Here is a 72,089-nt window from a genome sequence, read left to right as displayed (position 1 = left end):
AATTGTGAAAGATATGTCAGGTAAGGAAGATCTATGAGATGGAGGAAAGATGATGAGTTCAGATTTGTCCACACTGAGTTTGAGGAAGCGAGAGGAGAAGAAGGAGGATATGGCTGATAGACACTTCGGGATTCTCCACAGCAGAGAGGTGCCGTCTGGGCCAGAAAGGTAGATCTGAGTGTCATCAGCATAAAGGTGGTACTGGAATCCATGGGACTTTATGAGTTGTCCCAGGCCAAGTGTATAGTTTGAGAATGGTAGGGGTCCTAGAACAGAGCCTTGGGGGACTACAACAGAGAGGGTGGAATGAGGAGGTATTGTGGGAGTGGGAGATGCTGAATGTGCGGTTGGAAAGGTATGAGGAGATCCAGGATAGGGCGAGGTCTTTGATGCCAAAGGAGGAGAGGATCTGTAGTAGGAGGCAGTGGTCAACTGTGTCGAAAGCAGAGAACAGGTCTAGCACATTAGGGAGTTATTACACCAATGTGGACAGTAATGATAGAAAAGATGCACATTAGGGAGTTATTACACCAATGTGGACAGTAATGATAGAAAACGTGCACATTAGGCCGGGTTCACATTAGCGTTTTTGTGCGCAGCATATGATCCGCATGCTTCATGTGTACATACCTTTAACATGGTGTATGCAGGGACATTGGATGCGTACGCAGGCGTCGTTTCGCGATGTGCGGCGGTGTCCGGCGAGCGCAACATGTTGCATTTTTTGAGCCGTCAAATATTGTGCAATCATGTGCATACGGATAAGTGCGTAAAAAACACATTACTGTCTATGGGAACGCATTGGTACGCAAGGACATGTGTACGCATGCCTTCGATATGCATGCGTACTTCACACTAATCATGTCTAGGAAATAATGTAACCACCTGCAAAATCCCTGATGTATAAAAGGGGGTCTGGAGACAGGTAGTCCATTACTCTCAAGACTCTGGATGCAAGCACAAGACTCTGGATGTAAGTATGGAAGCTTTGACAATGTCTGTTTGTTTTTGCAGTCTGTACACTGTATTCATTTTTTTCTGTTCCTTGTAAACTGTTTGCTGCTGCCGTCCTGGTGCTGCTGCCTTCCTGGTGCTGCTGCCTTCCTGGTGCTGCTGCCGTCCTGGTGCTGCCGTCCTCCTGGTGCTGCTGCCTTCCTGGTACTGCTGCCTTCCTGGTGCTGCCGTCCTCCTGGTCCTGCCATCTTCCTGGTGCTGCCGTCTTCCTGGTGCCTGTAATGTAAGTATTGGTGTCCATCGTTCTTTTTTTGTGGGGAGGAGGGATACATGGTGTTTGGCTCTTAAAGAGTTTAATTTTTCTTTTGTTCTTTTCTCTAGTGTTTCACTTGACTGCTGCCTGCTATTCCAACATGTCCTCCACTGAAGCTTCCGAAAGTAGACATGACACTGATTAGGTAATCACTAAGGTGATCACTTAGGTAATCACTACTTCCAAACTGGAAAGAGCCAAGGTTACAATACTTTGTGTTGTACAAAGCATGGCCAATGTATTTTGGGACAGATGGAGAAAGCAATATCTCTTCACCCTGCAAATCAGGACAAAGTGGCAGAAAGACCGCCCAAACATCCAATCTGGCGATGTTGTTCTCCTCAAAGACAGTCAGTCGCATTGAAACGAGTGGCCACTCGGCCTAGTCACCAAGCCCTTTCCCAGCACAGACGGGAAGGTGCACAAAGTAGAGGTCAGAGTGTGCAAGCTTGGGGAGAACAAACTGTTCCTCAGGCCAGTTACTGAACTTGTATTGTTATTTTCCCCAAAAGAACCAAATAGTGGCATCCATTGATGCCAAGCGAGGAGTGTTCTGTCCATTAATGTGCAGCAAGTTAATTCACAATGTAGTACCAGTTGTCACCATTAGAGGTCATTAGGTACACATTTATCCTGTTCCTGTATCCAGGAGCATTTTGCTTTAAGCCTGGGTTCTGACTAGAACTGCCCCCTTGGTTTTCCGGGCAAGAGTAGCCATTTTCCCCCGGACCTTGAGTCTTACACATATGTTCCTGGCTCTTCCTGCAGTTCATTGCTCTTGATAAGTGGATTCCGGTGAGGCACAAATGTACTTACATGTGTTTGTTATGTTAGAACACTTATGCAGCCACTGTGTAGCAGAGTGTGTAGTTAGGCATGTTGTGCTTTGTTTCATATTGCTGTTTCTCTGCAGATAGATGTTTGCCTGTATAAAGTAATACAATGCTGACAAGCCTGAACTTGCCCTAAGATAGCCATGATAACTGTGTATCTGCCTTATGCTGTGTTAGCTCTGTAACCTCTGTTATTCATGTTATTGCATCCTGTAACATGCTGTAATGTGCCAAGTACTGATGCACCATTATTTCCTTTGTAGTTTTTACCTGATCATCCCTTATATCGCATATCTCACAATATCATCTACTATTGTTGTTCATCGTTCACCATCTCAATGAATATAGACTTAAAGGGAACCTGTCACCCCGTTTTTTCCGTATGAGATAAAAATACTGTTAAATAGGGCCTGAGCTGTGCATTACAATAGTGTATTTTGTGGACCCCGATTCCCCACCTATGCTGCCGAAATACGTTACCAAAGTAGTCGTTTTCGCCTGTCAATCAGGCTGGTCTGGTTTGGGGTATACTTGAACCTAAAACTAAAAGAGCCACCTTGTTAGAATGCAGCATTACTGCTGCACAAGGTGGCTCTTTTAGTTTATAACGGCTGGAGGGGGGTGACAGTGGCCCTTTAAGGTACGTAATAATTCTAAACAAAAGCTAGCCATTATTTTTGCAGGTCTGACATGTATTTTTGGCATTTTTGTAAATTATTTATTCTTTCTACAGATTTCTAGCAACTGGAGAGAGCTTGTCATCCCTTCATTTCCAGTACCGCCTTGGAATTTCCACGCTGTCCGGAATTGTTTTTGACACCTGCCGGGCTTTATGGACCATTCTCCGTGAGAAATTTATACCCATACCCACGGAGGACATGTGGAAAGAAATTGCTGACAAATTTTGGACTGTTTGTGATTTTCTGTTTGGGTGCGGTGGATGGGAAGCACATCCGGATTATCAAACCAGCCAGAACGGGATCACAGTTCTTCAACTACAAGAAATATTTTTCAGTAGTTCTCATGGCAATAGCCGATGCGGACTGTCGCTTCATTGCTGTGGACATTGGTGCTTTTGGCCGTGGCAACGATTCACAGACTTTTAAAAACTCTGATATGGGCCGCCGTGTTTATGGCAAAAATTTTAATTTCCCACAGCCACGACCACTCCCCTACACTCAAGGCCCACCGTTGCCATTTGTAATGGTTGGGGATGAGGCCTTTCAGACGAGTGAAAATCTCCTGAAGCCCTATTCAAGTCGGGACTTGAACCGCACAAAACGGATCTATAACTACAGACTAACCAGGGCCCGCAGAACAGTAGAGTGTGCCTTTGGGATTATGGTGTCCAAATGGCGCATTCTAGCAACTGCCATAAATCTAAAAATGGAGACAGTGGATGAGGTGGTTAAAGCCTGTGTGGTTCTCCACAATTTCATTCTGGCTAAGGAGCGACCCACCATAGAACTTGATGAACCTGTTGCAAACCCTTTGCCTGATTACCGTAATCACCCGCTGCAGTCAACAGTTGAAGTAGGCCACATGCGGGACCAATTTGCTGCCTTTTTTGATTCTGACATTGGGCGTGTGCCATGGCAGGACAATATGGTGTAAAATGTACTGGTGGCTTCGTGTCTGTAAAGTTATGTTTGAAATATTAATGTTTTTTCTAATAAAATAATTGTGTTTTACTTTCTTCACCATGTCTCCTATCTATTTCCTTAACAAACCACTTACGTTTTTTGGGCTTAGGTTGTTGACGTCATTGCATCCTGTCTTGGTTCACCAGTAGCTAATTGCCGCAGACTGTATAGACGATGGCTGTTGGGTGTCGCAGTATTTGTCCAGTACTTAACATCAGTATTTGTAAGCCAAAACCAGCAGTGGTAGTTAAATGCTTAGTGGTGCATATGTGTTTATTGAAATTTTCCTCTCAGAGTTCCACTCCAGGTTTTGGCTTACAAATAGTGCTGTAAAATACTGAGGAAATACTGAGAGTGTGACGGCAGCCTACACCACAGATCTATAGTCATCAAGTCAGGTGTCAGAACCAATGAATTCATGATGCTAATTGCTCTTGAATTCATTTTTCCTGACACTTGTCCGGGTGACTATAGATATGCCATGTATGACGTACATTGTTCCTTCACTTTCTGTGAAATATATGTATGTACCAAGAAGATAAAATGGAGGTAATACAATGCATTTCTCAAATCAGCAGGTCAGGGGTCATAAATAATGTTTCTGATAAGACACGACCTGTTGAGTATAGTTGTGCTGTGTATTACCACCATTTTGTCTTCTGTGTGCGACCAAAAGTCACGGAGTAAACAGAAAGAAGTGTTTTTGGAGAAAATACAAGTGTTATTTTTGGGGTCAACCTCATATCTCTCAACCAAGCACACACCAAGCTTCAGTGTTCAGCTAAGTAAGTACTGGAGGTTGGAGGTGTCCCCCAAAAAAGTGTTAGACGCATTTTTTGTTATTGGCGCACGGTGTGTGGTGACAGAGGTGAAATACACAATTAACCAAACCTTATTGGGGCAAAACACAGGTTTATTAAACACAAACAAAAAAAAAAAATTATCTGCGCCTGCTTGGGGTTGAGTGCCGATATTGTGGGGTGTCGAGTTGTGAGGTCTGGCTTATTGTAGCCGACATAGGGGTGGCAGGAGAAGGCGCTATAAAACTGCTGGGGTCAGGAAATTCAGGGATTGGGCTAGACACATGAGAGGGCTGAGACACACTGGAAGGGTGAGACAAACCAGACATTACAGACACATTGGGAGGTGAGGGGGGAGGGATAGCTATGTTTTTTTTTTGCTTTGTATTGCCTTTCCCTTTCTTTGGTTGGCGCGGGTTACTTGTTGTGGTGGGGGGGAACGCCAGGGCAGGGTCCGGCAACGGTAGTCTTGTGGTGGTGGCGGGGAACGCCAGGGCAGGATCCGGCAACGGTAGTCTTGTGGTGGTGGCGGGGAACGCCAGGGCAGGGTCCGGCAATGGTAGTCTTGTGGTGGTGGCGGGGAACGCCAGGGCAGGGACCGGCAACGGCAGTCTTGTGGTGGTGGCGGGGAACGCCAGGGCAGGATCCGGCAACGGTAGTCTTGTGGTGGTGGCGGGGAAAGCCAGGGCAGGATCCGGCAACGGCACTCTTGTGGTGGTGGCGGGGAACGCCAGGCCAGGGTCCTGCGGCGGCAGCATGGTGGTGGCAGTGAAGGAGGCCCAAGCAGGAGCAGCAGTTGTCATGGTGGTGGCGGTGGGCTGACCCACTGCACTGGGCATGGTGGTGGTGCTATAATACGGTCCGGCAGTGTTTGGAATGGAGGTGGCCGTGCAGTGGTATGCAGCAGATGTCGGCATTGACGTAAAGCGTGACAGTGTGGGCACTGGTGGAAATGCCCCCACTGTCTGCTGAAAATACCGACTCTGCTGCATAGCCTGCACGTAAGCAGCATTGCAGGCCTGCATAACAGTAATCTGGAGATCGGGACTAAGGTGTTCCGACATGCCCTGTTCTATCTGATTAAAAAAATGATGTGCTGGCCTCTGGAGGTCGGCTTTCACTTGGGCAAGGGCTGTGGTAACCTCCTGGATACGTGTGCTCATATGACTAATGGCAGTATCCAGTCGGTCACCCATCGCCTTGAGTCCCTCGTGGAAGACCGAGCTCAAGTGCAAATACTCGGGCATGAGTGACCTGTCTGCGGCCCTCTGCCGCTGCCGGGAGGAGCCCATAAAAAATTGGCTAGAGGCAGAGGACTGGGGAAGGGGAACACCTGATGGACCAGCTTCCTGGTCTCCAGGTTGTGTGGCAGGCCCACTTGCTGCAGCGCTGGAGGATGGCTGGGACGGGTCCGTGGCTGACTGATGAAGGACCGCTCCAGAACCTGGGCCAACAGTAGAGCTCCAAGTGCTGTGAAAAAAATAAAAAATTTAATACCAAACATTTACAAAAAGATAACTCAAGAGTTATATAAACATTCAGATAGGGAAAGGTCACACTAGCACTATTTGGAGTGAATTTTACATCAGAATTTGCAAGCCAGGAGTGCAACAGTAGGAAGAAAAGTTTCATAAAACCACATGCTCAACTTCTGCATGCATCAACCACTCCTTGTTTTGGATTAAAAATACTGATGTAAAATATGAAGAGACGATGGAGGCGATACAAGCCATATCTCTATACGAGACACATGTATACTCACCTGGACAAGTGCCAGGAAAAATGAAGTCAGGAGCCATTGGCATCCTGAATTCATTATTTCTGACACCTGACTTGATGAGTATAGATCTGTTGTGTAGGCTGCTGTCACACTGTCAGTATTTGCTCTGTATTTCAAATCAGTATTGGTAAAAGCCAAAACCTGGAGAGGAACTATGTGGGGAAAAGTATTCAAAGAACACGTACCCCACTTCTGCATGTATCAATCACTTATGGTTTTGGATTCCAAATACTGATGGAAAATACGAATGGACGATGGAAGTCATACGAGACACATGTATACTCACCAGGACAAGTGCCAGGAAAAATGAAGTCAGGAGCCATTGGCATCCTGAATTCATTATTTCTGACACCTGACTTGATGAGTATAGATCTGTTGTGTAGGCTGCTGTCACACTGTCAGTATTTGCTCTGTATTTCAAATCAGTATTGGTAAAAGCCAAAACCTGGAGAGGAACTATGTGGGGAAAAGTATTCAAAGAACACGTACCCCACTTCTGCATGTATCAATCACTCATGGTTTTGCATTCCAAATACTGATTCAAAATAGTAACCCAAAAAGCTAGCATTATACAAAACTTTTTTTTTCTTTTTTAACCAATATACTTACGTTCTTCGTGCAAGGACCGGTCTCAAAAACGCAAGGATGCGGTGGTACTTGTATTTTCGTATCCTTGCTCCAGAACCACTTGGAAGGCGGCTCTCTTGGCGCAGGTCCTTGTTGAAGCGGTCCTTCATCGATCGCCAACGTGTTTTGACTTTTGACACTGTTGACAAAACAAAACATAATAGTTAGGACAATGGTCTTTTGACCGTGGTCACACAACTGGGTGTGCTGTGAAAAAGTAATGACTTTCTCTCATCATACACAGTTGTGTGAGCATGGACAAGGTATTGACTACATCACACTGCATTGCATTGATACTTACCAAATGCAGAATGGACCCGAGCCGGGGCATTGGCCCAGCCATCCCACAACGCTGTGGCCACCTCATTCCAAAGCCTCCGGATCGTCACGTTGTTGGCGTGCAGTGGATCCCGGGTGTCCCACAATGGGACTCGCTCATGGACAAGGGAGATGAGGTGTTCATTCTCAATGAGGTCCTCATCCCCTTCTGGAACCTTAAAACAAAAAGGACATTAATATTGGAGGCATTCACATACGGAAGACAGAAAACAGAATCAGAGGAATGGCATGAATATTGAAATAAAAAAAAACACTGGTGCTGAAGCAAAAGGGAAAGAAAGAGAGAAGTATAAAAGAAATGAAGATTCAAGGTTTGTAAAGTGAGGATACAATAAACAGTCAGCCAGGTATACTTACACGCTGCGGCCGTGCCACCCGACCGTGACTACGCTGCTCCTGCCCAGTCTCCTGCCCAGTCTCTTCCGCTGTAGAAGAAGTGGTCTGAAAAAAGGAAAATATACATTGTCATATGTATAGATGTGACAGTGAATACTTACCAATCTGAGGAGGTGAATACTCACTTCGCTGACATGTTCCCCTTGTGCAGGCCCAGGCGTTTCCTCATCAGAAGAAGAAGACATTCTGATGTGTGCAGAAAGAAAGAAATGGCAGAAATTAGGGCATATAGACACAGATTATAGAAAAGAAATGCATTGGATAGGATATACTCACATAGTTCTGAGGCTTGTTAGCTTGTTTGCTGCTCCAAGAGGTTGTGAGGCGTCTAGTCTGCAAGACAGTCTGATGAGTAGTGAACTGCAAATGTCCACACTGTGATGCTGTAAGAATCAGGCTGCACTCAGATGTCATCCGAGTGCAGTCCCATTTGAGAGAGTAGATTCTAACAGGGACAACGGAGAGTGGACCCACTGGACCGTGACGACGAACCCCTCTCGGACGAGCTGACCAGGTGGACCGCCCCCTATACAGGGAGCGTTAGGGACAGGCCCGTGAGGGACTATCGCCACGGAAGCTGGAGGGTCGACTGAGATAAGAAGGGTACACTGCAGGAACACAGGGACCGAAGGAAACAGCGGAGGAAACAGAGGGAATGGCAAGGAACTACTGAGACGAGGGAGAAGATGGGAATACTACAGAGACACGGAGGCTGACGAAACAATATGGAGACACAGAGGCTGACGGGAGCAAGGTGTGGTAAAGGAGCCGGGCAGGTACCGCAGAGAAACAGGAACTGAAGGAACAAAGCAGGAACACAGGAAAATCAGGCAGGTACTGCAGAGGAAAGAGGAGTCCCAAGGTCAGAAAGCTAGGAACGCTCAGAGACCACAGGTGACCAGAAGCACTTGTAAACACAAATGATCATCAGGCACAGAGGAGCAGCAGGAAGCAGCTTATATACCAGCGTGAGAGCTACTTCCGGGTTACAGTCCTCCAGGATGACGGAGAGGACAGGAAGGAGTGCCAACAGAGGAATCAGATGTGCGCACACGCCGAGCTGAATGCGCCGCGCGCGCGCACCCGGCGAGCTGCAGAAGCCGGGGGCGAGCGCTGCATGACAGTACCCCCGTCTTTACGCCCCTCCTTTTTAAGACTTGAAAGAAACCGGGACAAAATGCGAGGGGCCTGAATGTTCTCACGAGGCTCCCAGGACCTCTCCTCAGGACCAAAACCTTTCCAGTCAACCAAAAACAAAGTTCTCCCTCTAAGTTTTTTCATGGCTAAAATGTCCCTAACTTCAAAGACATCATCCTCGGAAACAGGCGAAGGAGAACAAAGGTTAGAAGAATGAAACTGATTGAAAACTACGGGTTTAAGGAGAGACACATGAAAGGAATTAGAAATACGCAGAGAGGCTGGCAACTTAAGTTTGTAAGAAACGTCATTAATACGAGACAAAACTTCGAATGGACCGATATAGCGAGGACCCAGCTTATGTGAAGGAATTTTGAGACGGATAAATTTAGAAGAAACCCAAACCTTGTCCCCAGGATGGAATATAGGAGAATCGAGGCGTCTTTTGTCCGCATGTCTCTTCATCCTGACTTGAGCCAACTCAAGGGCAGACTTGGTCTCCTGCCAGACCCTGGAGAACTCTCTAGACAGAAGATCAGCCGCTGGTACAGTAGAGACAGGAGGAACCGGAAGAGGAAGGCCAGGATGTTGACCGTAGACGATAAAAAATGGAGATTTGTTAGTAGCTTCGCTGGAATAGTTATTGTAAGAAAACTCAGCCCATGGCAGCAAGTCAGACCAATCATTCTGATGGGAATTGGAAAAATGACGGAGATAAGTTACCAAGGTCTGATTAGTACGTTCCACCTGGCCATTGGACTGCGGATGGTAGGCCGAAGAAAAGTCAAGCGAAATGTTCATAGATTTGCAGAGGGATTTCCAGAAGCGGGCGGTGAATTGAACACCTCGGTCAGAAACAATATGTAAAGGAAGACCATGAAGACGAAAAATATGGTGAACAAAAATCTTTGCCAATTCGGGAGCAGAAGGCAAACCAGGTAGTGCAATGAAATGAGCCATCTTGGAGAAACGATCCATGACCACGAAGATGACGGTACAACCAGATGAAGAAGGCAGGTCAGTGATGAAGTCCATCGATAAATGTTGCCACGGAGTGGAGGGTACCGGTAAAGGATGCAAAAGCCCGGAAGGTAGTTGCCTGGGAATTTTATTCTTGGCACAGGAGGGACAAGAGGCGACAAAACTTTGGACGTCCTTGGACAACGTAGGCCACCAGTAAGAGCGAGAGATCAGACGGAGGGTTTTTTTGAGACCAACATGTCCAGCTAATTTGGAGGCATGACCCCAAAGTAAGACGCGTTCTCTGTTCTCTTCAGCAACTAAGGTCTTACCCGGAGGCAACGAGGAAAGAGAGAGAGGAGTAACTGTGATGACTCTTGCAGGATCGATGATGTGCGCAGGTTCTTCCTCCATATCCACCGCCTGGAATGACCTAGACAGAGCGTCGGCTCTGGAGTTTTTATCTCCTGGCAGGAAACGAAGTTCGAAGTCAAACCTGGCGAAAAACAAGGCCCACCTGGCCTGCCGAGGATTTAGTCTTTGCGCAGAGCGGATATATGCCAGATTCTTGTGATCTGTGTAAATTACAAAACGATGTAAAGCCCCCTCCAAGAGGTACCGCCACTCCTCCAATGCCAACCTGATTGCCAAAAGTTCTTTATCACCGATAGAATAATTCTTTTCAGAGGAGGAGAAGATCTTAGAGAAAAAACCACAGGGCACAAGACGACCAGAAGAGGATTTCTGCGAGAGCACAGCTCCAGCTCCAATTGCAGAAGCATCTACTTCAAGGATGAAGGGTTTATTGGCCACAGGACGATGAAGAATAGGAGCGGAGGCGAAGGCCTGCTTGATGGACCGGAAAGCCTCTTCGGCCTCAGACGACCATAGATGAGGATTGGCACCCTTCCGAATCATGGAGGAGATTGGAGCAGAAAGAGAGGAAAAGTGAGGGATAAACTGCCGATAGTAGTTAGCAAATCCAAGAAATCGCTGAATTGCTTTCACTCCAAGAGGACGTGGCCAGTTGAGCACGGCAGAAACTTTTCCTGGATCCATACACAAACCAGCGTCGGAAATGATGAAGCCCAAGAAGGGAAGAGATGACTGTGCGAAGACACATTTTTCCAGTTTTGCGTACAGCCGATTCTCTCTCAAACGCTGAAGTACTTGCCGTACATCTCTTCTGTGAGTAGACAGATCTGGAGAGAACACAAGGATATCGTCCAAGTACACTACAACACAGGTGTAAAGTAGATCCCGAAAAACATCATTTACAAACTCCTGGAAGACTGCGGGTGCGTTGCATAAACCGAATGGCATAACCAAATATTCATAATGACCATCTCTGGTATTAAACGCAGTCTTCCACTCGTCACCGGAACGGATACGGACCAAATTATAAGCTCCTCTGAGATCCAATTTGGTAAAGATTCGTGCTCCACGTAGACGATCAAAGAGTTCTGGTATGAGAGGAAGTGGGTACTTGTTCTTGATCGTGATAGTGTTGAGACCCCGATAGTCTATACATGGGCGAAGAGAACCGTCCTTCTTCTTGACGAAGAAGAACCCAGCTCCTGCAGGTGAGGAAGACTTTCGAATGAAGCCTCTGGCCAGATTCTCTTGGATATATTCGGACATGGCTTGAGTTTCGGTAGGAGACAATGGGTAAATACGTCCTCGAGGTGGAGTAGAACCAGGAACAAGGTCTATCGGGCAGTCATAAGAGCGGTGCGGCGGCAAGATCTCCGCCTCCTTCTTGTTAAAGACATCCGAGAAGGCGCAATAGGCTGGAGGAATTCCCGTGGATCCCGAAGCAGACCGAAAGGAGGACGCAGGCTTGACAGGAAGCAGGCACCTGTTCAGACAAGACTGTCCCCACCGTAGAACATCTCCAGAGCGCCAGTCCAGAGTGGGTTCGTGATCTCTCAGCCAAGGAAGACCCAAAAGGAAAGAATGAGACAATGAAGGTAAAACATAAAAGGCCAGTTTCTCACGATGAAGAGCTCCAATCTGAAGTTCAACTTCCTCCGTAACTAAGTTGACGGTCTCCCGCAAAGGCTGACCATCGACGGAAGCTATTTGTCTAGGAGTCTCCAAGGGTCTAACAGGTATCCCAAGCCTGTTAACAACCTCGAGCTGAACAAAGTTCCCAGCTGCTCCTGAATCAACATAAGCCTCCAGAGAAAAGTGACGGGAACCTAAATGCAGAATAACAGACAAAACCAGAGGTGGAGAGGAGTCATAACCACCTAGGAAGGCCTCTCTTACCTGTCCTAGGCGGAGGCGTTTCCCGACCTCTGAGGACAGGCGCGTAAGAGATGAGAGGCACTACCGCAGTAAAAACAGAGACCTTGTGCGAGTCTCTCCTTGCGGCGCTGCTCGGAAGACTCAAAGCGATCGACCTGCATGGGTTCAGGAGAAGATGAAGAAACCACCGGGGCTGTTTGAGAAAAAGAAGTCCCTCGAGCAATAGTGGTCTGGCGAAGAGGTCTCTTTTCTCTGGCAAGCTCGCGAGTGCGCTCCTGAAAGCGCAGATCAATGCGTATGGCCAAGGAGATAAGATCATCCAAAGAGGTGGGAGTGTCCCGTCCTGCCAGCTCATCCTTAATCCGTGAAGACAAACCACGCCAAAACGCTCCAACCAAAGCCTCATTATTCCACCCAAGGTCTGAAGACAGAGTCCGGAAACGGATGGCGTACTGAGCTACGGAGAGAGTAGCCTGGCTAAGGTTAAAGAGGGACTCTGTGGTAGAGACCAGACGTCCAGGTTCATCAAAAACCTTGCGGAAGGTATCCAGGAACGGATTGAGTTGGGAGACCAAAGGATCATTACGCTCCCAGAGGGGATTAACCCACGCCAAAGCCTCACCCTCCAAATGGGATACTATAAAAACAACCTTAGCTCGATCGGTGGGATAAAGTAGCGGAAGCTCCAGCGGGGTCCATGGCCTGATGATACTGTGATGCTGTAAGAATCAGGCTGCACTCAGATGTCATCCGAGTGCAGTCCCATTTGAGAGAGTAGATTCTAACAGGGACAACGGAGAGTGGACCCACTGGACCGTGACGACGAACCCCTCTCGGACGAGCTGACCAGGTGGACCGCCCCCTATACAGGGAGCGTTAGGGACAGGCCCGTGAGGGACTATCGCCACGGAAGCTGGAGGGTCGACTGAGATAAGAAGGGTACACTGCAGGAACACAGGGACCGAAGGAAACAGCGGAGGAAACAGAGGGAATGGCAAGGAACTACTGAGACGAGGGAGAAGATGGGAATACTACAGAGACACGGAGGCTGATGAGACAATATGGAGACACAGAGGCTGACGGGAGCAAGGTGTGGTAAAGGAGCCGGGCAGGTACCGCAGAGAAACAGGAACTGAAGGAACAAAGCAGGAACACAGGAAAATCAGGCAGGTACTGCAGAGGAAGGAGGAGTCCCAAGGTCAGAAAGCTAGGAACGCTCAGAGACCACAGGTGACCAGAAGCACTTGTAAACACAAATGATCATCAGGCACAGAGGAGCAGCAGGAAGCAGCTTACATACCAGCGTGAGAGCTACTTCCGGGTTACAGTCCTCCAGGATGACGGAGAGGACAGGAAGGAGTGCCAACAGAGGAATCAGATGTGCGCACGTGCCGAGCTGAATGCGCCGCGCGCGCGCACCTGGCGAGCTGCAGAAGCCGGGGGCGAGCGCTGCATGACACACTTCCTCCCTTTATCACCTTGTATGTGGGGGGTGGCTTATCAGTGTCTAGACATGTTTTTCTCAATTGAGACGCATGCGTCGGCAAACGCAAGCAAACGCATGTGCTGAAAAACGCATGCGTTTACATAGACTACAATGCGTTTTTTTGGCGCAAACCTTGCGCAATCAGCCGCTTACGTTTCAAGGCGGCAAAATTACGCCTCTAAAAATTACATGTTGCATTTCCGCGCCAAGACGCAGACGACTAGACGACGCATGCGTCATCAAACGCGGCAGAACGCGAACAAACAAAAACGCATGCGTCGATAATGTTAAAGATAGGAATACACAACGCATGCGGATATTTGCGGAAGAAACGCTGCAGACACAACCGCAAATGTGAAAGTGGCCTAAGAGACACTAATATAAAGTATCCACACATAGGTCTACGTAAAGTGTGGGAAAGACCTGATGAATGCTATGGGTCCATAGAAGTCATAGAGAATGCTTTATGCAAAAGAATTGATGATTTCTCTAAGATAGGGCCTAAAGAGAATTGAGTGATTTATTGATAGAGTTACAGGTTGCCCAGAAGGAAGGTTACTTGCCCGGATTGGCATCCTTAGACACTGCTAGGGGCGTCAATCCGATAGTACAGAAACTCCATTACAACTTAAAAGAAAAGTTGGTTACACATGGTTCACGGTATAAGCAAACTCATAACGTACCATTCCCTCCTTTTACTGTATTTGTGGAATTGGTCACTCAACAAGCTAGGATCAGAAATGACCCTAGTTTTGACTTCACTCTGTCTTGTTCCACTGCCCCTGGTGTCAAACCCAGTGGCAGTCCACAAACTAATATTGTTTCCACAGGTCCTCACAATACAAGCTCCCTCCAGAAGAGAACAAACCTCAAGATGTCAGTAAGCAGTGTCCTCTACACAGGAAACCACATCCTCTACTGAAATGCAGAGCCTTCAGGGAGAAGTCTCTGGAGGATCGCAAAGGTTTCCTCAAGGAAAACAACATCTGCTTCAAGTGCTGTGCCACAACCTCTCATCTCACCAGGAACTGTGAAGCTAGCGTTAAATGTGAAGAATGCAGCAGGACGGATCACAACACAGCCTTGCAACCTGGACCATCTCCATGAGCATTGTCGCAAGCAGAGGAGCATGATGAGAAGCAAAAGAACACTGAAGAAGACACCCCTGTGATTACCTCTCAATGTAAGGAGATCTATAAGGGACTCACAGGAGGAAGACCCTGTTCAAAAATCTGCCTTGTCCGAGTCTACCCAGCAGGCCGCAGGGACAAAGCGTTCAAGATATATGCAATCCTGGATGACCAAAGTAACAGGTCTCTAGCCAAGTCAATCTTCTTTGACAACTTCTGCATTGTAGACTCCGGTTCTCCCTACTCTTTGAGGACGTGTTCAGGTACCATTGAGACGGCGGGGAGGAAAGCAACCGGATACAAGGTGGAGTCCATAGATGGCCAGACCTGCCTATTACTACCGACCATCCTGGAGTGCAACCAGATTCCCGACAGCAGGTCTGAGATCCCTTCAACGGAGGCGGCAACACATCACCCCCACCTGAAGCGTATAGCCCACCTGATACCGGAGTTGGACCCAGAAGCCCCAATAGCTTTACTCCTGGGAAGAGATATACTATGAGCCCACAAGACTAGAAAATATATCAACGGCTCCCGGAACGCTCGATACGCACAGAGGCTCGACCTTTGATGGGTCATTATAGGAGACGTCTGTCTAGGACGAGCACACAAGCCGGCCTCAGTCAACAGAATGCTTACCAGCACACTTGAAAATGGACGTCCGTCTCTCTTCCAGCCATGTCACAATAGTCTACTGGTAAAGGAATTACCAAACAGCACTTCCCTACCTTGCCCTTTCTCAGTTCTTACCGGCGAAGACCACGCCTGTAAAGGTGAACAAGACCACATAGGATGTACAGTCTTCTACAGGACGAAGGAAGAAGACAAGGTAGCGATGTCTATAGAAGACAGGACGTTCTTGGACATCATGGATAGTCAAATTGTCAAGGACAAGTCAAACAGTTGGGTCGCACCATTACCATTTCGACCTCGGATAAGACGCCTACCCAACAACAGGGAACTGGCGTACAATCAATTCATCTCCCTCAGACACAAGTTTCAGAAGTCACCAGAGATGAAGGAACATTTCTTTTTCTTTCATGGGGAAGATATTCCAGAACAACCACGCAGAGATTGCACCTGCACTTCGGCACTCAGAGGAATGTTGGTACTTGCCCATTTTTGGAGTGTACCACACTAAGAAGCCAGGGCAAATAAGAGTAGTATTCGACTCAAGCGCCAAATGCGAAGATGTTTCATTGAATGATGTCCTACTGTCAGGCCCAGACCTGAATAACAGACTTCTAGAAGTACTACTCTGTTTCCGCAGAGATACAGTGGCATTTATGGCTGATATACAACAGATGTTCCACTGTTTTCTTGTCAAGGAGGAACACAGGAACTACTTGAGGTTCTTCTGGTACCGTGACAATGACCCGGGCAAAGACATCGCAGAGTACCAGATGAGAGCACACATCTTCGGAAACAGCTCTTCCCCGGCAGTCTCTATCTACAGTCTCCGGCATTCCACCAAAGGCGAAGAAGAGTATGGGTCAGACGTCAGATCATTCGTAGAAAAGGACTTCTACGTAGATGACTCTTTGAAGTCCACACCAAGAAATGAAGCTGCCATCAGTCTACTAAAAAGGGCTCAAGAAATGCTCGCTCAGTCTAACCTAATGCTACACAAGATACACAAGATTTCCGCCAACAGCCGAGAGTTGATGGAAGCCTTTCCCTCTGAAGACTATTCCAGCGATCTAAAAAACTTAGACCTAAGCATAGACTCCCTTCCCATGCAACGGAGCCTTGGATTGCTTTGGGATCTGAAGACGGATGCCTTCACCTTTCAGATCTGCAAGGATGAGAAACCCTTCACACACAGAGGAGTTCCTTCTTTCTTGAATCGTCTATACGACCCCCTGGGATTTGTAGCTCCGGTAACCATCCAAGGAAAAATTATGCTAAGGGACTTCACCCAAGACACATCTGATTGGGACAATCCACTTCTGGCAGAAAAGGCTGACCTGTGGGCACAGTGGAGGAAGTCTCTGGAAGCCTTGACTGACCTTTGTGTGAAACGACCGTATGCTCCTGTGCCATCCACAGAAGTCAAAACACAAAGACTTTGTATCTTCTGTGATGCATCAGTCAAAGCGATTGCAGCAGTAGCGTACCTCAAAACAATAGACGAGAATGAACAATGCCATATCGGGTTTGTGATGAGCCGTACTAAACTGGCGCCACTCCGTGAACACACGATACCCAGATTGTGCTGCTGTCCTTGCAGTTGAGTTAGCCGAGCTTATTTCAGATGGGATGAATCTGGAGATCAAAGATGCAGAGTTCTCCACCGATAGCAAAGTGGTACTGGGATACATCTGCAACGAAACGCGACGCTTCTATGTCTACGTCAGCAACCGGGTATTGAGGATAAGATGATCCACCTGCCCTAATCAGTGGCACTACCACTGATACCGACGAAGAGCTCCGTCCTCGAGTGTCTGCTCTAAATAGTCATTTCAAGTCAACACCTCGAATCTCATCGGTTCATCAGGTTCTCAACCTGGAAGTCACTTGTTCGAGCCATCGCTTGTCTACTTCATGTAGTCCAGTCCTACAAGTCAGCACTACCTGCATGCCAGAAACCTTGTAAAGGTTGATATCACTGCAAGCAGGCGTTTACTACTTCCAAACTGGAAAGAACCAAGGTTACAATACTTTGTGTTGTACAAAGCATGGCCAATGTATTTTGGGACAGATGGAGAAAGAAATATCTCTCCACCCTGCAAATCAGGACAAAGTGGCAAAAAGACCGCCCAAACATCCAATCTGGCGATGTTGTTCTCCTCAAAGACAGTCGCATCGAAACGAGTGGCCACTCGGCCTAGTCACGAAGCCCTTTCCCAGCAAGGATGGGAAGGTGCGCAAAGTAGAGGTCAGAGTGTGCAAGCTTGGGGAGAACAAACTGTTCCTCAGGCCAGTTACTGAACTTGTATTGTTATTTTCCCCAAAAGAACCAAATAGTGGCATCCATTGATGCCAAGCAAGGAGTGTTCTGTCCATTAATGTTCAGCAAGTTAATTCACAATGTAGTACCAGTTGTCACCATTAGAGGTCATTAGGTACACATTTATCCTGTTCCTGTATGCAGGAGCATTTTGCTTTAAGCCTGTGTTTTGACTAGAACCGCCCTCCTAGTTTCCCGGGCAAGAGTAACCATTTTCCCCCGGACCTTGAGTCTTACACACGTTCCTGGCTCTCTCTTCCTGCAGATCATTGCTCTTGATAAGCGGATTCCGATGAGGCACAAATGTACTTACATGTGTGTGTTATGTTAGAACACTTATGCAGCCACTGTGTAGCAGAGTGTGTAGTTAGGCATGTTGTGCACTGTTTCATATTGCTGTTTCTCTGTATGCAGATAGATGTTTGCCTGTATAAAGTAATACAATGCTGACAGCCTGAACTTGCCCTAAGATAGCCGTGATAACTGTGTATCTGCCTTATGCTGTGTTAGCTCTGTAACCTGTTATTCATGTTATTGCATCCTGTAATATGCTGTAATGTGCAAAGTACTGATGCACTGTTATTTCCTTTGTAGTTTTTACCTGATCATCCATTATATCGCATATCTCACAATATCATCTACTATTGTTGTTCATCGTTCACCATCTCAATAAATATAGATTTAAGAACCTATACAGTCTATTTACTGAAGAAATGGATGAAGGTTTAGCCGTATGCCAGAATCCACATATCATACGTGGAGGAAGGCAGAACAGTCAATACTATACATGTGGTAAATCATGTATTTTCTTTACAGGTACCTTCCAGTGCAGAAGAGCAGGAGATTCGAGTGGAAATTATTCTTCCCAGGGTCGTCGGCCTCAAGTTGCTGAGGAGGAAAGATGGGGTGTAAGTAGCCTTTATCAGAGTTGTAATTGAATTTGTTTTCAGTTTTACATACAAATTATTTTTTTTGTATTTCATCTATAGGTTCCACAACGAGAGGAATGACGTGACATAGATAATGACGTACTTATTCAAGCTGTGCAAGAGCGAGTAGCGTTGTGGGACCCTCGTGATCGGAATAATTCCAACTCAGCCTTGATCCGACGACTCTGAGAAGTCGCCAGATTGCTGTTGGATGATTGGGACCATGCAAGGCCACAAGTCAGAAAGGATTTTTGTAAGTAATGCAATGTGGTCTAGGAGTCTGTTTTGCTGTAAATGTTGGTGTCTTTTTTTACAATTAATTTTTTTTTTCTTCCTTCTTCACAGTGAAGAGAATAAAAGTTTGTTGGCGTTTGAAGAAGGATCGCTTCAATAAGGACATCAAAGTGGAGATTCGGGTTCAAAGTGGTGCTGCTCGAAAAATCTGAAAATATAAGTACCATCATCAGCTTTCTTTTCTGAAGCCTGCGGTTGCTCAGCGAACGTGAGTATCTTTTGTGTTGCCTTACTATTATTTAAACTTTTTATTTTTTTACTAATGTTTTTCACTTATTTTCCACACAGAACCTGGAGCAGCACCACACAACCTGGATTGTCTTCTGTTGGAGCTGCTCTTCATCGACCAGCCAATGAACAGGCCCAATCCCAATCATCTACCAGCGATGGAGCAACCAGGCAGGCTTCACAGGCTGGGGAACAGGAAGTCGGTCTATCTGGTTTTCCCCTCTCCCAGCCCTCTGCCAGTACTTTACTTGGGTCTGCTCGCCAGTGGCAGAAGGCCTGGGAGAGGTCAGTCATGCCCGAGTTTATTCGCCTAACCTCGGTGTTCCAGGCTGCGATGAAGGCAATTGTAGAAAGACTGGATAGTGGGTTCACTCAGGTGAACCCACTTTTCCAGGAAGTCCACAGACGCCTTGACCGCCTGGAAGCCTACCTTAATAGACCAGCGCAACATTATTTTTCCACTATAGAACAGGGCGTGATGGAAAACCTTAGTCCTGATCTCCAGCTGTATGTGATGAAGGCCTGTCAGACTGCTTACACAGAGGCCATGCAGTGGTCCCGATAGCAGCAGGCACAAACTTCATTCCCTACAGGGCAACAAGCTCCAGGACAGCATCAGTGGCACCAAGTGACCTATCCACCACCACCACAACCACCGCTGGACATTAGGACTGTTCCAACAATACCCAGCTACACCATGCAGCCGAGTGCAGCCAGACCTCCCAACCATCCTGGATCAGCGGGACAGTCCTGATTTTGAGACCTCCAGAAGCTGCAGTTCGTGTGCTCCATTGTGGCTATTCTCTGAGTCCCAATGTACCTGCATATCATTACAGTCAGTCACAGCAGTGAAGAAGCAGGCACACACGAGGACTCAAAACAGCAGCCAGAATGGAGCATACAGGACCATGAGGAGAAGACACAATTTTCTCTTTTGCAGAAACAGCACAGTGTGGATGTAGCAGAGCCATGTTTTCAAGGTGTACAGAGCATAGCCACGTGTGTATGGGGTGTACGGAGCGGAGCCGTGTGTGTACGAGGTGTACGGAGCGGAGCCGCATGTGTTCGAGGTGTATGGAGTGGAGCCGCGTGTGTATGAGGTATACGGTGTGGAGCCGCATGTGTACAGGGTGTAGCCACGTGTGTACGAGGTGTTCAGAGCGAAGCTGCGTGTGTACAGGGTGTACGGAGCGGAGCCACATGTGTACGGTGCAGAACCATGTGTGTATGAGGTGTACGGAGAGGAGCCGTGTGTACAAGGAGTGCCGAGCAGACTGTATATAACAGAAGTACTGGGTGTATGCTGCGCACAGACCGGCGACGTGTGTGATGCTTTGGGTATATAGTCCGCAGTGCATATACTTGATGAGTGGGAGGAGCGGGATCCCAGTAAGGCCGGCGTCACACTCAGCGTATGAAAATACGGTCCGTATTTTCCGGCCGTAATACGCAGAAATGTTCCAAAAATAGTGATCCGTATGTCATCCGTAGGCAGGGTGTGTCAGCGTATTTTGCGCATGGCATCCTCCGTATGTAATCCGTATGGCATCCGTACTGCGATATTTTCTCGCAGGCTTGCAAAACCGACATCTAATGGATTTATGTGCTCAAATGTTCGTTAAAACATATATACAGTATGTATATATATATATGTCATTGAGACACACACACACACACACATATATATATATATATATATATATATATATATATATATATACTGTATTTATATTTAATTCAGCGCGCGATATGTGAAAAGCTGGTAATTCAATTGCCGGCTTTTTCTTTCTCCTTCCCAAACCCGACATGATATGAGACATGGTTTACATACAGTAAACCATCTCATATCCCTTTTTTTTGCATATTCCACACTACTAATGTTAGTAGTGTGTATGTGCAAAATTTGGGCGCTGTAGCTTGTAAAATAAAGGGTTAAATGGCGGAAAAAATTGGCATGGGCTCCCGCGCAATTTTCTCCGCCAGAGTGGTAAAGCCAGTGACTGAGGGCAGATATTAATAGCCTAGAGAGGGTCCATGGTTATTGCCCCCCCCCCCAGCTACAAACAGCTGCCCCCAGCCACCCCAGATGCGCCTATTCTGGCACTTGGCCACTCTCTTCCCACTCCCGTGTAGTGGTGGGATATGGGGTAATGAAGGGTTAATGTCACCTTGTTATTGTAAGGTGATATTAAGCCTGATTAATAATGGAGAGGCGTCAATTATGACACCTATCCATTATTAATCCAATAGTACGAAATGGTTAATAAAACAAACACACATTATTTAAAAGTATTTTAATGAAATAAAGACACAGGTTGTTGTAATATTTTATTATACTGGTAATCCAGCTGAAGACCCTCGTTATGTAACAAAGGAAAAATAAAAAAACAACAATATCTCATACCTTCCGTCGCTCAGGTCAAGTCCCACGAAGTAAATCCATCTGAAGGGGTTAAATCATTTTACAGCCAGGAGCTCTGCTAAAGCAGTGCTCGTGCCTGTAAAAACCCCGGGGAATGAATGAAAAGCAGGGTGACCTGTAGTTACCTTGAGTTGCGGTGATGCGCCCTCTGCTGGATGTCCTCATGAACTGGAGCCTGGGAAAAGTTCCCACGCTCGAGTTCATATGAGGACATCCAGCAGAGGGCGCATCACCGCAACTCAAGGTAACTACAGGTCACCCTGCTTTCCATTCATTCCCAGGGATTTTTACAGGCACGAGCACTGCTTTAGCAGAGCTCCTGGCTGTAAAATGATTTAACCCCTTCAGATGGACTTACTTCGTGGGACTTGACCTGAGCGACGGAAGGTATGAGATATTGTTGTTTTTTAATTTTTCCTTTGTTACAGAACGAGGGTCTTCAGGTGGATTACCAGTATAATAAAATATTACAACAACCTGTGTCTTTATTTCATTAAAATACTTTTAAATAATGTGTATGTGTTTTATTAACCATTTCGTACTATTGGAATAATAATGGATAGGTGTCATAATTGACGCCTCTCCATTATTAATCTGGCTTAATGTCACCTTACATGTTGTGAATTCCGTTCTTGAACTCCCTCCTGTGGTCATGAATGATACTTCAGCGAGTTCTGTCCATGGACTCCCTCTGGTGGCTGTGAGTGGAACTGCTGGTTCTGAGGTTGCTCCCTCAGCTGCCCTCGTTTGCGGCTAGGCTGGCTTCTCTATTTAACTCCACTCAGATCGTTACTCCATGCCAGCTGTCAGTGTATTAGCACTGGTTCAGATCTCTCTCGGATCTTTCTGATGACCTGTCTACTCCAGCGAAGCTAAGTCCCTGCTAGTTCATTTTGTTGTTCATTTTGTACTGAATATATTTCTTAGTACTTGCTAAGTTCTAGTCCAGCTTGCTAACATGATATTGCCTTGCTAGCTGGAAGCTCTGGGTTGCAGAGTGGCACCTCCGCACCGTGAGTCGGTGCGGGGGTCTTTTTGCACACTCTGCGTGGCTTTTTGTAGCTTTTTGTGCTGACCGCATAGATCCCTTTCCTATCCTCAGTCTATCTAGTAAGTCTGGCCTCCTTTGCTGAAACCTGTTTCATCCCTGTGTTTGTGACTTTCCTCTTAACTCACAGTTAATATATGTGGGGGGCTGCCTTTATCTTTTGGGGAATTTCTCTGAGGCACGGTAAGGCTTATTTTCCTATCTTTAGGGGTAGTTAGCTCTTAGGCTGTGAAGAGGCGTCTAGGGAGAGTTAGGTACGCTCCACAGCTATTTCTAGTGTGTGTGTTATAGGATTAGGATTTGCGGTCAGCAGAGTTCCCACTTCCCAGAGCTCGTCCTGTCTTCTAGTTTAACCATCAGGTCATTCCAGGTGCACCTAACCACCAGGTCCATAACAGTACAGCTGGCCCACAAAGTGTTAATGCATCTCAATAGAGGGATAAGAGAAGTTCTGAGACCATTTTTTTTTCTCTGCAGTGTGTTTTGTCTTTCTTTTCCCCTTAACCTCTGGGTGGTTCAGGACTCAGGTGTAGATATGGACATTCAAGGTCTGTCCTCTTGTGTTGATCACCTCACTACGAGGGTACAAAGCATTCAAGATTATGTAGTTCAGAATCCTAAGTTAGAGCCTAGAATTCCAATTCCTGATTTGTTTTTTGGAGATAGATCTAAATTTCTGAATTTCAAAAATAATTGTAAACTGTTTCTTGCTTTGAAACCCCGCTCCTCTGGTGACCCCATTCAGCAAGTAAAAATCATTATTTCTTTGTTACGTGGCGACCCACAAGACTGGGCATTCTCCCTTGCGCCAGGAGATCCTGCATTGCTTAATGTAGATGCGTTTTTTTCTGGCGCTTGGATTGCTTTATGACGAACCTAACTCTGTGGATCAGGCAGAGAAAATCTTGCTAGCTTTGTGTCAAGGTCAGGATGAAGCGGAGGTATATTGCCAGAAGTTTAGAAAGTGGTCTGTGCTTACTCAATGGAATGAGTGTGCCCTTGCAGCAATTTTCAGAAAAGGTCTTTCTGAAGCCCTTAAGGATGTTATGGTGGGATTTCCCACGCCTGCTGGTCTGAATGAATCAATGTCCTTGGCCATTCAGATCGATCGGCGCTTGCGTGAACGCAAGGTTGTGCGCCATTTGGCGGTGTCCTCTGAGCAGAGGCCTGAGCCTATGCAATGTGATAGGACTTTGACCAGAGCTGAACGGCAAGAACACAGACGTCAGAATAGGCTGTGTTTTTACTGTGGTGACCCCACTCATGCTATCTCTGACTGTCCTAAGCGCACTAAGCGGTTCGCTAGGTCTGTCACCATTGGTACTGTACAGCCTAAATTTCTTTTGTCCGTTACTCTGATTTGCTCTTTGTCGTCCTACTCTGTTATGGCATTTGTGGACTCAGGCGCTGCCCTGAATTTGATGGACTTGGAGTTTGCCAGGTGCTGTGTTTTTTTCTTGGAGCCCTTGCAGTATCCTATTCCATTAAGGGGAATTGATGCTATGCCTTTGGCCAAGAATAAGCCTCAGTACTGGACTCAGTTGACCATGTGCATGGCTCCTGCACATCAGGAAGATGTTCGCTTTTTGGTGTTGCATAATTTGCATGATGTGGTCGTGTTGGGTTTGCCATGGCTACAGGTCCATAATCCAGTATTGGATTGGAAATCAATGTCTGTGTCCAGTTGGGGTTGTCAGGGGGTACATGGTGACGTTACGTTGTTGTCAATTTCTCCTTCTACTCCTTCTGAAGTCCCTGAGTTTTTGTCGGATTACCGAGATGTATTCGATGAGCCCAAATCCAGTGCCCTACCTCCTCATAGGGATTGTGATTGTGCTATTAATTTGATTCCTGGTAGTAAATTTCCTAAAGGACGACTTTTCAATTTATCTGTGCCGGAACACGCCGCTATGCGGAGTTATATAAAGGAGTCCTTGGAGAAAGGGCATATTCGCCCGTCGTCGTCACCGTTGGGAGCAGGGTTCTTTTTTGTGGCCAAGAAGGATGGTTCTCTGAGACCTTGTATAGATTACCGCCTTCTCAATAAAATCACGGTCAAATTTCAGTACCCTTTGCCTCTACTGTCTGATTTGTTTGCTCGGATTAAGGGGGCTAGTTGGTTCACCAAGATAGATCTTCGAGGGGCGTATAATCTTGTGAGTATTAAACAGGGCGATGAATGGAAAACAGCATTTAATACGCCCGAGGGCCATTTTGAGTACCTGGTGATGCCATTCGGGCTTTCTAATGCTCCATCTGTGTTTCAGTCCTTTATGAATGACATCTTCCGAAAGTATTTGGATAGATTCATTATTGTATATTTGGATGATATTTTGGTCTTTTCGGATGATTGGGAGTCTCATGTGAAGCAGGTCAGAATGGTGTTCCAGGTTCTTCGTGCTAATTCTTTGTTTGTGAAGGGGTCTAAATGTCTCTTCGGAGTTCAGAAGATTTCCTTTTTGGGTTTCATTTTTTCCCCTTCTACTATCGAGATGGATCCTGTTAAAGTTCAGGCCATTTATGATTGGACTCAGCCTACATCTGTGAAGAGCCTTCAGAAATTCTTGGGCTTTGCTAATTTTTACCTTCGCTTCATCGCTAATTTTTCTAGTGTTGTTAAACCGTTGACTGATTTGACCAAGAAAGGTGCTGATGTGGTGAATTGGTCCTCTGCGGCCGTTGAGGCTTTTCGGGAGTTGAAACGTCGTTTCTCTTCAGCCCCTGTGTTGTGTCAGCCAGATGTTTCGCTCCCTTTTCAGGTCGAGGTTGATGCTTCTGAGATTGGAGCAGGGGCTGTTTTGTCTCAAAGATCTTCTGATGGCTCTGTGATGAAGCCATGTGCTTTCTTTTCTAGAAAGTTTTCACCTGCTGAGCCGTAATTATGATGTTGGCAATCGGGAGTTGTTGGCTATGAAGTGGGCGTTCGAGGAGTGGCGACATTGGCTTGAGGGAGCCAAGCATCGCGTAGTGGTCTTAACGGATCACAAAAATCTGACTTATCTCGAGTCTGCTAAGCGGTTGAATCCTAGACAGGCTCGATGGTCGCTGTTTTTCTCCCGTTTCAATTTTGTGGTTTCATACCTTCCGGGTTCTAAGAATGTGAAGGCCGATGCCCTTTCAAGGAGTTTTGTGCCTGATTCCCCGGGAGTTCCTGAGCCAGCTGGTATTCTCCAAGAGGGGATAATTCTGTCTGCCATCTCACCTGATTTGCGGCGGGCGCTGCAGGAGTTTCAGGCTGATAGACCTGACCGTTGTCCAGCAGAAAAACTGTTTGTCCCTGATAGATGGACTAGTAGAGTTATCTCTGAGGTTCATTGTTCGGTGTTGGCTGGTCATCCTGGGATTTTTGGTACCAGAGATTTGGTGGCTAGGTCCTTTTGGTGGCCTTCCTTGTCACGGGATGTGCGTTCTTTTGTGCAGTCTTGTGGGACTTGTGCTCGGGCCAAGCCCTGCTGTTCTCTTGCCAGTGGGTTGCTTTTGCCCTTGCCAGTCCCGAAAAGGCCTTGGACGCATGTTTCTATGGATTTTATTTCAGATCTCCCTGTCTCTCAAAGGATGTCGGTCATCTGGGTGGTTTGTGATCACTTCTCTAAGATGGTCCATTTGGTACCCTTGCCTAAGTTACCTTCCTCCTCTGATTTGGTTCCACTATTTTTCCAGCATGTGGTTTGTTTGCATGGCATTCCAGAGAACATCGTGTCGGACAGAGGTTCCCAGTTTGTTTCAAGGTTTTGGCGGTCCTTTTGTGCTAAGATGGGCATTGATTTGTCTTTCTCTTCGGCTTTCCATCCTCAGACAAATGGCCAAACCGAACGAACTAATCAGACTTTGGAGACCTATCTGAGATGCTTTGTTTCTGCTGATCAGGATGATTGGGTGACCTTCTTGCCATTGGCTTAATAATCGGGCCAGTTCGGCTACTTTGGTTTCGCCTTTTTTTTGTAATTCTGGTTTTCATCCTCGTTTTTCCTCCTGAGCAGGTTGAGCCTTCGGACTGTCCTGGTGTGGATTCTGTGGTGGACAGGTTGCAGCAAATTTGGACTCATGTAGTGGACAATTTGACATTGTCCCAGGAGAAGGCTCAACGTTTCGCCAACCGCCGTCGCTGTGTTGGTCCCCGACTTCGTGTTGGGGATTTGGTTTGGTTGTCGTCTCGTCATGTCCCTATGAAGGTTTCTTCTCCTAAGTTTAAGCCTCGTTTCATTGGTCCTTATAAGATTTCTGAAATTCTCAATCCTGTGTCGTTTCGTTTGGCCCTTCCAGCTTCTTTTGCCATCCATAATGTGTTCCATAGGTCGTTGTTGCGGAGATATGTGGCGCCTATGGTTCCCTCCGTTGACCCTCCTGCTCCGGTGTTGGTCGAGGGGGAGTTGGAGTATGTGGTGGAGAAGATTTTAGATTCTCGTATTTCGAGACGGAAACTTCAGTACCTGGTCAAATGGAAGGGCTATGGTCAGGAGGATAATTCCTGGGTTTTTGCCTCCGATGTCCATGCGGCCGAGTTGGTTCGTGCCTTTCATTTGGCTTGTCCTGATCGGCCTGGGGGCTCTGGTGAGGGTTCGGTGACCCCTCCTCAAGGGGGGTACTGTTGTGAATTCCGTTCTTGAACTCCCTCCTGTGGTCATGAATGATACTTCGGCGAGTTCTGTCCATGGACTCCCTCTGGTGGCTGTGAGTGGAACTGCTGGTTCTGAGGTTGCTCCCTCAGCTGCCCTCGTTTGCGGCTAGGCTGGCTTCTCTATTTAACTCCACTCAGATCGTTACTCCATGCCAGCTGTCAATGTATTAGCACTGGTTCAGATCTCTCTCGGATCTTTCTGATGACCTGTCTACTCCAGCGAAGCTAAGTCCCTGCTAGTTCATTTTGTTGTTCATTTTGTACTGAATATATTTCTTAGTACTTGCTAAGTTCTAGTCCAGCTTGCTAACATGATATTGCCTTGCTAGCTGGAAGCTCTGGGTTGCAGAGTGGCACCTCCGCACCGTGAGTCAGTGCGGGGGTCTTTTTGCACACTCTGCGTGGCTTTTTGTAGCTTTTTGTGCTGACCGCATAGATCCCTTTCCTATCCTCAGTCTATCTAGTAAGTCTGGCCTCCTTTGCTGAAACCTGTTTCATCCCTGTGTTTGTGACTTTCCTCTTAACTCACAGTTAATATATGTGGGGGGCTGCCTTTATCTTTTGGGGAATTTCTCTGAGGCAAGGTAAGGCTTATTTTCCTATCTTTAGGGGTAGTTAGCTCTTAGGCTGTGAAGAGGCGTCTAGGGAGAGTTAGGTACGCTCCACAGCTATTTCTAGTGTGTGTGTTATAGGATTAGGATTTGCGGTCAGCAGAGTTCCCACTTCCCAGAGCTCGTCCTGTCTTCTAGTTTAACCATCAGGTCATTCCAGGTGCACCTAACCACCAGGTCCATAACACTTACAATAGCAAGGTGACATTAACCATTCATTACCCCATATCCCACCGCTACACGGGAGTGGGAAGAGAGTGACCAAGTGCCAGAATAGTCGCATCTTCCAGTTGTGCCTTTTCTGGGGTGGCTGGGGGCAGATGTTTGTAGCCGGGGGGGGGGGGGGCAATAACCATGGACCCTCTCTAGGCTATTAATATCTGCCCTCAGTCACTGGCTTTACCACTCTGGCGGAGAAAATTGCGCGGGAGCCCACGCCAATTTTTTCCATTTAACCCTTTATTTTACAAGCTACAGCGCCCAAATTTTGCACATACACACTACTAACATTAGTAGTGTGGAATATGAAAAAAAAAAAGGGATATGAGATGGTTTACTGTATGTAAACCATGTCTCTTATCCTGTCGGGTTTGGGAAGGAGAAATGAAAAGCTGGCAATTGAATTACCGGCTTTTCTCTAACACCGGTGCGTATTTCTCGCAAGTCACACGCATGGTCCGTGTGTAATCTGTATTTTTCTCGCCCCCATAGACTTTCATTGGCAATCTTTTTGCGCAATACGGTGACACACGCAGCATGCTGCGATTTTCTACGGCCGTACAAGACCATATATTACGGATGCGTAATATACGGCAGATAGGAGCTGGGCCATAGAGCTTCATTGGGCCGTGTGCAATGCGTATTTTACGGACGTAGTTTATGCGCTCATACGTCCGTAAAACTCGCTAGTGTGACGCCGGCCTAATAGTAAAACTACTTCTGTGATATCTGTAACTACTATAATCTGTGATAAATCAAGTACTCCCAGCATGCAGTGTCAGTAATCTGTGATAAATCTACTACTCCTAGCATGCAGTTTCAGTAATCTGTGGTAAAACTACTACCAGCATGCAGTGTCAGTAATCTGTGGAAAAACTACTACTCCCAGCATGCAGTGTCAGTAATCTGTGGTAAAACTACTACCAGCATGCAGTGTCAGTAATCTGTGGAAAAACTACTACTCCCAGCATGCAGTGTCAGTAATCTGTGGTAAAACTACTACCAGCATGCAGTGTCAGTAATCTGTGGTGAAACTACTACTCCCAGCACGCAGTGTCAGTAATCTGTGGTGAAACTACTACTCCCAGCATGCAGTGTCAGTAATCTGTGATAAATCTACTACTCCGAGCATGCAGTGTCAGTAATATGTGGTAAAACTACTACTCCCAGCATGCTGTGCTTGTAATCCATGATAAAACTACTACTCCCAGCATGGTAAAACTACTACTCAGAGAGTAGTGGTTTTATCATGTATCACTGACGGGGAATGGGGGGCATGTACAAGAAAACAGTATGGGGGAATGGGGGGCATGTACGAGAAAATAGTATGGGGGATGGGTGCAGAAAGTGGTGATTGGGGAGGAGTGCAGACAGTATGGGGAGCGAACGGGGAATGTATGCGGACACAGTATGAGTAGTGATGTGAAATATATATGGGGAGTGAGGGTGATGGGATCTGTGCAGACACAGTATGGGGAGTCAGGGGTATGTGTGAGCAGGCAATATAGAAAGTGAGGGGGTAAATATATGAGGAGACAGTATGGTGAACAGGGGGGATGTGAGAGAAGACAGTATGAGGAGGGAGGGGAATAGTGTGAGGAGACAGTATGGGGGAGAAAAGTGATTGGGGCACAAAATAGAAACTGAGTAGTGGGGGAATAGCATGTACTTTAATTAATTTTAAATTATTTTATTTTTTCTGTTTATAATTATTGTTTATGAAACAGTGATCAGCAGGGCTGAATGGGTGTGGTTGGGCGTGGATATGGATGTGACTAGTTGTGAAATGGGTGTGGTCAGGGGGCGTGGCCTAAAATTTGCCGCAACCTTTGTCCCTTTTTCCCTTCTTCAAAAGTTGGGAGGTATGGTGCAGCAGCCCAGCCTTCCCCTTCAACCACGCAGCTGAGGGCAGCAGCCAAGCCTTCCACTCCCACCACACAGCAACAGGAACCAAAAGGCATAGAAACTCTCTCCCACAGACTCCGAAAGTAAATCACATTTTTCAAATTGTTTTTATTTTTGTTAGTAAAAATTCTTTTGTTTCACAATACCTGTCTCCCTGTGTTTTCTTTATCTCTTTATTTAAATGTGTATTGTTGAGTGAAGTATTAATGGGTGTTACAGTTAAGGTGTTTATTATTAACTAGATGGTGGCCCGATTCTAACGCATCGGGTATTCTAGAATATGTATGCGTAGTGTATAGCACAGCCCACGTATTATATTGCACAGCCCACGCATAACGCGGTCCGTTACCGCTGCCATTAACCCTGTGTGAGCGGTGAGCGGAGGGGTGTATGCGGGCGTCGGGCAGTGAGTGCGGGGAGTAAGGAGCGGCCATTTTCTTCCGGACTGTGCGCGTCGCTGATTGGTCGCGGCAGCCATGACAGGCAGCCGCCGAGACCAATCAGCGTACGAATAACCGCGACAGACAGACAGACAGAAGGACAGACAGAAAGACAGAAGTACCCTTAGACAATTATATAGTAGAAGTTACAGTCAAGGTGTTAGTATTACAGTCAGAAAATAGCACAGGTACATAACATTACAGGTACATTACAGCATAAAGAATTTCATCTTGCCATGCCACACGTCCAATATCAGGAACAAAGTAGGCAGCCAATTTATCCCTCATTTGGGCAACTTGCACTGTAGTCCTCAGAGGGTGAGCATGGTAATCTCAAGTTCGAAGTGGGGTCACTTTTTTGACAGGATGTAATTATGCAGAACAACACACGCTTTCACAATCTCATCAATTGTCTTAATTTTAAGATTGATAGCTGTACCAAAAGTACGCGATTTAGCTGCCAGCAAACTAAATGCACAATCTACAGTTCTTCGTGCCCTTGTCAGTCTGTAGTTGAAAATCCTTTTTGTATGAATCAAATCCGACTCGAGTATGGTTTTAGGAGGTTGGCACACATTTGAAATGCCTCATCCCCAACAACAAACAGCAATGGCAGTCCTTCAGTGTTCGGAAGAGGTTGTGGAGGTGGAAAATTAAAATTATTACTATAAACATTGGCCCATGTCAGAGTTTTTGAAAGTCTGAGAGTCATTTCCTCGTCCAAATGAGCCAACGTCAACGGCGACAAATCGACACTCAGCATCTGCAATCACCATGAGAACAATGGAAAAGTATTTTTTATAATTGAAGTACTCGGATCCACTTCCAGCAGGTTTCAGAATCCGAATGTGTTTGCTGTCCACAGCCCCCACACAGTTTGTAAAATTACAAATTTCCTTGAATTTTTTAGCATTTTTCAGAGTTCAGTTGTGGGTTGGGGGAGGAATTCTGCACGCAGAACGTCACACAATGCACAGAAGGTGTCTCCAACAATCAAATCGCAGAAAGAGTGGACAGTCCAATCCGACATTGAAAATGTAGAAATCTTAAGGTCTCTCCGGTAGCCAGGAACCCGTGGAAAAAAAAAAATGGGAAAAAACAATCAGTACAAGGCTTTTAGAACAATAATATTAACCCCTTTACCCCCAAGGGTGGTTTGCACATTAATGACAAGGCCAATTTTTACAATTCTGACTACTGTCCATTTATGAGGTTATAACTCTGGAACGCTTTAATGGATCCTGGTGATTCTGACACTGTTTTCTCGTGACATATTGTACTTCATGATAGTGATAAAATTTCTTTGATATTGCTTTCATTTATTTGTGGAAAAAAAAACAGAAATTTGGAGAACCAAATTTTTTTTTTGTAAGGAAGTTATAAGGGTTAAAAGAGGACCAGCGATTTCTCATTTTTACAACACCATATTTTTTTAGGGACCACATCACATTTGAAGTCATTTTGAGGGGTCTATATGATAGAAAATAACCAAAAGTGACACCATTCTAAAAACTGCACCCCTCAAGGTGCTGCTCAAAACCACATTTAAGAAGTTTATTAACCCTTCAGGTGCTTCACAGGAATTTTGGGAATGTTTAAAAAAAATGAACATTTAACTTTTTTTTCACAAAAAAATTACTTCAGAACCAATTTGCTTTATTTTATGAAGGGTAACAGAAGAAATTTGACCCCAAAAGTTGTACAATTTGTCCTGAGTACGCCGGTACTCCATATGTGGGGGTAAACCACTGTTTGTGTGCATGGCAGTGCTCGGAAGGGAAGGAGCGCCATTTGACTTTTCAATGCAAAGTAGGCTGGAATTCAGCTAGGACGCCATGTTGCGTTGGGGAGCCCCTGATGTGCCTAAACATTTAAACCCCCCACAAGTGACACCATTTTGGAAAGTAGACCCCCTAAGGAACTTATCTAGATGTGTGGTGAGCACTTTGACCCACCAAGTGCTTCACAGAAGTTTATAATGTAGAGCCGTAAAAATAAAAAATATTTTTTCACAAAAATGAAATTTTCGCCAATTTTTTATTTTCCCAAGGGTACCAGAAGAAATTGTACCACAAAGGTTGTTGTGCAATTTGTTCTGAGTACGTTGATACCCCATATGTGGGGGTAAACCACTGTTTGGGTGCATGGCAGAGCTCGGAAGGGAAGGAGCGCTGTTGACTTTTCAATGCAAAATTGACTGGAATTGAGAAGGGACGTCATGTGTTTGGAAAGCCCCTGATGTGCCTAAACATTGAAACCCCCCACAAGTGACACCATTTTGGAAAGTAAGGATCCCTAAGGATCTTATCTAGATGTGTTGTGCACTACCTAGGTTAATACGATTAATCCCCAATCCCCACAGTTTTAAGCGTGCCCTAAAAACGCATTTGTTCAGACTGGCCTACCGCCTCAACGCATTAACCTAACTATCCCTGTGTGGCCTATTAAAAATAGAAAAAAAACAAAACACATAATCAGGTTCCTTGCATCGTGTTCTCATACACTTTATGCAGTTAATAGCCCTCTGTGTCTGTACTGCTACATACTTAGGCTGTTAACTGGTTCATGCAGCTTTACATGAACACCCGAGCCTTACACTATGGCTGGTCCAAATAACTAAAGCAATTGTTACCATCCACCTCTCGTGTCTCCCCTTTTCCTCATAGTTTGTAAGCTTGCGAGCAGGGCCCTCATTCCTCCTGGTATCTATTTTGAACTGTGATTTCTGTTATGATGTAATGTCTATTGTCTGTACAAGTCCCCTCTATAAGTTGTAAAGCGCTGTGGAATATGTTGGCGCTATATAAATAAAAATTATTATTATTATTATTATTGTGTGTTATGATCCGGTGACCCTGGAGCCGCATGAGACCTTCTCTGGAGTAGGTGGTACCTGTACTGACCGCAAACCCTAAACTGACACCGCAACTAGAAGTAGCCGTGGGGTGTACCTAACACGGCCTAGACACCTCGACACAGCCGGATGGAAATGGGAATTCTATCTTGCCTCAGAGCAGAACCCCAAAGGATAGGCAGCCCCCCACAAATATTGACTGTGAGTATAAGAGGAAAGACACACGCAGGCAGAAAACAGGATTTAGCAAAAGAGGCACTTCTAGCTAAATAGAAAAGGATAGGACAGAATTCTAAGCGGTCAGTATTAAAACCCTAAAAATATCCACAGCAGATAATACAAATATACTACATCTAACTAAAGACATAGAATGTATATCTGCATCTCCAGAGAATCAAGCATGACTGAAAAATCCAAACAAAGTCTAAGCTGGACAAAAACACAATGAATTGCACTGAATTGTAAAGCACACTGCATGTGTGCTAAAGAGACAAAAACCAGACACTTATCTTAGCTGAATTGACAGCAGGGCATGAGGAGCCAGACAGAGATGCAATCCCTCCAAGAACAATGGACAACTGGCAGGGACTCATGGATCCTGCACACCTAAATACCTAATAGAGCTGCAATCAGCAGAAACACCTGCCCTGGATTGCAACCCAGAGACAACTGCACTACCACCAACAACCACCGGAGGGAGCCCAAGAGCAGAATTCACAACAGTTGTGAGAGCTTTGAACCCCCAAGTGTTTCACTACAGTTTATAACGCAAAGCCGTGAAAATAAAAATTATTTTTTTTCCCACAAAAATTATTTTATAGCCCCCAGTTTTGTATTTTCCCAAGGGTAACAGGAGAAATTGGACCCCAAAAGTTGTTGTGCAATTTGTCCTCAGTACGCCGATACCCCATATGTGGGGGATAACCACCGTTTGGGCGCATGGCAGAGCTCAGAAGGGAAGGAGCGCCATTTGGAATGCAGACTTAGATGGAATGGTCTGCAGGCGTCACATTGTGTTTGCAGAGCCCCTAATGTACCTAAACAGTAGAAACCCCCACAAGTGACCCCATATTGGAAACTACACCCCCCAAGGAACTTATGTAAATGTGTTGTGAGAACTTTGAACCCCCAAGTGTTTCACTACAGTTTATAACGCAGAGCCGTGAAAATAAAAATTATTTTTTTTTTCACAAAAATGATTTTTTAGCCCCCAGTTTTGTATTTTCACAAGGGTAACAGGATAAATTGGACCCCAAAAGTTGTTGTCCAATTTGCCCTGAGTACGCTGATACCCCATATGTGGGGGTAAACTACTGTTTGGGCGCATGGCAGAGCTTGGAAGGGAAGGAGCGCCATTTGACTTCTCAATGCAAAATTGACTGGAATTGAGATAGGACGCCATGTCGCATTTGGAGAGCCCCTGATGTGCCTAAGCAGTGGAAACCCCCCACAAGTGACACCATTTTGGAAAGTAGACCCCTTATTTAACTTATCTAGATGTGTGGTGAGCACTTTGAACCCCCAAGTGCTTCACAGAAGTTTATACTGTAGAGCCGTAAAAATAAAAAATCATTTTTTTCGCAAAAATGATGTTTTGGGCCCCAATTTTTTTATTTTTTCAAGAGTAACAAAAGAAATTGGACCCCAAAAGTTGTTGTGCAATTTGTCCTGAGTACGCTGATACCCCATATGTGGGGGGACCACCGTTTGGGCGCATGGCAGAGCTCAGAAGGGAAGGAGCTCCGTTTTGGAATGCAGACTTTGACGGAATGGTCTGCGAGCGTCATGTTGCGTTTACAGAGCCCCTGATGTACCTAAACAGTAGAAACCCCCCACAATTGACCCTATACTGGAAACTAGACCCCCCAAAGGAACTTATCTAGATGTTTTGTGAGACCATTGAACCCCCAAACCCCCAAGTGTTTCACTAAAGTTTATAACGCAGAGCCGTGAAAATAAAAAAATAATTTTTTCCCACAAAAATGATTTTTAAGCTCCCAAATTTTTATTTTCACAAGGGTAACAGGAGAAATTGGACCACAAAATTTGGTGTCCAATTTGTCCTGAGTATGCTGATACCCCATATGTGGGGGTAAATCTCTGAGCGCAAAGCAGAGCTCGGAAGCAATGGAGCACCATTTTACTTTTTCAAAGCAAGAATTGGCTGGAATTGAGATTGGATGCCATGTCGCGTTTGGAGAGCCCCTGATGTGCCTAAACAGTGGAAACCGCCAATTCTAACTCCAACCCTAACCCCAACACACCCCTAACCCTAATCCCAACCATAACCACACCCCTAAACCTGACACACCCCTAACCCCAACCGTAAACTTAATCCACACCCTAACTTTAGCCCCAACCCTAAAACCCTAACCCTAACAGGAAAATGGAAACAAATACATTTTTTATGCTATTATTTTTCCCTAACTAAGGGGGTCATAAAGGGGGGTTTGATTTACTATTTGTAGTGGGTTTTTATGAGACGCTTTTTACTGCAAAAAATAGTTTTTGCATCATTACATTTTGAGAGCTATAATTTTTCGATATTTTGGTCCACAGAGTCATGTGAGGCCTTGTTTTTTTCGGGACGAGTTGACGTTTTTATTGGTACCATTTTCGGGCACATGACTTTTTTTTATCTATTTTTATTCCGTTTTTTGTGAGGCAGAATTAACAAAAACCAGCAATTCCTGAATTTCTTTTGTGGGGAAGAGTTTATATCGTTCCGCGTTTGGTAAAATTGATAAAGCAGTTTTATTCTTGGGGTTAGTATGATGACAGCGATACCTCATTTATATTTTGTTTATGTTTTGGTGTTTTTATACAATAAAAACTATTTTATATAAAAAATTATTTTTGCATCGCTTTATTCTGAGGGCTATAACTTTTTTATTTTTTCCCACGATCGGGTTCATATGAGGACATCCAGCAGAGGGCGCATCACCGCGACTCAAGGTAACTACAGGACATTCCCCTGCTTTCCATTCATTCTCCGGGGTTTTACAGCCACGAGCACTGCATTAACCCCTTCAGATGGATTTACATTGTGGGACGTGACCTGAACAACGGAAGGTATGGGATATTGTTGTTTTCTCCTACGCCTCATTTTGGGACACAGACCGTGGGTGTTATGCTGCTTGCCACTAGGAGGACACTAAGTGATACAAAGAAAGTTAGCTCCTCCCCTGCAGTATACACCCTCCTGCTGGCCCTCAGCTAACCAGTTCTTGCTTAGTGTCTGTAGGAGGCACTTGGGTCTGTTTTCAGACCCCAACTTTCTTATTTTAATTTACATTTTTATTTTTCTGTAAATTTTTATTTTTTATTCAACGGAGTGAAGGGGGCGACGGATCCTTTTTTATAGGACCCGCTCTCCCCCGAACCAGCAACAGGCGAGCACGGCGAGTATACCTCCCCGTCCCTCTCCTGTGACGTGGGAGCACGCCAATTTTTACTGGGGCGACGGGTTTCCATCTTTGGTCCCGATCACCCTTCCCCCTGCAAGACGGCGAGCACATAGAGCCTGCTCTAATGTTCCTCTCCGGTGGCCCGACATACAAGGCCCACATCACATGGCGTTGCATACTTGCGGCAGAGCCCAAAGGGATTACAGAAGAGGATGAGGATGGAGCGCGCAGGGACAGGGGGACCTGCATTACCGGACTGTGAGTACATCAGGAGTTCCCCTCCTGCGCTCCGGATCGCTTTGCGGCCGCGCCACCGCACACCGCCGGGCAGGCCGGAAATTTAGTCCCCGGCTTTTCAGCCGGAGTAGGCCGCAGTGGCCTCTATGGAGTAGGCGCCGGCGGTACTTGCGGCAGAGCCCCTGGGGAGAGGCGCCGGCGGTCGGGAACTGCGGCGGTTAGCGTCGCTCCGTTGCGGCCGCCGCGCATCCCCAGGCAAGCTGGAAATTTAGTCCCCGGCTTTTCAGCTGGAGTAGGCCGCAGTGGGCAGATCCCTCCCACTGCCGTAACCCCGCCCCCTATATCAGCGCTTCTCGTCTGGGACGAGAGGCGCCCTGCAGATCTCGGGGGCCATTCTTCCTCACGCTGCCTGCGTGGAAGATGCGGTCCTGGGGGTGCCACTGGCCGGTACGCCAGCGGCAATCATTTGGCGCGCGGCCCACCGACGCGCTCCACTGGCAGGCTCCATAAATTTAGTCCCCGGCTTTTCCAGCCGGACTAGGCCGCAGTTGAAATCCCCTTCAGGGGTGAAGGTGCCTTCACGGTCCCGATGGGCTGAACTTCGTGGATGTACAGAAGCTCCTCTCCATGGTCCGGGCAGCCCCCACTGTTCCACCACTGTGAAAGCGGATGGCAAAAGGAGGCGGATGGTTTCTCTCCACCTCCCTAACAAGAGGGATGATGGATTGAGGTTTATCCCTCTATCCCTGCACCGTCCACGCTGCAATGCCCGACATCCGCGGCGGCTCCATGCCGGGACGCGCACCGTTGGTGAGTGGATCCTGTCAGCGATGGGCTTCTGCAGCGGGATATTCACAGGCAGTCTCAGGCTTCCCTGTGGCCCACCTCCCTGATCTTACAGGCACACGACCAGGATTCCCTGGTCTTAAAGGCACACGACCAGTATTCCCTGGTCTTAAAGACACACGACCAGTATTCCCTGGTCTTAAAGGCACATGACCAATCTGAAACTGGTCATAAATGAGGAGCCCTCTGCCGCTGATCCCAGTTTATCCCAGTGTAACTAGTTCCCTCAGTCTAAACTCCCTCGTAGAGCTTTTGCCATCCAGTCCGGATATGCGAGTCACTGGATAGAAGCCTCTACGTGGGACGCTATGCCTGGTCTGATTTTTAAGGGCGACAGGCACTTTAAAGAGCGCCGGTCTCCCCACACCATCAACAGACGGGCACATGAAGGTCGCTTCCAGGTATCCGTTTTCTGCATCCAGGTCTAACGCCAGACAACCTGTCCTGTCCACCCAGAGACCTGAACTCTGTGGATGTACAGAGGCACCCTTTTTTCGGGCGTCTGAGCACCCTCCTCTGCATCACCACTATTTAACAGAAGATGCAAGAAGGCCAATGTTCCCTCTCCACTTCCCTGTTAGGAGGATGGTGGATCGAGGCTCCTAATTTTTAACTCTATGTCCTGCTGGAAGCAGCGGCGCATTCTGCCACTCGGCAGATTAACCGGGTGCAATCTCCTGTGGTTTACCTACCAGTATCCCTGCCCGATATGTCCTCAATTAAAAATGCCACGCTCTGTCGAATAGCAAATCTGGTTTGTTCCGTTTTGCGGCTACGGGTCCAGCCCTCTACCCTCCCTAGCCGCCGCTTGGATTGCTAGAGCAACGGTCTCCTGCCTGGAGACCTTAACTACCTTGATTCACACCAGTACCCCTTTCCTGAAGACAGTTCAGCTGGTCAATCAAATTTTTCAGCGGGAGACTAACCAAGGATCGTACGTTCCTACAGCCCCGACCAACAGTGAAGGGGTTGTCCAGGACAGTCTAGATCTAAGGGATCTTGGTTCCTAAAAAGGGAACAAGAAGTAGGACCGATCCCGGACCTCAAACTTCTAACAACTTTTTCACAAGGTTCTTCTTCTTCGAATGGAGTTCCTCCGCTCAGCTATTACTTCAACAAAAAAGGTGCAGTCTCTGGCATCCATCGACATTCGGGATGCCTAACCTCTTCAAAATTCCTTTGCTTTTCCATTCGTGAACAGCATTTAAGTCACGACCTTGTCCTTCGGCCTTGCTACCGCACCCAGTGTGTTCGCAAGGGTCATGGCAGCTGTCATCTTGCACCTAGAGGCGTGGCCGTTCTGCCCTGTTTGGCCGACTGTTTACACGCCCTTGCAGGACTACGCTGAGTCGTCTATATCACTTGTGATATCCTCTCACCTGGACTGGAAGCTAGACTTAGACAACTTCTCATTTCCAGCCCAGCAGATATCCTTTTTGAGGATGATCCGGTATTCTTCCAGAAGGGTGGTAAATTTCCCTCCAGACAAGGTCATGGTTTTTCAACAGGGAGCTCGCGCTCTTGCTCACTCATCCCCTCATTTCATTCGATTTGCTGGGAGGTTTCTTAAAAAAAAAAAAAAAACAACAACGGAGACGACAATGGAAGCAGTTTCCTTCGCTCCGTTAGTTTTTTCAGCAAGTCAAGCAGCCTTTCAGATGATAGTCTCTGAGCTCTTTCTTCATCCGGGGTTTTTTCTCCCGGTTCCATGGTTACTAGTAACTTCCAATGCCAGGCCTTTTCTCCCGATCATTGCTCTGGAGATCTCAAAGGTAGTCCTATAGTAGGTCCACTACCTTATGGCGGGTCAACCCAGCCGATTTCAATTGGACAGCGCCACGGCTGTGTCATACGTCAATTATCTAGCGAGTACCCACGTTCAAGCGCCTTGGCCAAGGTACCTCACATGGGCCGAGATCTATCACTCGGTGATCTTGGCAGTACATGTCCCAGGAGTAGAACTCTGGGCTGCGAACATATTTAGCTGTCAGGGTTTCACCTCAAGTGAGTGGGAACTTCACCTGGAAGTCTTCCATCAGACCCGCCTTCACTGGAGCTCTACAGTTGTAGTTCGGATGGCGTCCTGACTGATCGCCTGTGTACTCGAGTTTGTTGTTCGGCCTCGAGATCCAAGAGCCATCGCACTGCATGCTCTGGTTATTCCGTGGTACCAGTTTCCACTTCCGAGAGTTTTTCAGAAGCAGAAAGGGCCCCAGTGATCCTCGAAAATCCGCACTGACTACGTCAGTTCGCTTGCGGAGCTGATAGCTTTCTGTCTTTCTGCAACAAAACTGCAAGTAGGGACCACCTCGCAGGATGTTTTCACATGTAGTTCTTCCCTATTGCATACCGTTAGATCATTGGGATCTATTCTATTAGGGAAGGTCGCCCCCCTTTTTTTCTCGGCGATATCCTCATCCTGACGAGTCTTCGGTGCTAACGGGTCTTTTCAGACCTTTTTCCCTTATTTCCTTCAAGGCAAGGTGGTATTGTATCACTACTGTCATGAGGGCATAGTTCTTCCCTCATCTCTTTTGGCACCAGTCCACAAAATGGAATGAGTTCCCCATATTCCGAACGAAGCGAGTGCTTTGAGTAGGTACGTCTTGAGGACGGCGTCCCTCCCAAGGTTGGACACTGTATCTTGGGTTTCCTAACGGTAAGAGGAAGGCTTCCTGACGTTTACAGGAAGGGTTTGGCCGTCTTCATCGGCCATTTAGCCTGGTGTATTCTTTTCTCCATCCAGGAGTCCTTCCGTGTTAGATGACAGCCTATCTCCCTGTCTATCGTGGGTTCTAGGCACCAGGCGTCGACAAGACACGCCTGCAAGCTTGCGGATTCGTCCAGTCCGCATGCATTCTTGAAGCATTATAATTCCCAGACTTCCACAGATGTGGCTCTGGGCAGGCGGACTCTGCAGGCCGCGGTGGCGCACTTGTAAGTAGCAGTTACACAGGGCCTGATCTGACGTTGTCCCCACCCAGGGACTGCTTTGGTACGTCCCACGGTCTGTGTCCCCCAATGAGGCGTAGGAGAAAGAGGGATTTTTGTGTACTCACCGTAAAATCCTTTTCTCCGAGCCAATCATTGGGAGACACAGCTCCCACCCTGGTATTGGCTTATGCTTGTTTTTTTATAATCCGATATGCTATACTCTCATATATGATATGACATGCTGTAAGCTAATATGTTGTTACTGATCTCCTACTGCTTTTTACACCGAACTGGTTAGCTGAGGGCCAGCAGGAGGGTGTATACTGCAGGGGAGGAGCTAACTTTCTTTGTATCACTTAGTGTCCTCCTAGTGGCAAGCAGCATAACACCCACGGTCTGTGTCCCCCAATGATTGGCTCGGAGAAAAGGATTTTACGGTGAGTACACAAAAATCCCTCTTTTTTATTTTTCCTTTTTTACAGAACGAGGGTCTTCAGGTGGATTAAGAGTCTAATAAAATATTACAACACCCTGTGTCTTTATTTCATTAAAGTACTTTGTAATAATGTGTGTGTTTTTTTAGCCATTTCGTACTATTGGATTAATAATGGATAGGTGTCATAATTGACGCCTCTCCATTATTAACCTGGCTTAATGTCACCTTACAATAGCAAGGTGACATTAACCCTTCATTACCCCATATCCCACTGCTACACGGGAGTGGGAAGAGAGTGGCCAAGTGCCAGAATAGGCGCATCTTCCAGATGTGCCTTTTCTGGGGTGGCTGGGGGCAGATGTTTTTAGCCAGGGGGGGCCAATAACCATGAACCCTCTCTAGGCTATTAATATCTGCCCTCAGTCAGTGGCTTTACCACTCCGGCGGAGAAAATTGCACGGGAGCCCACGCCAATTTTTTCAGCGATTTAACCCTTTAATAGCTAGAGGGCCCAAATTTTGCACATACACACTTACTAACATTAGTAGTGTGGAATATGCAAAAAAAAGGGATATGAGATGGTTTACTGTATGTAAACCATGTCTCATATCCTGTCGGGTTTGGGAAGGAGATCGCAAAAGCCAGCAATTGAATTACCGGCTTTTAAGCTATCTCACGCTGAATTAAATATAAATACAGTATATATATACGTGTGTCTCAATGACATAAAAAATATATATATATATATATATATACATACATATACTGTATATATGTTTTAACGAACATTTGAGCCCATAAATCCATTAGATGTCGGTTTTGCAAGCCTGCGAGAAAATCTCGCAGTACGGATGCCATACGGATTACATGTGGAGGATGACATGCGCAAAATACGCTGCCACACCCTGCCTACGGATGACATACGGATCACTATTTTGGGAACATTTCTGCGTATTACGGCCGTAAAAAACGGACCGTATTTTCATACGCTGAGTGTGACGCCGGCCTAATTCTCATGTGCCCATCGCTGATTGGTCGCAGCAGTCAGGACAGGCAGCTGGCGAGACCAATCAGCGACGCGGGATTTCCGTGACGGAAGTTGCAGACAGACAGAAAGACAGAAGTACCCTTTAGACAATTATATAGTAGACTAGATGGTTGCCCGATTCTAACGCATCGGGTATTCTAGAATATGTATGTAGTTTATTTATGAAGATTTTAGAATAATACATTGAATACACAGGATCCGGCCACGACCAATTAGCGAAGCGGGGTTCAAATCCCACGCCAATTCGCGGCCGGACTGCATCTGTCGCTGATTGTTCGCAGCCGGCCATGTAGTATATAACAGCCCACGTAGTAAATAGCACAGCCACGTAGTATATTGCACAGCCACGTAGGATACAGCACAGCCACGTAGAATATAGCACAGCCCACGGAGTATATAGCACAGCCACATAGTATATAACACAGCCCACGTAGTATATAGCACGTCATGATTAAGGGAGCTTAGTCTCCAGAAACGCGTTGAGATTCTTACCCATATGGTTGGTGCTGAAGTCTGTATCCTCCATGTTTAAAGTTTGTGAATAAAGAAAACTCTTTTTTACGGACTCGGTGAAGCTGGACATTATTTTCTTTTTTGGACTTTATACGCCTGGACACAGCGGGTCCGTGCTCCCGAGGTTTGGTTCTTGCATCACGGGTGAGCTGGTTTATATTCCAAGTATATAGCACAGCCCACGGAGTGTATAACAGCCCACATAGCATATAACACAGCCACGTAGGTTATAACACAGCTCACGTAGTATATAACACCCCACGCACGCAGTATATAACACAGGCCACGTAGTGTATAGCACAGGCCACGTAGTGTATAACACAGACCACGTAGTATATTGCACAGCCCATGTAGTATATAGCACAGCCCACGCAGTACATTGCACAGCCCACGCAGTACATTGCACAGCCCACGTAATACATTGCACAGCCCACGTAGTACATTGCACAGCCCACGCAGTACATTGCACAGCCCACGCAGTACATTGCACAGCCCACGCAGTACATTGCACAGCCCACGCAGTATATTGCACAGCCCACGTAGTATATTGCACAGCCCACGCAGTATATAGCACAGCCCACGCAGTATATAGCACAGCCCACGTAGTATATAGCACAGCCCACGCAGTACATTGCACAGCCCACGCAGTACATTGCACAGCCCACGCAGTATATTGCACAGCCCACGCAGTATATTGCACAGCCCACGCAGTATATAGCACAGCCCACGCAGTACATTGCACAGCCCACATAGTATATTGCACAGCCCACGCAGTATATAGCACAGCCCACGCAGTACATTGCACAGCCCACATAGTATATTGCACAGCCCACATAGTATATTGCACAGCCCACGCAGTATATAGCAATGTGGGCATAATATCCCTGTTAAGAAAAAGAATTAAAATAAAAAATAGTTATATACTCCCCTTCCGTTGGCCCCGGATCCAGGCGAAGCGTTTACTGATGCTCCTTGTGTGCTCCGGTCCCAAGAGTGCATTGCGGTCTCGCGAGATGATGACGTAGCGGTCTCGCGAGGCTGCTACGTCATCATCTCGCGAGACTGCAATGCATGGAGCGGTCACCGGGGCGTCGCAAGGAGCGGGAAAGGCCGGTTCTGGATCCGAGGGGCCGACGGACGGTGAGTATATAACTATTTTTTATTATTTTTAACATTAGATCTTTTTACTATTGATGACGCATAGGCAGCATCAATAGTAAAAAGTTGGTCACACAGGGTTAATAGCAGCGTTAACTGAGTGCGTTGCCCACGGCATAACGCGGTCCGCTACCGCTGCCATTAACCCTGTATGAGCGGTGAGTGGAGGGGAGAATAGAGCAGGCACTGACTGCGGGGAGTAAGGAGCGGCCATTTTGCCGCCGGACTGTGCCCGTCGCTGATTGGTCGTGGCCGTTTTGCCGCAACCAATCAGCGAGTTGGATTTCCATGACAGAGGCCACAACCAATGAATATCCGTGACAGACAGACAGACGGAAGTGACCCTTAGACAATTATATAGTAGATGTGCAGTCCGGCCAGTCCTGGACTGACTGATTTTCTCCACCTCTGGTAATGTCAGCACCGCTCTTCTCAGGGCCGGAACCCAAACTCTAGCACATTGGTTCCTGGGTCTCTACAATGGGACTGTCCCCGCCACTTCCTGTGTGTACTCAGCCTGCAGTGAGCCGCGCTTTGGAGCGCGTTGCCTGGTAACGGCACAGGCCAGCTGTGGATAGGAAGTGACGTAGAGGTAAAACTGGAAGGAGCCGGAAAAAGGCGGAAGTGAGCGCAGCCTGGGTGTCGCGACACCGCGTGATTGCTCTGTCGTGACAGACTAGACGCTGAGGGGCTTTGGTGGTGCCTGGAAGGAAACTAGTGGTATGTGGGGCTAGAAAGCCACTCGGCAGTGGGGAGCGGGGCTCCGTGCGTACCGTATTCTGGGAGCTGACATGTGCGCCCCTCATGGCGCTGTGCCCCCTGACCCTGAGCTGCCATTGCTTCTCCCAGGTGCGCATACCTCTGCATGCTGCCCACACCCCAGTATACCGCTGTGTGCCTCCAGCAGTGCTGGGTAATGGCTGTTGTCTTCCCAGGTCTGCTACAATGGCTCGTGGGCAGCAGAAGATCCAGTCTCAGCAGAAGAACGCCAAGAAGCAGGCCGAGAAGAAGAAGCATGGCAGTGACCAGAAAGCTGCAGCCAAGGCAGCCCTGGTGTTCACCTGTCCTGTGTGCAGGGTAAGAGGGCGGAAGAGCCAGGTACACATGTGGTGTGGCCAATCCTGGGGGGCGGGGAGAGCTTACTCTCTGGGTTAACCCTTTCAGGGCAGTAAGGCTTCACATTCCACTGACTTGCACATGAATCATATTTAAAGCAATAAATGATCCATGCAAATACTGTTGAGAAACAGACTATAGGTGCATCGTGCTCACGTGGCATGATGGCGTTTCCATAGGAAACCCTGTAATCCCCACAAATCAAGGACAGAGCTGCAGTTTCAGGCATAGCATAACATTCATCCCACCCCTCCCCGGGTCATTCCATGTCAAGTGAACCAATGATTTTTACCACTATATTTTTAATTCTTTTGAGATTTTGTTATCGCGCTTAGTAACCCGACATTTACTATTGTGACATATCAAATGAAAGCCGGTACCGTTCTGAGAAAAATGATGCCTCTCCCGCCTCTATATCTTAATTCTAGCCCGAGATATGATAACAAATGTAAAGCCATACCAGGCCAAAATCTGCGCTTTTTTAAAAGTTTAAAAATCTGTAAAAAATTAACTGATGAAGAAAAAAATTCTAAACTTTTAATTTGTAATGAACTAAAGTTGTACTTCATAAAAATAAAAAAAATCTAAAGACGTCAGGTAAAAAAAATATTCATATTTGGATCACTTGATATGGAATGACCCCCCCATATAGATCAAACAATGGGGAATACTAAATGTGGACGTATTACACTTGTAATCGCTCTAGGGAATAACCCGTTATGACTAATAGGGTCCGACCGCTGCGACCCTCATTGATCCTTAGAATGGGTTTCTGCCGTGTCCTTGCACCACCTCTTCAGTACTTGTCTGTAAGATTGCCAGTGACTAAAACCAAAAAAAAATCAAAATGTTATCATAATGAGTGCAGCAAATTGCCTTCCAATGTATTAGCAGTCATTATATTTCTATAGCACCGAAATATTCCTCAGCACTTTACATTATAGAGGGGATTTTACAGATAATAGACATGACAGCATAACAATAATCACATAAGCTGACTCCAAGAGGAATAATGTGCCAGGGAAAGCAGTGTGAAGCTGCAAAAAACATTTGTAGGGAGATGTTTCCAATGAGCTTTAAATGGACCTTCACACTAAGCGACTTTGCAACGATAACGATAGTGATCCGTGACGTTGCAGCGTCCTGGATAGCGATATCGTTGTGTTTGACACGCAGCAGCGATCTGGATCCTGCTGTGATATCGCTGATCGTTGCTGAAAGTTCAGAACTTTATTTGGTCGTCAGATCGGCGTGTATCGTTGTGTTTGACAGCAAAAGCAACGATGCCAGCAATGTTTTACACTGGTAACCAGGGTAAATATCGGGTTACTAAGCGCAGGGCCGCGCTTAGTAACCCGATATTTACCCTGGTTACCATTGTAAGAGTAAAAAAAACAAACAGTACATACTCACTCATATTCCGGTGTCTGTCACACGTCCCCCGCCGTCCGCTTCCCGCACTGACTGTGAGCGCCGGCCGTAAAGTAAAAGCAGAGCACAGCGGTGACGTCACCGCTGTGCTTTACGGCCGGCACTCACAGTCAGTGCGGGAAGCAGACGGCGAGGGACGTGTGACAGACACCGGAATGTGAGTATGTACTGTTTGGTTTTTTTTTACATTTACAATGGTAACCAGGGTAAACATCGGGTTACTAAGCGCGGCCCTGCGCTTAGTAACCCGATGTTTACCCTGGTTACCCGGGGACTTCGGCATCGTTGGTCGCTGGAGAGCTGTCTGTGTGACAGCTCCCCAGCGACCACACAACGACTTACCAACGATCACGGCCAGGTCGTATCGCTGGTCGTGATCGTTGGTAAATCGTTTAGTGTGACGGTACCTTAACTGTTTTTGTTTCCATATGTGAATAGAGCCTTAATTCTTTTCTTTGCCTTGTGAGTTAGGCTCTGTGCATACTTTGTGCTTTAGCTTACAGTATATATCCGGAGCTATGCCAGACGTATACTGTAACTGTTTCATAGACCCTTAATCACCAGACGGGGGGAAAAGGTGTGTTTTTTCAATCTCCGTCTGATAGTTATTCATCTGCATATTGTTTAACTGTATAGGAAAGTGTTCTTTTTATACCGTGGACTACTGCTTAGAAACTTCCATGCAGTATATAGTTGTTGTTTTGTTTTTGCTTTTTTAGTGGCTGGGTGAACCCCAACTGTAGCTGCTGTTGGGGTACTGGAACAAATGTGTGATCATAGCCTTATCTTAAGTGTAACAAGTTTTGAGTGCTTAACTTTAAGATATGCTTTTTTTTTTATTTTATTTTATTCTTATTTTAGACACAGATGCCAGACCCAAAAACGTTTAAGCAGCATTTTGAAAGCAAACACCCCAAGTCTCCCATGCCTCCAGAGCTGGTAGATGTGCAGGCGTAACAGGAGAGAATGGTTGGTCACAACTTTATGAACACTTTGTAAATATAACTAAACCAGTTACTTTGATTGTGAGGTGCATTTGTTTTCCTGGTCTTATTAAAGCAACCCTTAAAGGAGATGTCCAGTCAAAGCTGACAAATGTGACTGCAGACTTATGAATCCCTCGAGCACACGCCCAGGCACAGAGGTGATGTATGAGTTACACATACCCCCCGGCCAGTGGACATGGCCTCCCTCCATACACTTGTATAGAGCCGTGACGTGGACGGCCAGTGGGCATTTCCGACTGGAAGGCACAGCCTCACACCATACAAGTGTATGGAGAGCGAATCCATGCCACATACATAACCTCCCATCCCGGATCTGAAACCGGCGAATCCTAGCAGCGCACAATGCTTGCACTGGGGGTTCATAAGTCTGCAGTCACATAGTGACAAAGTTGCTTATTTTCACGTGTACTATTGATTTATGAAATAAAGCATAACCATATAACCATTAGTGATGAGCGCAAGTGCTCAGTACTCGAGTTTGCCTAGGGTGCTCTGTATGTACCGAGTGTCGCTGGTGCTCGAGTGACATGTTCAAGTTTCCGCCCGCGGGCAATCCCCGCATGTTTTGTCACTGTTAACAGCTGTGAAACATGGGGTTGTGGGGATTTGAACATGTCACTCATGCACCCGCGACACTCTGTGCATAGCAGAGCACCCAAGGCATACTCGAGTAACAAGCCCTTGCGCTCATCACTATTAACCATCCTTTTTAATTTTTAAGGCCAGAGTTATAAATGTAAAAATGCAGAGCAGGTGTATGGTACAAATACCTGTGCACTCCTTTTAAAGATGTTGCTCCCGTTCCTGAGCTCCATTTGTTTATTTGCAAAAAAAGCCACAGCAGGCTGGCTGTACACAGTTGTCATTTTGTGAGTATCCATGTGGGAAAGCGGATTATTCATAAGGGCTGAAGCAAGGAAGTTGACTATTCGCTTGCAATGCATTGTCAAATGTTCAATTTTTTTTCTGGGTGCTTGCTCTAAATGTATAATTGTGTGGTCCAATTGTTCGTACTCTGTATACAATGCTAAACAGCCAATCATTTATCCTAGTAGCAGGTGGTTTTATCATGGCTTTGATTTGCACTTTCATACCCATGTATCACTCCAATCTCCAACATGCATTAGAAAGCGTTTTTTGTTTTGTTTTTTAATTTCTGTTTGACACAAAAAATGAATGCTTCTTGATATGCTGTATCATGGAAAATGTCTCATATTGTGTTTGGAATGGCAGTTTATCCTTGTGCACACTTCTCTGCATTAAATTGTTTATCTAGTACTTGGACAACCCTTTCTCATTCCTCATGTTTGGCCTCCTTAAATTAAAAATGGCTGTACTCCCCTCTGGCACTGTTGCATTATTGTTGGCAGTCGCGTTCTTGGGGCTCAACTCAGGTTATGTCACGCAAACCCTGCGCCCAGTATCGGCATCACTATCCTCACCATCGGACAAATTAAACATCAAAAGGAAGTCAGAGAGCAGCCGCAGCCCCTTGATGTTCAGTGCGTTGGAAGGCAGGGGACAGTGACGTCAGCTCTGGGCACAAGGCTCGTGTTACGCAACAACCTTACTTCGGCACTGGTGTTTAAGGGGGCGCACACCTCCGGAACGGCCCTGGCACAAGAGGAAAGTATAGCTGTATTTATTTTAACAAGGCCAAACATGAGGTATGAGGAGGTGTTATTTTAGTAGTGGACAACCCCTTTAAGACCTTAGCTTAAGTTTTGACTAGACTTTTCTTACTGCCTTCGCCGCTCTTTTAAAATTGGTGTATTAAATGGTAATTGGGCAAAAAAGTAGATATTAAATGAGTGCACCCTGGCTAATCTATTTTCTCACTTGGGATTGTCAAATTAATGAATGTGATCTGCTGTCTGCTAACTAATGTTTATTAACCACGTTTACCTAATCATACACATAGTTAAAAAGAATCTGTCTGAACAATTTTCTAAATTAAAGACATCGCTGTAATGGCGCTGTAATACTGATTACATTCCCTTTGCTGAAGAAATCCGCTTTGTGGTTCTTCTTTAATCACCAATTTTTAGTCTTCTACTTTTTCTAAAAGATTGATTTTTGCAAAACTTTTGTGACTCTATAGTTGGTGTAGGCTTCAGATTGCAATGTGTGGGTAGCTTGATCATGCTCCAGATTCATTAAGAGGCGCCTCTTAATCAATTTTGCAAATCGTACGCCATCTGACTTTGTTTTTGTCTTTTTTTTCTAAAGTTGGCCAAACCCCAGTGTTAATGAATAGGCAAACATGCAGAAATTATGACTACTCATTCCAGCACGTCTATAAAAAAAAGTCTTTTTGTATTCATCCATAGTAAAAGTAATAAGCATATACATAGGCAGGGAGCGCAGGCAGGACCATTAAATGAGTTTCAAATACCCCGGTTCTTAGTCATAGCTTGGATCAGGCTACCGTGTTCATCATACCCAAAGAATGTCTATAAACCCTTTTTAGTAGCATGACACACAGTGACCCGTAACTGAGACAGGTTTCTTATTTTTACATCCGGCATAAAACTCCATTTTCTGTAAGTTGAGGTGTTTGTTTGTTTTTTTTTGTTTTTTTTTTCTCCTGTATGAATTTCTCTTCACTTTTTTTAACTTCTTCACAACATATGTCATATATTTATTTATTTTAAGAGCACCATTGATTCCATGGTGCTGTACATGAGAAGGGGTTACATATAAAATACAAATATAATTTATAGTGAACAAACTAATAGTGACAGACTAGTACAGAGGGGAGAGGACCCTACCCTTGCGGGCTTACATTCTACAGGACCTATGACGTATGTCTTTTGATGCAGGCTCACAAGCTGAGCCTGCACATGACTGCTGATTTAATCAGCTATCATGTGCCTTTGATAGCCACAGATGGAGCTGTTAGCCTGTTAAATCCCGTTGTCTGAGATTAACACACACGTCATTCCGCATTCCCATTGGTGCGCTCGTGACATGTTCGTGGAGCGATGATAAATTGTCATGGCAGCCAGGGGTCTGGTTATGACCCCCGTGCCTGTCATTACGATCCTCCTGTGAATGCTAGCTAATGACGTTCAAAGAAGATTGTGATTTGTGCTATACATTGCATTGCTGAAGCACTGCTGTGTATAGGCACAATCGGTCGGATGATCGCAGCTTTAAGTCCCCTCACAAATGCAGTAAAAAACAAAAACAAATGATAAAAAAAAAAGAAAACAAGTTCAAATCACCCCCTTTTGCACTATTGGAAATTAAACTATAAAAAAACACATATGGCATTGTTGAGTTCAGAAATGGCCGATCTTTCAAAATATGAAATAACCTAATCGGTAAACAGCGTAACAAGAAAAAATCGCAACTCCAGAATTACGGTGTTTTTTGGCCACTGCAAAATGGCAATAAGACGAAATCATAAACATTGTACATACCCCAAAATGGTATAGGTGAAAACGTCAGCTCAGTCGTGAAAAAAAGCCCTCATCCTGCCTCAGATCCCGAAAAATGAAAACGCAATGCATTTTTGCATTTATTTTTTTTTTCACCACCCCTGGCGACTCCACTGCCAGGTAATCAATGATGTTGAGCATCATTAATGCCATCTGAAGAGGAATAACCTCATGACTAGTGTTGAGCATTCCGATGCTGCAAGTATCGGGTATCGGCCGATACTTGCTGTATCGGAATTCCGATACCGGGATTCCGATACTCTTGTGGTATCGGGTATCGGGTATCGCAACAACATTAATGTTAAAATGTGTAAAAGAGAGAATTAAAATAAAAAATATCGCTATACTCACCTCTCCGACGCAGCCGGGACTTCAGCGAGGGAACCGGCAGCGTTGTTTGTTTAAAATTCGCGCTATTACTTGGTTACGTGAATTCCCGGCTTGTGATTGGTCAGGTCGGCCACGTTGCCGGGACGCGGACCAATCACAGCAAGCCGTGACGAAATTACGTCACGGCTTGCTGTGATTGGTCCGCGTCCCGGCAATATGGCCGCCCTGACCAATCACAAGCCGTGACGTCACGGGAGGCTGGACACGCGCCCATTTTAAAATGAGCGCGTCCAGCCTCCCGGCTTGTGATTGGTTGACCGCGGCGCAACCAATCACAAGCCGTGACGTCACGGGAGGCTGGACACGCGCCCATTTTAAAATGAGCGCGTGTCCAGCCTCCCGTGACGTCACGGCTTGTGATTGGTCAGGGCGGCCATATTGCCGGGACGCGGACCAATCACAGCAAGCCGTGACGTAATTTCGTCACGGCTTGCTGTGATTGGTCCGCGTCCCGGCAACATGGCCGACCTGACCAATCACAAGCCGGGAATTCACGTAACCAAGTAATAGCGCGAATTTTAAACAAACAACGCTGCCGGTTCCCTCGCTGAAGTCCCGGCTGCGTCGGAGAGGTGAGTATAGCGATATTTTTTATTTTAATTCTTTCTTTTACACATTTATATGGTTCCCAGGGCCTGAAGGAGAGTTTCCTCTCCTTCAGACCCTGGGAACCATCAGGAATACCGTCCGATACATGAGTCCCATTGACTTGTATTGGTATCGGGTATCGGTATCGGATTGGATCCGATATTTTGCCGGTATCGGCCGATACTTTCCGATACCGATACTTTCAAGTATCGGACGGTATCGCTCAACACTACTCATGACCCAATACCAACATGGGTTTACTAGGGACCGTTCCTGTCAGACTAATCTGATCAGTTTCTATGAAGAGGTAAGTTCCGGACAACCCAGTGGATGGTACTGTATATGGACTTTTCAAAAGCTTTTGATACGGTGTTACACAAAAGGTTGATACATAAAATGAGAATAATGGGGATAGGGGAAAATAAGTGTAAGTGGGTTAAGAGCTGGCTCAGGGATAGGAAACAAAGGGTGGTTATTAATGGAGCACACTCGGACTGGGTCGCGGATAGCAGTGGGGTACCACAGGGGTCAGTATTGGGCCCTCTTCTTTTAACATATTTATTAATGACCTTGTAGGGGGCATACAGAGCAGAATTTCAATATTTGCAGATGACACTAAACTCTGCAGGGTAATCAATACAGAGGAGGACAATTTTATATTACAGGATGATTTATGTAAACTAGAAGCTTGGGCTGATAAATGGCAAATGAGCTTTAACCCCTTAAGCCCTGAGGGTGGTTTGCACGTTAATGACCGGGCAAATTTTTACAATTCTCACCACTGTCCCTTTATGAGGTTATAACTCTGGAACGCTTCAACAGATCTTAGCGATTCGGACACTGTTTTCTCGTGACATATTGTACTTCATGATAGTGGTAAAATTTCTTCGATATAACTTGCCTTTATTTGTGAAAAAAAAGGAAATTTGGCGAAAATTTCGAAAATTAAGCAATTTTTCAACTTTGAATTTTTATGCCCTTAAATCACAGAGATATGTCACGCAAAATACTTAATAAATAACATTTCCCACATGTCTACTTTACATCAGCACAATTGGAACCAAAATTTTTTTTTGTTAGGGAGTTATAAGGGTTAAAAGTTGACCAGAAATTTCTCATTTTTACAACACCATTTTTTGTTAGGGACCACATCTTATTTAAAGTCATTTTGAGGGGTCTATATGATAGAAAATACCCAAGTGTGACACCATTCTAAAAACTGCACCCCTCAAGGTGCTCAAAACCACATTCAAGAAGTTTATTAACCCTTCAGGTGCTTCACAGGAATTTTTGGAATGTTTAAATAAAAATGAACATTTAACTTTTTTTCACACAAAATTTATTTCCGCTCCAATTTGTTTTATTTTCCCAAGGGTAAGAGAAGAAATTGGACACCAAAAATTGTTGTGCAATTTGTCCTGAGTACGCTGATACCCCCATATGTGGGTGTAAACCACTGTTTGGGCGCATGGCAGAGCTCGGAAGGGAAGGAGCGCCATTTGACTTTTCAATGCAAAATTGACTGGAATTGAGATGGGACGCCATGTTGCATTTGGAGAGCCCCTGATGTGCGTAAACATTGAAACCCCCCCACAAGTGACACCATTTTGGAAAGTAGACCCCTTAAGGAACTTATCTAGATGTTTGGTGAGCATTTTGACCCAACAAGTGCTTCACAGAAGTTTATAATGCAGAGCCGTAAAAATAAAAAATCATATTTTTTCACAAAAATGATCTTTTCGCCCCCAATTTTTTATTTTCCCAAGGGTAAGAGAAGAAATTAGACCACAAAAGTTGTTGTGCAATTTGTCCTGAGTACGCTGATACCCCATATGTGGGTGTAAACCATTGTTTGGGCGCATAGCAGAGCTCGGAAGGGAAGGAGCGCCATTTTATTTTTCAATGCAAAATTGACTGGAATTAAGATGGGACGCCATGCTGCGTTTGGAGAGTCCCTGATGTGCCTATACATTAAAACCCCCCACAAGTGACACCATTTTGGAAAGTAGACCCCCTAAGGAACTTATCTAGATGTGTTTTGAGAGCTTTGAACCCCCAAGTGTTTCACTACAGGATAAATTGGACCCCAAAAGTTGTTGTCCAATATGTCCTGAGTACGCTGATACCCCATATGTGGGGGGGAACCACTGTTTGGACGCATTGCAGAGCTCGGAAGGGAAGGAGTGCCATTTGGAATGCAGACTTAGATGGATTGGTCTGCAGGCATCACGTTGCATTTGCAGAGCCCCTGATGTACCCAAACAGTAGAAACCTCCCACAAGTAACATGGTAACATAGTTATTAAGTTTGAAGGAAGACTTTAAGTCCATCTAGTTCAACCCATAGCCTAACATGCCCTAGCATGTTGATCCAGGGGAAGGCAAAAAAAACCCATGTGGTAAGAGTAAGCTCCACCATGGGGAAAAAAATTCCTTCCCGACCCCACATACGGCAATCAGACCCCATATTGGAAACTAGACCTCCCAAGGAACTTATCTAGATGTGTTTGAGAACTTTGAACCCCCCAAGTGTTTCACTACAGTTTACAACGCAGAGCCATGAAAATAAAAAATCCTTTTTTTCCCACAAAAATGATTTTTAGCCCCCCAAATTTTTATTTTCCCAAGGATAACAAGAGAACTTGGACCCCAAAAGTTGTTGTCCAATTTGTCCCAAGTACACTGATACCCCATATGTTGGGGTAAACCCCTGTTTGGGCGCACGGGAGAGCTCAGAAGGGAAGGAGCACTGTTTTACTTTTTCAACGCAGAATTGGCTGGAATTGAGATCGGATGCCATGTCGCGTTTGGAGAGCCCCTGATGTGCCTGAACAGTGGAAACCCCCCAATTCTACCTGAAACCCTAATCCAAACACACCCCTAACCCTAATCCCAATGGTAACTCTAACCACACCCCTAATCCTGACACACCCCTAACTCTAATCCCAACCCTAATCCCAACCGTAAATGTAATCCAAACCCTAACTTTAGCCCCAACTCTAACCCTAAGGGTACTGTCACACAGTGCAATTTTGATCGCTTCGACGGCACGATTCGTGTCGTCGCAGCGTCGTATGATTATCGCTCCAGCGTCGTAGACTGCGGTCACACTGTGCAATCACGGCGCTGGAGCGATGCCGAAGTCCCCGGGTAACCAGGGTAAACATCGGGTTACTAAGCGCTGGGCCGCGCTTAGTAACCCGATGATTACCCTGGTTACCAGCGTAAACGTAAAAAAAACAAACAGTACATACTTACATTCCGGTGTCTGTCCCCCGGCGTTCTGCTTCTCTCCACTGTGTAAGCGCCATAGCCGGAAAGCACAGCGGTGACGTCACCGCGTCACCGCTGTGCTCGCTTTCCGGCTGGCAGGCGCTCACAGTGCAGAGAAGCTGAGACGCCGGAGGACAGACACTGGAATGTGAGTATGTACTGTTTGTTTTTTTTACGTTTACGCTGGTAACCAGGGTAAACATCGGGTTACTAAGCGCGGCCCTGCGCTTAGTTACCCGATGTTTACCCTGGTTACAAGCGAACACATCGCTGGATCGCTGTCACACACAACGATCCAGCGATGTCAGCGGGTGATCAAGCGACGAAAGAAAGTTCCATACGATCTGCTACGACGTACGATTCTCAGCAGGGTCCCTGATCGCTGCTGCGTGTCAGACACTGCGATATCGTATGGATATCGCTAGAACGTCACGAATCGTATCGTCGTAGCGATGAAAATTGCACTGTGTGACAGTACCCTTACTTTAGCCCCAACCCTAACCGTAGCCCTAACCCTAATGGGAAAATGGAAATAAATACATTTTTTTAATTTTATTATTTTTCCCTAACTAAGGGGGTCATGAAGGGGGGTTTGATTTACTTTTATAGCATTTTTTATAGCGGATTTTTATGATTGACAGCTGTCACACACTAAAAGACGCTTTTTATATCAAAAAAGTTTTTGCGTCTCCACATTTTGAGACCTATAATTTTTCCATATTTTGGTCCACAGTGTCATGTGAGGTCTTTTTTGCGGGACGAGTTGATGTTTTTATTGGTAACATTTTCAGACACGTGACAGTTTTTGATCGCTTTTTATTCCGATTTTTGTGAGGCAGAATGACCAAAAACCAGCTATTCATGAATTTCTTTTGGGGGAGGCGTTAATACCGTTCCACGTTTGGTAAAAGTGATAAAGCAGTTTTATTCTTCGGGTCAGTACGATTACAGCGGTATCTCATTTATATCATTTTTTTATGTTTTGGCGCTTTTATACGATAAAAGCTATTTTATAGAAAAAATAATTATTTTGGCATCGCTTTATTCTGAGGACTATAACTTTTTTTTATTTTTTTGCTTATGATTCTGTATGGCGGCTCGTTTTTTGCGGGACAAGATGACGTTTTCAGCGGTACCATGGTTATTTATATCCGTCTTTTTGATCGCGTGTTATTCCACTTTTTGTTCGGCGGTATGATAATAAAGCGTTTTTTGCCTCGTTTTTTTTTTTCTTACGGTGTTCACTGAAGGGGTTAACAAGTGGGACAGTTTTATAGGTTGGGTCGATACTAAATATGTGTACTTTTATTTTGTTTTTTTTCTTTATTTAGATAAAGAAATGTATTTATGGGAATAAAATATATATAGGGGACATCACAGATCGCTGATCTGACAGTTTGCACAGCACTCTGTCAGATCAGCGATCTGACTTGCTTACCAGCGCCTGCTCTGGATCCGGAAGTAGTCCCTGCAGGACCCGGATGCAGCCCTGCGGACATTTTGGATCCGGGGCCTGCAGGGATAGGAGGTAAGAGACGCTCGGAGCAACGCGATCACATCGCGTTGCTCCGGGGGTCTCAGGGAAGCATGCAGGGAGCCCCCTCCCTGCGCGATGCTTCTCTATACTGCCGGAACACTGCGATCATGTTTGATTGCGATCGACCGCGCTCCCCCCGTGAGCGCGGCCGATCGCATATGACGTACTATCCCGTCAGTGGGAATTAAGGTCCACCCCACCTCGACGGGATAGTACGTCATATGGGATTAAGGGGTTAATGGGGATAAATGTAAGGTCATGCACTTACGTAGAAGTAATAAGATGTATAACTGTGCTTAATTCTAAAACTCTGGGCAAAACCGTCAGTGAAAAAGACCTGGGTGTATGGGTGGATGACAAACTCACATTTAGTGGCCAGTGTCAGGCAGCTGCTACAAAGGTAAATAAAATATTGGGGATGCATTAAAAGAGGCATAGATGCTCATGAGGAGAACATAATTTTACCTCTATACAAGTCACTAGTTCGACCACACTTAGAATACTGTGTACAGTTCTGGTCTCTGGTGTATAAGAAAGACATAGCTGAACTGGAGCGGGTGCAGAGAAGAGCGACCAAGGTTATTAGAGGACTGGGCGGTCTGCAATACCAAGATAGGTTATTACACTTGGGGCTATTTAGTTTGGAAAAACGAAGGCTAAGGGGTGATCTTATTTTAGTGTATGAATATATGAGGGGACAGTACAAGGACCTTTCTGATGATCTTTTTACTCATAGACCTGAGACAGGGACAAGGGGGCATCCTCTACGTCTGGAGGAAAGAAGGTTTAAGTATAATAACAGACGCGGATTCTTTGGAACTCTCTGCCGTATGATGTTGTAATGAGCGATTCATTACTAAAATTTAAGAGGGGAATGGATGCCTTTCTGGAAAAGTATAATGTTACAGGGTATATACACTAGATTCCTTGATAGGGCGTTGATCCAAGGAACTAGTCTGATTGCCGTATGTGGAGTCGGGAAGGATTTTTTTTCCCCAATGTGGAGCTTACTCTTTGCCACATGAGTTTTTTTTGCCTTCCTCTGGATCAACATGTTAGGGCATGTTAGGTTAGGCTATGGGTTGAACTAGATGGACTTATAGTCTTCCTTCAACCTTAATAACTATGTTACCAGGCTATGTTACTCTATGTAATATACTGTGGAACTCTGTGTAGATAACTGTTGTACTGCATAAATGTTACATCTATCCATATGCTCTGTATTATTGCTTGGATATATCTGTGCAGATTATTTACTGGTTGAATATCGTATAGTGGATCCCCTTTATAATGGTGAATATAACACTACTAGACAATACTAGATGGTAGCCCGATTCTAACGCATCGGGTATTCTAGAATATGTATGTCGTTTATTTATGAAGATTTTTGAACAATACATTGAATACACAGGATTCGGCCAACCGCGACCAATTAGCAAAGCATGGTTCAAATCCCGCGCCAATTTGCGACCGGACTGCGCCTGTCGCTGATTGTTCGCGGCCGGCCACGGAGTATATAGCACAGCCCACGGAGTATATAGCACAGCCCACCCACGTAGCGTATGGCACAGCCCACCCACGTAGCGTATGGCACAGCCCACGTAGTATATAGCAATGTGGGCATCATATCCCTGTTTAAAAAAAAAAAAAAAAAGAATTAAAATTAAAAAGTGTTATAGTCACCTTCCGTTGGCCCCCGGATCCTGGTGATGCGTTTACCGATGCTCCTCGCGTGCTCCGGTTCCAAGAGTGCATTGCGGTCTCGCGAGATGATGACGTAGAGATCGCAAGATCGCAGTGCATGGAGCGGTCACCGGAGCGTCGCGAGGAGCGGGAAAGGCCTGTTCTGGATCCGAGGGGCCGATGGACAGTGAGTATATAACTATTTTTTTTTATTATTATTTTTAACATTAGATCTTTTTACTATTAATGCTGCATACGCACCCTGTGTGAGCGCTGACTGGAGGGGAGTATGGAGCGGGCACTGACTGCAGGGAGTAAGGAGCGGCCATTTTGCCGCTGGACTGTGCCCGTCGCTGATTGGTCGTGGCTGTTTTGCTGCGACCAATCAGCGACTTGGGATTTCCGTGACAGACAGACAAACAGAAGGACAGACAGAAAGACGGAAGTGACCCTTAGACAATTATATAGTAGATGTTAAACTGATACATAACAATATCCTTGGTCTTACCTACCCTCCGCACTGCTTGAGTGTGTTTATCTCTCTTTTAAAATATAACAATCTGTCCACATTGGGTCCTATTCATTGATGAGGGGTATACAGTTTATTATAGTATTAATTATTTGGATAATACTAGCCTATATATCCCCTATTATATCAATGTCTGTCATATGCCTATATTGCTACTTTATTAACAATTGTGTAGTGGTCATGCTGGGATAATTGGTTTTATACATTGTCAAATTTTATTTATTTTTTTTATTTGCCTCATCTAGGTATATCCTCTGATGAATGCACTGAATGGAGCGAGTTGCGCATATCTGAAAGACCTTTCTTCTATAAATCTAGACGCACCTACCTTTTAAGTTGGAGATAAGTAACATGAGAGTATCTGGACTTTGGTGCTGCATCTCATTATTCACAACATGGATCATCTATCCTGCTATATGTGGGTTTGTGTCACAACACCAAAAGGACCAGTTGTCTTTGTTTATGCAATTCTGTGGCATGTTCCCCCAAATAGTGTTGAGGGTGCCATAGGACATTTTTTTAGTAATTAAAATAACCAAAAGCATCATAAATATTTTCTTCCTGTACAGTTAGGGTGGTGCATTCTGTTCATCTATGGAGGCAGAGCAATATATATTTTTTAATTGCATTCCAGTGCAGTCCTTCATATTCACCCTTTATTTTTTAATATTTTTTTTTAATCTATACCTGAGAGTTAATATTGCATCTTACCTACCAGTTATTGTGCAATACCATTTGCTATACTGTGCCAATGACAAACACTTTGCACATTACTTTGATCTCACCAGCTCTACCTAAGGTGAAAACCACTTTCTAAAAACTATCCTGATCATCATTACTACTGTTATATTGTTCTTGGTTTTGCATTTTTCCTTTTTTCTTTTAAACCAAATTATTCACACCATAATTAAGAAAAAATTCACACACAATTTATGGAAAATATTGCAGGTCTTAATAGTTTTAACAAACAATATAAGTATGCCACTTTATAACAAGGCAAATATCTGCCCTTTTTTTTTTTTCATGTCTCATTTTTATTCTCAGTTCTAGTAATATTCTGCTTGGAATCCTAACAAATAGAAGTCAGTAATAAACGTTGGGTATTAAACGTAGGATATTGTTACGTATGTATATTTTTCACCTTTCTATTTAACTTTCGAGAGAAATGTGAACATATAACCCATAGACCGAAAGCCTAATTGGGCCACTGGGCCCTCAAATACACACCAAAACAAGTTAATATTTCTGAATTTAAGACATTAACATACTTTACAATTTCCTGTGTATGCTTATGTTAAGAAAGTATTTTGTGTAATTATCTTTAATAAATATTTCATTTGCAATTCTTTTTTTAACATTCGTAAGCATCTTCATGTGCTATTTTTATGGGGGGAGGTTTTGGGGGAGGTGGGCACTCTTCATAGGGAGGGCGTGCCCGTTTTCAAGAATGAGGAGCATCTGACTCAAACATGCCCTTTGATCAAGACAGGCAAGAAATTCACTTGTCTTGATGAGTTGCAAGTTTTGCAAGCCAATTGGACTACTTTTCCCACACTTTGGTTTTGGTTTAGTTGCATCCAAAGCTAGATAATGTGTCCTTTATATGTCTTTCATTAGAAGATGACCTATTTATTGAATCAGGTTTTTATGCTAAATGTTTGTATTTTTTTTTCTATTTTCTACCTCGTTTTATTAAAAAAGAAGAAACAAATGAAATTCTCATTGTTCAATGTTCTCTTCTGAAGACGCTTCAGCAGTCGCAGTATTGTTACATTGACAAATACAATAGATAACTCAGGATCTATAATTTTACAGTAAGTACCGTATTTTTCGGATTATAAGACGCTCTGGATTATAAGACGCACCCCAAATTTTGAGGAGAAAAATAGGAAAACATTTTTTAAATAAAATGGTTGTGGTGCTTATACTCCATGCGTCTTATTGCTTACCGGGGTTGCTGCTGGAGGAGGCAGGAGTGGGGTAAGGCCGCAGGCTGGGATGAGGGGATGTGCGGTGCGCCGCTGGGGTTGCCCGGCAGTGCTGCTGTGAGAGTCTCTGGTGCTGTTGTCGGGGCTCTGCCGACATTTTGTGAAAGGCCAGAACCCCTGCAGTTCCATGGTTTCCTGTGCAGTGGACTCCGGGAAAATGGCCGCCGGGGGGGGGGGGGGGGCAGTGCATGCGCAGAAGGAGATTTCGGGAGATGAGATCTCAGTGCGGAGATCTCATCTCCCGAGATCTTGGTGCCGAGATCTCCATCTGTACATGCACCGCCCCCCCGGCTGCCATTTTCCCGGAGTCCACCGCACAGGAAACCGTGGAACTGCGGGGGCTCTGGCCTTTAAGGAAATGTCAGCAGAGCCCCCGCAGCACCGCCGGGCACCCCCTCGTCCGGCCTGCAGCAACGGTACTTATAAGGTATATCAACTGTCACGCTCACTTCCTGACTGGTGGGCTTGAGCTCGGGGGGCGGGGGGGGTTTTTGTGGCCCCACTGTGTCACGAACCAGACTACCCTGGAAGGGGCATGTCGGACAGCTGCCTTGGTTTTCACTGGAGCCTCTGATGGTTTGGTCAGGCTTGAGCAGCAGGCAGCTGCCAGGTGCTACTCCAGGGTTGTGTCTGGCTGTGGCTGCTGATCCCACTTGGAGAACAGGAACACTAGGACAGGTGTGGGCATCAGGCAGGACTAGCAGATGAGCACGGATGAAACTCAGACGAGTAGGCTGGCACAGCGGAGACACGGGGCTGGCAGGCACGGCAGAGACGCAGGGCTAGTTGGTGTGGTGTTTGAAGGAACGGGTAGGGACCTGTTCACACAGGAGGTGCAGGTAAGGAAACAAGCAGAAAGGAATGAAGTATGAAGGAACAGGTTGGGATCTGTTAACACAGGAGATGCAGATACGGAAACAAGCCAGAAGGAAAGGAGAATGAAGGAGCAGGTTGGGACCTGTTCACACAGGAAGAGAACCGCAAGGCTGCAGATAGGAGCGGTAGAGCAGCAAGAGCTAGCGCCGCGACAAAAGCTAAGCAGAGCGGAACCGCAAGGAATGCGGAGAGGAGCTGCAGCAAGAGATTACTGCAGCAGCAGAGCTGAACCACAAGGAATGCGGAGAGGAGCTGCAGCAAGAGGTCTCTGCAGCAGCAGAGCAGAGTAGAACGGAGCAGAACCGCAGGAGTGCGGAGCAGAGGCAAAGCTGCAAGAGAGCGGAGCCCAGGCAAAGTCACAAGGGTTCAGAGCAGGCAGAGCCGCAAGAGTGTGGAGCAAAAGCAGACTGAGAACACAAGGAAAGACAGAGCAGGTAAGGAAGTCACAGACAAGATGACAGATAGGACTAAGTTCAGACAAGGTAATGGAACAAGACAATGTATAAGAACAAAGACACAGGGACCAGGATAATAAAGGAAAACACAGCACTCAATAGAAAAAAGTTTTTTGTTGGTGCTTAAGTAGGGTCTCCAACCCATAGAACAATACAGGGACCAGGATATTCTGCCTCCTGGAGGGCGGACAGACCAAAACAAGGCAAAGCAAGGACACATACACTGAGACCAGGATACACAGCCTCCTGGGAGGCAGACCAACAAGATCAAGGCAAGGCAAGGAGAAAAGCCTCTAGAGAGGGAGTAACACAGAGCAAGGCCTGGCAACTCAGAAGCTAAACACAAACTGAGCTAACACATTGCACAGGCCCAGTCCACTGGGTGGAGCTGCACTAAATACTGAAGGCCTCTTGGTAATTGGTCAGGAACAGATTAGACAGGTGCACCTGATTCCTATAAGAACCAGAGAGTTCAGGCGCCGCCGCCCTATGCACACAGCCAGGAAGCATGCAGAGGCACAGAATATGGAGCTGGCAAGAAACAGAAACCACATCATGACCTGGAGCAGTGGGTACGATAGTGTGAGAGATGAGAGGTCATGCCTTGATGCCAGCAAAGTTGTTACATCCGCATTATAAGACGCACCCCCATTTTCCCCCCAAATTTGGGGGAAAGAGTGTGTTTTATAATCCTAAAAATCCAGTAATTTTGCAGCTCACACCTCCGCCTTCATATTTCCTTATCCTCAGATCTTAAGGCTATGTGCACACGTTGCGGATTCTCTGCAGATCCGCAGCGTTTTTTGGGGTGCAGAAACACTGCAGATCTACCATTGATTTACAGTACAATGTAAATCAATGAGAAAAAAAAAGCTGTGCACACGTTGCGGAAAATCCGCTGCGGAAACGCTGCGGTTTAAAAGAAGTAGCATGTCACTTCTTTTTTGAGACAAAAAGGAAGTCTAGCACTCAACTTCAGTAAACGTTAATAGCGTTTTATTTTGTAGCACTCGAAACGTTTCAGTCCTAGCTTGGACTTTCATCAGTCACGTGCCAATGTGGGCCTGTGAGGCCAGGCAAAAATCAAGGATATGGAGGCAATGCGCTTAAATGTAGAAGAGGGACCCTATGCGGCACAAATGAGAAGAGCAAAAATGCGCTTAATAGTGGCGTTTTAAGTCATGGAAGATGATGTCTCAGGTGAAATATAACACCTATGAGCAGAGACGGTGCCGATGAGAGGGAGAGGGGTGCTTCCTTCAGACGCGGTGTCCGCCGCTTGTCTCGAGACAAGCGGCGGACACCGCGTCTGAAGGAAGCACCCCTCTCCCTCTCATCGGCACCGTCTCTGCTCATAGGTGTTATATTTCACCTGAGACATCATCTTCCATGACTTAAAACGCCACTATTAAGCGCATTTTTGCTCTTCTCATTTGTGCCGCATAGGGTCCCTCTTCTACATTTAAGCGCATTGCCTCCATATCCTTGATTTTTGCCTGGCCTCACAGGCCCACATTGGCACGTGACTGATGAAAGTCCAAGATAGGACTGAAACGTTTCGAGTGCTACAAAATAAAACGCTATTAACGTTTACTGAAGTTGAGTGCTAGACTTCCTTTTTGTCTATATTAACGGTTTGGGAACCTAGTCTATGCACCACGTTGTGACTGTGCACACGGTGTTCTCCTATACTTCTTTTTTGAGAATCTGCAGCGTTTTTGTACCCATTCCATTATAGAAATCCGCAGGGGTAAAAAACGCAATAAAACCGCAGCAAAAACGCTGTGGATCCGCACAAAAAAACGCGACAAATCGGCAGCTGCGTTTTCTGCCAGGAGAGGCAGAATCCGCACCAGAAATTCCTAAGGCTAATCCGCAACGTGTGCACATAGTCTTATATTTTTATAAATTCATTTAGCAAATACCTGACTTAAACGGTGAGTCATTTTCTGTTTACACTTTTTTTTATTGGTTATATCGTGCCAACATATTCCGCAGCACTTTACAGACATTATCAACCCATTGGGGCTCACAATCGAAATTCCCTATCAGTATGTCTTTAAAGTGTGGGAGGAAACTCGCATAAATGCAGGGAGAACATACAAACTCCTTGCAGATGTTGTCCTGTAATAATAATAATCATCTTTATTTTTATACTGCGCTAACATATTCCACAGCGCTTTACAGTTTGCACATTTTATTATTGCTGTCCCCGATGGGGCTCACAATCTAAATTCCCTATCAGTATGTCTGTGGAATGTGGGAGGAATCTGGAGTACCCGGAGGAAACCCACGCGAACACGGAGAGAACATACAAACTCCTTGCAGATGTTGTCCAAGGTGGGATTAGAACCCAGGACTCCAGCGCTGCAAGGCTGCAGTGCCTTGGTGGGATTAGATACAAGGGCCCCCCAGTGCTGCAAAACTGTATCGTCGTGCACTCAGAACACCTCTTGTTGAGGCACATACACTGTGAGAAGAAAATACCAATCCTCATGTAGAGATAATTAGCTGCGTTAAGAAGCTAAGATAACTAAGCCGCACAATCCTCAATTTGTATAAATGCACACGTGATCATGGGCTATAGTCACCTCTTCATACCAATATTTTACATCCTTTGAGAGTAAAACGCTGCCATAGTGCATATAGGTCCTTCGCTTCCCATAACCGTTTGTTCTGCAGTTCAGTAAATGTATAACACATAATGTGTCCCCCAGCAGCAATTTTACTTTTCAGTAACAGGTTGTGGTGATGCAGCTATTAGGAAAGCATTATTTTTCAAGCTGGTATTATAAAGTATTCTAATTTACTGAGATAATGACTTTGGGGTTTTCATTGACTGTAGCCATAATCATCAACATTAACAGAAATAAACACTTGAAATAGATCACTCTGTTTGTAATGGCTCTATATAATATGAGTTTATATTCTAAATTTGTGAGAAGCACCAGTAAGTGCAGCTTTTTACCTGCTTGGCTTCTATTTATCTTGTAGCAAGGTAGAACTGTAGTTAGATTATAAAAAAAACAAACAAAAACTTTTAATAAGATCCGTTAAAAAGGGCCTCAGAGACCACCAACAAAAATACCAAAATAAACACACACAATATACATATACTACCAAACGCTCCTGCAGAGCACTGCAAATCCTATAGCACGGTGAATTGTAAACACCCTTTTTGTAAAAAAAAATTCCACCATGCAAAAATAGTACCATTAGGTAACCCTACTCATTGCCCCATAGTCTGCACACAATAGATTCAAGTTTAAGCAAGAGCACAAGGGAGTAAGTAAACTTGATACCAAGGTACATAAAGGAACAATCTCATCCGAGATATGGACTCTTTCCTTCACAGCATGAAATGGAATGATCCCAGATGCCAGCATATAAGGGAAAGGCTCTCTGCGTGCCCGTTCAATACCCCATTCCTTTGAATTACATCCGGACCATGTCTACATCCTCCCTTATCGGTAAATCTCCCTTGGGAGATTTACCGATAAGGGAGGATGTAGATATGTAAACACCCTTTTTGTAAAAAAATTCCACCATGCAAAAATAGTACCTTTAGGTATCCCTACTCATTGCCCCATAGTCTGCACACTATGGGGCAATGAGTAGGGATACCTAATGGTACTATTTTTGCATGGTGGAATTTTTTTACAAAAAGGGTGTTTACAATTCACCGTGCTATAGGATTTGCAGTGCTCTGCAGGAGCGTTTGGTAGTATATGTATATTGTGTGTGTTTATTTTGGTAGTTTTGTTGGTGGTCTCTGAGGCCCTTTTTAACGGATCTTATTAAAAGTTATTTTTTATAATCTAACTACAGTTCTACCTTGCTACGTAGACCTTTGATCTGATCGGTGGTATTATGTAATCAATATTCTTCTATTTATCTCCACTCTTCTCTGGCCCTATGAAGCCACAGCGGTCAATCAAAGAAGAGGGGGGTGGGGTGGAGATAAATGGAAACCAAGCAGGTGGGAAGGTTTATATAAGTGATTGGCCATGCCATGATGCACCGAGTACCTGAACTTGATTTGAACAGTTATTCTGTGCTGACAAAGTCCTGTAAATTGTGTGCAATTATGTCTGTAAGGCCGGAGTCACACTTACCGTATAAAAAATCGGTCCGATTTTGATGGCCGAAAATCGCACAAATGTTTTTGAACAGTGATCCGTATGTCATCTGTGTGCAATGCGAGGATGTGATTTCCTCGCATCTAGTAATAGTGTGACATCCGTATGGCATCCGTATGCAATGCGATTTTAACATGAGCTTTTACATACAGCAGTTCTCTCTATGTAAAAGCTCATGTTAAAATCGCATTGCATATGGATGCCATACTGATGGTCCGTGTGGTGTGCGAGTTTTTATCGCACCCATAGACTTGCATTGGCGAGTCTCAGGCAAGATACGCTGACAATCGCAGCATGCTGCAATTTCACTCGGATCCTGAATACAGCCGAGAAAATAACAGATAAGAGCTGCCCTATAGATTACTATTGGTCCGAGTGCTATGCATTTTTTTATCTGCATAGTACTCGTCCGTATTAGGGTCTAGTGTGACTCCGGCCTAAGGCCGTCGTCGTCATACATAACGTATAAAAAATCGGTCTGTTTTTCACGGCCGAGATTTGCAGAAATGTTCCCGAACAGTGATCCGCATGTCATCCGTGTGCAATGCGAGGATGCGATTTTTTTATTGTTTATTTTTATTTTTCTCCCCTCATCAAAGTATCCGGCTTGCAAAATTGACATATAATGGATCCATGGCCTCAAATATTCGTGAAAATATGGTGCAGCACCACATTATGGGTTTCAGGTCCGAGCATTCCTACATGAACAGTTTCCTCGAAAGTGGGGGGATTGGTCGTCCTGGGCCAGTTGAATGGCCACCAAGGTCTCCCGATCCGACCCCCTTAGACTTTTCTTTCTTCATTGTCATCTGAAGACAATTGTCTATGCTGTGAAGATACGAGATGTGCAGCATCTGAAACAACTGATACAGGAAGCCTGTGCTAGCATTTCTTCTGCGGTGCTGCTATCCGTGTGTCAAGAGTGGGAGAAGAGGGTTGCATTGACAACCCAACACAATGGGCCGCAGTTTGAACACATTTTATAAATGGTCATAAACTTGTAAATACTCATGAAAGAATAAAGTTATGTTAAAACCGAGCACACCATTGTTTTTCTTGTGAAATCCTCAATAAGTTTGATGTGTCACATGACCCTCTTCCCATTGAAAAAAATAAAGTTGGATCCAAAGTGGCCAACATCAAAATGGCGGCCATGGTCACAACCCATCTTGAAAAGTTTTCCCCCCCTCCCATATACTAATCTGCCACAAACAGGAAGTTGATATAATCAACCATTCCCATTTTATTAATGGTGTATCTATATAAATGGCCCACCCTGTGTATGTATATGTAAATCTATTTATATATAAGAGGCATCGTGATTACTCGCTAATCCTGCCCCCTGCACAGTAGCTTCACCCCCCCCACATCACCACACACAATCCCGCCCCCCACCATATCACCACACACAATCCCGCCCCCCACCATATCACCAAACACATTATCCCGCCCCTCCAACACATCACACATAATCCCGCCCCCTAACACATCACCACACATAATCCCGCCCCAACACATCACCACACATAATCCCACCCCCCACCACATCACACATAATCCCACTCCCCCCACCCCATTACCACACATAACATTACCACACATAATCCCGCCCCCCAACACATCACACATAATCCCGCCCTCACCCCATTACCACACATAATCCCGCCCCCACCACATCACCACACACAATCCCGCCCCCTCACCACATTACCACATAATCCCGCCCCCCACCATATCACCAAACACATTATCCCGCCCCTCCAACACATCACCACACAATCCCGCCCCCCAACACATCACCACACATAATCCCACCCATACCACATTACCACACACAATCCCGCCCCCCCACCACATTACCACACATAATCCCGCCCACCCACCACATCACCAAACATAATCCCAACCACTTTACCACACATAATCCCACCCCCCAACACATCACCACACATAATCCCGCCCCCGACCACATCACCATGCATAATCCCCCCAACCACATTACCACACATAATCCCGCCCCCCCACCACATTACCACACACAATCCCGCCCCCACCACATCACCACACACAATCCCGCCCCCAACACATCACCACACACAATCCCGCCCCCTCACCACATTACCACACATAATCCCGCCCCCCACCATATCACCAAACACATTATCCCGCCCCTCCAACACATCACACAATCCCGCCCCCAACACATCACCACACATAATCCCACCCTTACCACACACAATCCCGCCCCCCCACCACATTACCACACATAATCCCGCCCACCCACCACATCACCACACATAATCCCAACCGCATTACCACACATAATCCCGCCCCCCCACCACATTACCACACATAGTTCCACCCCCACGACATTACCACACATAATCCCACCCCCCAACACATCTCCACACATAATCCCGCCCCCGACCACATCACCATACATAATCCCCCCAACCACATTACCACACATAATCCCACCCCCCACCACATTACCACACATAATCCCGCCCCCCACCACATTACCACACACAATCCCGCCCCCCAACACATCACACACAATCCCGTCCCCCCAACACATCACCACACATAATCCTGCCCCCCAACATCATCCCAACCCCACCACATCACCACACATAATCCCGCTCCCCCATCCCATTACCACACATAATAACATTACCACACATAATCCCGCCCCCCACCACATCACCACACATAATCCCGCCCCCCACCACATCACCACACATAATCCCGCCCCCCCAACACATCACCACACACAATCCCGCCCTCACCCCATTACCACACATAATCCCGCCCCCACCACATCACCACCATAATCCCGCCTCCCCACCACATTACCACACATTATCCCGCCCCCCACCATATCACCAAACACATCCCGCCCCTCCAACACATCACCACACATAATCCCGCCCCCCCAACACATCTCCACACATAATCCCACCCATACCACATTACCACACATAATCCCGCCCCCCCACCATATTACCACATAATTCCGCCCCCCCACCACATCACCACACATAATCCCACCCCAACCACATTATCACACATAATCCCACCCCAACCACATTACCACACATAATCCCACCCCCCACCACATTACCACACATAATCCCGCCCCCCACCACATTACCACACACAATCCCGCCCCCACCACATCACCACACATAATCCCACCCCAACCACATTATCACACATAATTTCGCCCCCCACAACATTACCACACAGTCCCGCCCCCCACGACATTACCACACAATCCCGCCCCCCAACACATCACCACACATAATCCCGCCCCCCACCACATCACCATACATAATCCCCCAACCACATTACCACACATAATCCCACCACATCACCACACATAATCCCACCCCAACCACATTACCACACATAATCCCGCCCCCCCACCACATTACCACACAATCCCACCACATTACCACACATAATCCCGCCCCCCCACCACATTACAACACATAATCCCGCCCCCACCACATTACGACACATAATCCCGCCCCCCACCACATTACCACACACAATCCCGCCCCCCCACCACATCACCACACATAATCCCGCCCCCCACCACATCACCACACATAATCCCGCCCCCCCAACACATCACCACACACAATCCCGCCCTCACCCCATTACCACACATAATCCCGCCCCCACCACATCACCACCATAATCCCGCCTCCCCACCACATTACCACACATTATCCCGCCCCCCACCATATCACCAAACACATCCCGCCCCTCCAACACATCACCACACATAATCCCGCCCCCCCCAACACATCTCCACACATAATCCCACCCATACCACATTACCACACATAATCCCGCCCCCCCACCATATTACCACACATAATTCCGCCCCCCCCACCACATCACCACACATAATCCCACCCCAACCACATTATCACACATAATCCCACCCCCCACCACATTACCACACATAATCCCGCCCCCCACCACATTACCACACACAATCCCGCCCCCACCACATCACCACACATAATCCCACCCCAACCACATTATCACATAATTTCGCCCCCCACAACATTACCACACAGTCCCGCCCCCCACGACATTACCACACAATCCCGCCCCCCAACACATCACCACACATAATCCCGCCCCCCACCACATCACCATACATAATCCCCCAACCACATTACCACACATAATCCCACCACATCACCACACATAATCCCACCCCAACCACATTACCACACATAATCCCGCCCCCCCCACCACATTACCACACAATCCCACCACATTACCACACATAATCCCGCCCCCCCACCACATTACAACACATAATCCCGCCCCCACCACATTACCACACATAATCCCGCCCCCCACCACATTACCACACACAATCCCGCCCCCCCACCACATTACCACACATAATCTTACCCCCCCACATCACCACACATAATTCCGCCCCCCCTCCACATTACTACAAATAATCCCGCCCCCCACCACATTGCCACACATAATCCCGCCCCCCCACCACATTACCACGCAATATCCCACCCCCCCCACCTTACCACATGAGGCTCTGTCCCCACACGAGGCTCCGTCCCCACACATTACCACACGAGGCTCCGTCCCCACACATTACCACAGGAGGCTCCGTCCCCACACATTACCACAGGAGGCTCCGTCCCCCTACATTACCACACGAGGCTCCGTCCCCACACATTACCACACGAGGCTCCGTCCCCACACATTACCACACGAGGCTCCGTCCCCACACATTACCACACGAGGCTCCGTCCCCACACATTACCACACGAGGCTCCGTCCCCACACATTACCACACGAGGCTCCGTCCCCACACATTACCACACGAGGCTCCGTCCCCACACATTACCACACGAGGCTCCGTCCCCACACATTACCACACGAGGCTCCGTCCCCACACATTACCACACGAGGCTCCGTCCCCACACATTACCACACGAGGCTCCGTCCCCACACATTACCACACGAGGCTCCGTCCCCACACATTACCACACGAGGCTCCGTCCCCACACATTACCACACGAGGCTCCGTCCCCACACATTACCACACGAGGCTCCGTCCCCACACATTACCACACGAGGCTCCGTCCCCACACATTACCACACGAGGCTCCGTCCCCACACATTACCACACGAGGCTCCGTCCCCACACATTACCACACGAGGCTCCGTCCCCACACATTACCACACGAGGCTCCGTCCCCACACATTACCACACGAGGCTCCGTCCCCACACATTACCACACGAGGCTCCGTCCCCACACATTACCACACGAGGCTCCGTCCCCACACATTACCACACGAGGCTCCGTCCCCACACATTACCACACGAGGCTCTGTCCCCACACATTACCACACGAGGCTCTGTCCCCACACATTACCACACGAGGCTCTGTCCCCACACATTACCACACGAGGCTCTGTCCCCACACATTACCACACGAGGCTCTGTCCCCACACATTACCACACGAGGCTCTGTCCCCACACATTACCACACGAGGCTCTGTCCCCACACATTACCACACGAGGCTCTGTCCCCACACATTACCACACGAGGCTCTGTCCCCACACATTACCACACGAGGCTCTGTCCCCACACATTACCACACGAGGCTCTGTCCCCACACATTACCACACGAGGCTCTGTCCCCACACATTACCACACGAGGCTCTGTCCCCACACATTACCACACGAGGCTCTGTCCCCACACATTACCACACGAGGCTCTGTCCCCACACATTACCACACGAGGCTCTGTCCCCACACATTACCACACGAGGCTCTGTCCCCACACATTACCACACGAGGCTCTGTCCCCACACATTACCACACGAGGC

The 72,089-nt window shown here is 46.3% G+C and overlaps 1 protein-coding gene across 2 annotated transcripts; it reads left to right on the top strand.

The window, feature by feature from the left end:
* The first annotated feature begins 44,085 nt into the window (after positions 1 to 44,085).
* On the top strand, positions 44,086 to 60,084 carry LOC143815958 (zinc finger protein 706-like). Of its 2 annotated transcripts, none has more exons than XM_077295804.1 (4): positions 44,086 to 44,594; positions 44,681 to 44,822; positions 47,154 to 47,261; positions 58,987 to 60,084. In XM_077295804.1, the coding sequence occupies exons 2-3, from the start codon at positions 44,691 to 44,693 to the stop codon at positions 47,247 to 47,249; spliced, it is 228 nt and encodes a 75-aa protein (XP_077151919.1). In that variant the 5' UTR covers positions 44,086 to 44,594; positions 44,681 to 44,690; the 3' UTR covers positions 47,250 to 47,261; positions 58,987 to 60,084. The 2 variants fall into 2 exon arrangements, with proteins under 2 accessions (XP_077151919.1, XP_077151918.1); XM_077295803.1 differs by having other exon boundaries at positions 44,131 to 44,465.
* Positions 60,085 to 72,089: the final 12,005 nt, after the last annotated feature.

Source organism: Ranitomeya variabilis, chromosome 3, assembly GCF_051348905.1.
Source record: "Ranitomeya variabilis isolate aRanVar5 chromosome 3, aRanVar5.hap1, whole genome shotgun sequence".
Lineage (NCBI taxonomy): Eukaryota > Metazoa > Chordata > Amphibia > Anura > Dendrobatidae > Ranitomeya > Ranitomeya variabilis.
Note: the sequence above shows the minus strand (reverse complement) of the source record. Positions and strands in the feature narration are given on the sequence as shown.

What these genes read in the sequence shown, in the direction of transcription:
- LOC143815958 (XM_077295804.1), top strand. Translation starts at nt 44,691, where the DNA reads ATGGCTCGTGGGCAGCAGAAGATCCAGTCTCAGCAGAAGAACGCCAAG. An exon ending in TCACCTGTCCTGTGTGCAGG is followed by an intron (nt 44,823 to 47,153) that starts GTAAGAGGGCGG and finishes TTCTTATTTTAG; the next exon opens with ACACAGATGCCAGACCCAAA.